Source organism: Pantherophis guttatus, chromosome 5, assembly GCF_059756535.1.
Source record: "Pantherophis guttatus breed Tessera chromosome 5, ASM5975653v1, whole genome shotgun sequence".
Lineage (NCBI taxonomy): Eukaryota > Metazoa > Chordata > Lepidosauria > Squamata > Colubridae > Pantherophis > Pantherophis guttatus.
In genome coordinates this window covers 87620241-87692329 of record NC_142067.1, presented here as the reverse complement: position 1 = coordinate 87692329, position 72089 = coordinate 87620241, and positions in this window count along the sequence as shown.

Genomic DNA, 72089 nt, shown 5'->3' with positions numbered 1-72089 from the left:
ATTGAAAGTTCTCATGCTGTAGTGCTCCTCTTCTTCCAGTAGATGGCTCTCCTGCTCCAAACTCCAACATTAAACAGTATGTCAAAACCAGCTGATTATCAGATAAATCCAGGGGGTTTAAAGATACAAATAAGAAAAACAGTTTCTCCCAAAAATCACCTTTCAATGGTTTAAGCTTTTTTCCAGGCTTTCTATATTTTAAAGCTTCCTTTGGGCATTTCTTTTCCTTCTTAATTTTCAGTCTTTAGTCTTCTCTGTGTGTCTAATTGCCACTTCCTTAATGCTTGGAGATTATTTTTTGAAATTCTTGTACATAAATTAAGTCTTTAGAGTAAGAGTTGTAACTTAACTCACCCAGCTTCAATGCTCTGTCCAAGGACCACTCCAGCACAAATCCTGGTTGTCCCAGCTTGTGACTAGCCAGAAATGGCTGTCGTCCCTGTTGCCATTCAGGAGAGCTTGCTTCGGATCTAACAAGGAAATTGCAAGTTCCTCATGGTCCATGAAGCACCTCTCCTTTCTTCGCCACCCCTACAAGGCAGCTTCGACCCCGTAGGGTCTCCCGACAGCAGTTACCAGCTGGATTTCATGGGACTCGGCAGATCCTGCTATTTTCCAAGCCATTCTCACAACGACATCAACCAGAGGTCCAGTGCTCTAGTTGTTTTGAGATTGCACCTAAGGTGCCTATTGATACTACTTTGCTTTCTTTTGCCACAAACATTCTATTTCTATTTATAGATTGTGATTTTCTACATTTTGTTCTCTTATTAAACTGTTTCCAGGTATTGCTACATCATTCACCATCCAAACTTTTTTTTTATCTTTCTTATAACCAGTGTTATGTGGCAGGTGCTGTCTGTTTGAATTCTAAAATCCCAGACAACTTTGTCTTCTTCATTAACTATTACTTTTTCTATTTTGTGGTCTCACCAACTCTTGCTTGCAAGTATATGTTATTTCTTGCAGATCTTCCAATACACTATTGTTATTATTTTATCATGCCTTTGCTTACAGTCAGTCTGGGTGATCTTCTTGTAGCAACTAACTAACTTTTTTGAGTAGTGTATGTAAGGAGACTTTTAAACTACAAAAATACTACAAGAAGGAATGAGAAAAAATTCCAAAACCAAGAAGAGAAAGATTCTTAGATATGATAAATATTTGGAAGCTATTATTTTGCCAAAGGAGGAACTTTCTCCTTTAAAAGAAAGTGTCTGAATTTTAGCGATATTCCCTGTTTTGCTTTTTTGGGAATCTGTAAAAACTACATGTAAATAATAAGTATGCACTCAAATTTGGACAAAAGGTTTAACTTTGTAAAATGTAGATGTTGTTCATTTTGGGATTCATTGAAACATACAATTGACCAGGGTTGCCTAACCTTTTGAATGCAAATGTATCTTGCCAGTGAAAATGCATATCACTAGTTAGACACAGCTTTATTTACATTGTTATGGTTTCATTGTTAAATGAACAAAATTGCCCACATCTTCTAAAATATAGAGATATGCAGTTATATATGCACAGTCTCAAAGATGATCACCAGTACTTTAAAGTGGTTAGACTTCTTAAGATCCAAAAAATATAAAAACTGGTGTAAGGGAGAAATACGTGTGAATTGAGAATGTCCCATTTTTATTAACTTTCCTTAATATGTGTATTTTTAAGTTAAGATGTCCAAGTGACAAAATTCACAATACTACAGTTTCTGATAATAACAGCAGTTGGCAATAATTGAATAGCAATATAGGAAATATGAATGAGGCTTGTTCTAATATCATCTGATAGCCATTCTATAGGGAATGAGACATGTCTAACAATGGGAAAACCAAAAAAGGGAGGGGACAGGGAAAAAAAGAAAGAAAGAAAGAAAGAAAGAAAGAAAGAAAGAAAGAAAGAAAGAAAGAAAGAAAGAAAGAAAGAAAGAAAGAAAGAAAGAAAGAAAACAAACTAAAATTTGGCTCAGGTTAGTGTAGGATCTACTAAGAATTTCCAGAGAAAGAAAACTGGGAAGTTTGTAAATCGCTAAATAGATCACGCACGGGTTCAGCAAGGTCAAGAGTCACGTTGAAAAAAGGGGGATACTTGGTGACTTCTGTCTACAGTGAATGTGAAGACATGCAGGCTACAATACACATATACACCTGTCCTCTGTGCCCCATCCAATGTATTCTTGAGGACCTTATGACCATGCAACAGAATGCAATCGCTGTTGCACACTTCTGGGGAAGCACTGCCTAAATAAGGGTTTTATATATTAAATTTCATGTTTTTATGTTTGTAACATATCCATGCATAAAAATGTAATAATGATGATTCTGGCAGAAATAAATAAATAAAACATGCTCATTTTGAAAATATTTAACTTTCCTATGCTACACATTTTAGGAAAACCTTAGAATCCCCTAGAATAAAGATCCAGAAATAGATGCCATTGTTAAATAGTTGCAGAGAAATAATGCTTTTTCATTCCTGTAATTTCCAAATTATCTCTTTGTAACTGAATCTGAAACATTGCACAGCCCTGGTTCATAAGGGCTGTGCCCTTATGTACAACAGGCCAATATTTTTTCAAAATAACAACGACACTGCAATGCAAGCTGTGTGCCTGCAGTGACATGCATTATCCTCTTCTGGTCACCAAAAACACATACACAATTAATGGTTTTATTAGTGCAAATGACTGAAAAGGAAAGATAATAGCAAGATATAAGCTTTTAACTGTATATATTGTTCTTAACTAATGATAAGAATTATTAAAAATAATTTACATTGCAAATAAAATGTTCCATTTGGTAAATCCCTCAAGGCTGAACACAGGAAACAAAGTTTTGAGCCTAATTGTAAGTTGATCCATCTGAGTCAGTCAAATTCTGATTTGAGCCTTTGGCTTCTCATTCTAAATATATATATATAATTTGCTTTTGTTGTAAAACCGAACTGGACCTATATAGATCCTTATCTTTAATACATATTTTTAACCTCCACAGCAATAACAGTGTTATTATATTTCATAGATTTTAGTCAAGAAGAATATAATTATTTGATTATTTCAATACAAGTCATTGCTTCTGGCAATTTTGTTCTATAAAAATAGTCAGATAATAGCCAATGTCCATTACACACATTATTTATCTGTTTATGTGAAGCCATATGAACCTTCATACAAATTATGGTTGATACTGTGGCCAATGGTCCATTATTTCTTCTGTGCCGCAAAACAGTGTGAAGCCTCCAGGGTTTAGCTCTTTATTCTGTGTGGATATTCAAAGCTGTCAGTTCTTTTCAAAACAAGAATAAGATTAAATGAGTAAAGCTCAAGTAGGAGGCCGTAGACTTCACAAATGGAGATTTATTGCAGGAGTACCATACTAACATTTCTCCATACTGTATGATTTCAAACATTGTTTGAAATGGCTTGCCAACAGTTACTTTAGGCATGCCATCCAGACATCTGTATTTAATAGAATTATAGTTTTCAGCACTTTTAGAGAATATAGCAGAAGAAAGACAGAAGATGTTCTGTCTCACATCTGAATATCTATGACAGAAAAGGAGGAGTCTTTATATGTTGTTCTGACAATAACAGAAGTATAGCCTTTGCTTTCTAGGGCAGGTATTTTCACTGTTGATTCCATGAAACTCTATGGAACAATTTTTATTATGTTTATTATGTTAAATTATTATTTATTTTAATTCTTATAGTCCATTGCTCTCCAGAAAGATACCCAATAGCTTTCAACATTCCATTAATAGAAACAAAAACAATATAAAATAGTAGCGGATATTCAAACCATAAAAATAGAACATTTTTAAAAATGTTCTATTTTTAAAATTTTAAAATTACAATCTTATTGAATCTTAAAAACACAGTACTTCATCAAGAAATTAAACTCTCGGCTTCCGGTAGGCACCGCAGGCTCCGTGGACGGTCTTTTAAGACTGCCAGCCCTGTGTCTTCGTAAAAGCCGCTTTGACAGCGCAAACAGGCTGTCTGGCAGCTGAAAAATCTCCCCTTCGGGAAAAGAAGGAGAGGAGAGCCAGAGGCTTGGAGGGTGAGAGCTCCCCAGCCAGCCCGCTAAGAAGCTCTGAAGCCAGGACGACTCTGCGAAAGCAGAGCGAGAAGCCGCGATCCGATCCTGCTTTTAAAAGTGAGTTTGACTGATTACAAGCACAGGCAGAGCAGAAAACAGGTGAACAAGCTTTAAAAGTACAGAGCTTAACTCCGAAATTACTTTGTTTCAATCTGAATCTCATTGAGCTGGAGGTTGAAGATGGCATCTTTGTTATGGTTTTGAAAGTGAAAGCCAGAAATGAAAGTGCTTGAGAACTTTGTGCTGGGAGAGTGGATTAGCTGCTTATTAACTGCTGGGAAGTGAGAGCTTGTGGAAAAAAAATTATCTTGCCTGATAAATTAGAGACTATAAATTACAAACATTTTAAAGTTGTTTAAAGACTTTGTGGCTTTGGGGGAAAAAAAAGAAGATCTCTTTAAAAGAGGGGAAAAAAATGGCTTCTAGACAAGTGAAACCAGGAGTTGTTAAAGGAGAGGGAGGTTCTTCAGTTGTGTCAGTGGTGACACAGAAAGCACAATTTCCGGCTGATTCACAGAGCCAGAGTCAGAGTCAAGATGCAGCACTTAATGATTTTAAAGAATTTATGAAAGAAGCCATGAATAATCAAGCAACATCAATGAGAGAAGCTATGAACAATCAAGCAACAGCAATGAAAGAAGCTATGAATAATCAAGCCACAGCAATGAATAATTTAACACTACTTGTGGAAGGGAAATTAAAGAAAGTTGAGGAGGATATAAGTTCAATTAAGGAAGTGGTTGCAGAGAAACACGATGAGATAAGAGAGGATATTGTTTATGCTGTATCAGGATTGTCAATCCTTGTTATCCAGCTTGATGGGAAAGTTGAAGAAATTAATCAAGCCAATTTAAATTTGGAAAGCAAAATGGGAGATGTTATGACCAGAACAGAAAAAGTGGATGATGAATTGGTAATGTTACAATACAGGTCCATGGAGTTTGCTCTGAGATTGAGAGGCCTGAAAGAGAATAGTAAAGAAAACCTAAAAGATATTTGTGTTGATGCTATTGCAAAGATAATTAAAGAAAGACCAGAAGATGTGGCAAGCCAAATTGATAAAATTTCCTGCCTGGCAAAATAAAGGCAGCTACCAAGAGATGTGGTGATCTATTTTACAACTAGGAGGATCAGAAACGATATTTTACAAGCTTCCTACAAGAATAAAGTTCAGGTGGCTGGGCAAGAGGTGGTGGTTTTGAAAGAGATTCCTCCAAAGATGCTGAGAAGTAGAAAAGACTTTGGCTTTTTGGTAAATGAGCTGAGAAATCAACAAGTGGCATACAGATGGGACGTTCAAATTGGTCTAATAATGACTTATAATGGAGAAAGATACCAGTTAAATACAGTCTGGAAGGCAAAAGATTTCTATGTAAATGTTTTAAAGGCTGGATACCCACCCTCATTGGGGGGGGGAGGAAGAAAATGGAGATGTTACAACAAGAAAAAGATGGAAAACAGATACAAACCTATGCTGAAGTTGCAGCTGGAGGAATTATCATGGAAGAAGATTTGGATCTTGGGGGCTTACCTCCAACTTTGGAACCACCTAAGAAGGGAGAGCCGAAAGTACAACGACTGAACCGATCAACTTATAAACTTCAAGAACAACAATAAAAAAGGCAACAATCTCAAGATTTATCTCAAGAAGTTCAAAAAACAGAAGCAGTGGGGGGGGGCTAGGCTGAAGAGTAAGGTGGAGGAGGAGCTTCAGCTGATGCTCATACGGCTTCGAAAGGCTAAAGATGGCAACTAAATTCCTATCTTGGAATGTCAATGGCCTAAATTGACACCACAAAAAAGAAAGTATTTCATTACTTGAAACAATTTAACAATAACGTTATTTGCTTGCAAGAAACACATATTAGATTACCAGATCAAAAATATTTGATAAATTCAAGATTAGGTACACATTTTGTGGCATCAGCACCAGAGAAGAAAAATGGGCTAGTCATATATGTAAGGAAAGGACTATCAGCTAATCTAATAAAGGCAGATGATCAAGGAAGATATATTGCAATTGAACTATCAACACAGACTGGAAAAATGCTTTTTATTGGAATACATGCCCCTAATCAGCAACAGGACAAGTTTTATAAATTTTTACATACTAAAATAATACAATGGGATTATAAATCTTTTATATTAATGGGTGACTGGAATGGAGTAATAGACCCACAGAAAGATAAAAAAAGTTTATCAAAGATATCAACACGTGCAAAATTACCTAAATCTTTTTTTGATATGATGGAAGATATAGAACTGAGAGATATTTGGAGAGAACGTAATGTGGAGGAAAGAGACTTTACTTTTTTTTCTGATAGACATCAATCCTTCTCCAGGATTGATTTTATACTAACCACAAATGATTTTATTTCCAGGGTGAAGAAGATGAAGATATGTCCAAGAACTTTAACTGATCACAGTCCGGTTTGGGTGGAATTTGAACAGGAGAGGGGAGAAAAGAGGTCTTGGAGGTTAAATGAAAATTTATTTAGATATGAAGAAAATGTGAAAGAGCTTAAAAAACAAATGAAAGATTTTTTTGTAATCAATATGAATAAGGGTACTTCCATGGAAATGGTCTGGGATGCTAGTAAGGCTTATATGAGAGGTATGTTAATACACATGAATAATAAACATAGACTAAAACAACAAAAGAAGCAGAAAGAGATAGAGGAAGAAATAAAAAAGAAAGAACAATCACTCATACTTAATCTAGGAGACAAGAAAGTAAAAGAAACAATAAATATACTACGAGGGCAATTTAGTATGTTAATGGTTGATCAGGTGGCAACTAGCTTACAATATGCTAAACATAATACATTTTGTAATGCCAATAAACCAGGTAGGTGGTTGGCCTACATGTTGAGGAAAAAACAGAAATCACGAGTCATTGGTAAGATAGAATTTAGAGGTAAGCAAGTTTACCAACAGAATATGATCAAAAAGGCTTTTTTAGAATTTTATACAAAGTTAAATGCTAGTGACTCAATACAAGGTATAGGTATAGATAGATACTTAAAGGAAGGGAATATTCCTGAATTAACGTTGGAACAGAGAGAAGGATTGAGTCAACCAATAACTTCTGATGAGATTACTGATGCAATTAAGCAATTAAAAGTAGGAAAAGCTCCGGGAACAGATGGATTAACAGCTGTTTATTATAAGAATTTACAGCTTGAAATGGTAGAACCGCTTAGAGTTCTATTTTGTAAAATTCAATTAGGGGGAGGAGTCTCACCCTCTTGGCGAACAGCTTTTGTTTCACTGATCCCGAAGGAAGATCAAAATTGTACTAAACCTGAAAATTTTAGGCCAATTTCACTTTTGAACACGGATTATAAAATTTTTGCTAAGATATTAGCGAATAGACTAATGCCAGTTATGCAACAAACAATTCATAATGATCAATCAGGTTTTATAAAAGGGAGGCAAATGAAATATAATGTTAGACAAATTATAAACCTATTGGAATATTTGGAAAAAAATAACCAGGTCCCTGCAGCGTTCATATTTCTGGATGCAGAGAAAGCATTTGATCAATTGAACTGGCAATTCCTGTTTAAGATAATAGAAAAAATGCATTTTGGGGAGTATTTTATACACTCAATTAGAGCAATATATCAGGAACAAACAGCACAATTAATAGTTAATGGAGGTTTAACAGATGCGTTTAAAATTGAGAAAGGTACTAGGCAGGGTTGTCCCTTGTCACCATTGTTGTTTATTTTAACTTTAGAAGTTTTGTTGAATAAGTTATGTGACTCTGATAAAATAAAAGGAATTGTAATTAGACAGCAGGATTATAGATTAAGAGCATTTGCAGATGACCTGGTTCTTACTTTATCTCAACCTATAGAAGCAGCTCCCTATATGTTGGACATAGTAGCTCAATATGGCAAAGTATCTGGATTTAAAATAAATCTTCATAAGACAAAGATGATAACTAAAAATATGTCCATAACTCAAAGAGAAGACTTAGGGAGAATAACAGGATTTGAAGTAGTTAAAAAGGTTAAGTATCTAGGCGTTTATATTGCAGCCTCAAACACGAAATTGTTTAAAAATAATTATGAAATTCTTTGGCAAAAAGTACAGAAAGAAATGGAAAATTGGAAAAAATTACAACTATCATTACTGGGAAGGATAGCAGCAATAAAAATGAATGAATGAACCTAGGCTTTTATTTTTCTTTCAAATGATACCAGTGCTTAAGAAAGATGGAAATTTGATGGAATGGCAGAAAGGGGTTAATACTTTCATCTAGGCTGGGAAGAAGCCAAGAGTGAAACTGAAAATTATACAGGATATACGTGAGAGAGGAGGTCTTAAAATGCCTAACTTAAGATTGTATTATGAAGCAGCTGCTTTATCACAAATTAGTGATTGGTTTAACTTAACTGAAGAAAGAATGTTAAACATAGAAGGTTATGATTTGTTATATGGATGGCATGCTTATTTGTTATATGAAAAAAAAGTGGATAAAGTGTTTAAGGATCATATACTCAGAAATGCGTTGTTGAGGGTTTGGAAAAAGTAGCAATATAAGCTAAACTATAACATAGTTATATAAGATAAGCTAAACTGTACTACCAAGGCTATAAGAGCCTTGGTAGTACAGTGGTCTAAGGCACCCTGTTATTAAGCTAGTTATTAAGACCAGCTGCCTGCAATTACTGCAGGTTCGAATCTTGCCAAGGCTCAAGGTTGACTCAGCCTTCCATCCTTTCTAAGGTAGGTAAATTGAGGACCCAGTTGTGGGGGCAATAAGCTGACTTTGTATAAATATACAAAAGAATGAAGGCTATTGCTTAGCACATTGTAAGCCGCCCTGAGTCTCCGGAGAAGGGCAGCATATAAATCAAATAAAAAAAAAAAGATTCCCATATGGGCAAATCCCAGACATGCAATAGAAAATATAAGTACAGAGCAAAAAACAGAGGTGATTACTTATAAAGAGCTTCTTTTTTTTGGAAAGGGGTAAATTGCAACTGAAATCTTTAGATGAATTAAAAGAAGAAGGGATAATTTATACTTGGTTTCAGTATGGTCAGCTTCAAGCTAGATGGAGGGAAGATCAAAAATTTGGTGTTATGCAAAATGAGGAAAATTTGGTGAAACAGATTAGAGATCAAAGCCAGATGCATATTAAAAGGTTGTATAATGCATTATTGGAAATAGATTCAGAAACGGAATTGGTTAAGGATTGTATGATAAAATGGGCACAAAACTTTCAGGAACCAGTGATGATGGAAACGTGGGAAAAGATTTGGGTCAGAAATGTTAAATTTACGCAAGCACAAAATTTGAGAGAGAATTTTTATAAAATGTTTTATAGATGGCACTTAGATCCTAAAAAATTATCATGTATGTACTCTAATTTGCAAGCTAAATGTTGGAGATGTGAATGTAATGATGCAACCTATTATCATATATGGTGGACCTGTAAGAAAATCAAGGCATTTTGGATAAAAATTTGGTGGGTGATGCAGAACATTCTGAAAAGAAGGTTGAAATTTACTCCTCAATTGTTCCTATTGGGTATAACTATGGACTGTACAGTATCAGAGACTAAATTGATTTTGAATCTAATATCAGCAGCTAGGCTGTTGGTAGCGCAATATTGGAAGAAGGACTCTTTGGCTACTATTGAAGAGTGGATATTGAAAGAAACGAACCTAGCAGAAATGGCGAAAATCTCAGTGTATTTGAAGGACCATACACAAGAAACATATGTATTGGAATGGAGAAGATGGATTGACTATATTCAAAATAAGTATCAGACAAGAAAATATCAAATAGCTTATGAATGAACATTAAGTATTATGTTATCTATAGTGGAGTTAAGGTTTCGGGGGGGGGAGTTAGTAGTCTAAGGATAAGTAGGTTAATCTAGTTTATGATTGTTAAATGAAACACCTTGTATTTTGCTCTGGGAAGTCTGGGGGGGAGGGGGGGATGAGGGGAGGGAAAGGGTGGGGGGAATATGGGGGGGGGAAGAAAATTTTTGCTTTTTGTAAAACTTTTCAATAAAAAAAAAAGAAATTAAACTCTCTTGTTCCCTTTGCTAAATGTCCCAATTGGATCTCTTTTATAACCATTTTTCTCATTCTTCAGTTCTATCTTTCTAACTTGCTCATTCCTATATTGCCTTAATCTTGACCTGACTGGTCAAATCTGTATCTTTTTCTGACTTTTCATTCTTCAGTCTTTCCCCAGCTGATTTATTAGTTTTTTTGCCCCATTAGTGATCTTCCCTTGATGATCAAAGGGGACATCTCCTTCCATCTCTAAGCAGAACACTTATTCTATTTCCTCCTCCCTGATAATATCTCTTTTTGCTTTACTTACTTTGTTTCTATCTAGTACTAAAGGGCAATATTCTGTCAGGTTTGCTTGTTCCAAATACCTATATTTTTGCTTCATTTTCTTTGCTCCCTACAACATTAAGTACTGTATCTTGTTTACTCTATTTGATATCATTCTAACTTCTATGAGCTTCCTTTTTTCTTTATCAATCCTTGAGACAACCAGGAAACTTCCAGTGGAGACATGATAAGCTAAATGTCCCTAAAGGAGCAGGAATGCCTGACTGAGACTGCTGACCAGAAGGATACTGGCAGGTAAAATCTATCCAGAGAGAGGTCATGGGATTTCCCAAATGTACTCTTGTCAGCTATTCTTCACAAGTAGACTGCAAGAATTAAGGCACATCTCAAATTCAACTAGGAAGATTATTGGGTAGCCCTGGGTAAATATACTAATTAAGTCAACCATTCCATTCATTTAAGAAGGGAGAAGTATATGAGAAAATCAAATAGGTTGTCCATTCATTATTTCAAAAGCTTCCTGTAGTTCCTATGGGGAAAAAGCTGAAAACTCTATCTCTTTGAAAGATTCGGAAGATTGGAAACACAGAAGTATGGTGAGACATGGTTTCCTACAAATGAGTGTTGAGGTATTCGCAGAGCAACCCTTGATTAGCAAGGGTGTGCACATAAAAAGCAATTGAGAGTAGTTAGGAAATAACACAGCCAACACAGAGATACACTGAGTTGTGTTTACAGCAATACAGCAGTCTTAAAGCTATATTCATGGTTTATATATTGCCAACCCAACAAGTTAGGTAATAATCATTTCCTAACAATGAGGAAACAGACAGAGCCAATGTTTCAAAACAAAGAAGATTAGTTTTACTGTGATTCAGATATATGGCTACTTAGCCAGAAATAAACCACCTTAATTTATAAATAAATCTGACAGCATGAAATTCAACATTGCAAGTTGATTCCAAGCTGATGCAGAACCTTCATTTGGTGGTATCCTGAATCTTAAGAGCTCATGAGTGGAAGATACAAATGATTGAGCTTTCATTTTAGTTCATGACAAAGCTTTGACCCACACTGGAAAAGTCTTTTGAAAAGATCTACCATCATGAGTATCTTTAGGAAATATATATAATTATAAGTGCTGGGACAGAATGGGATTGTGGGGGAGGAATATGAGCAAGGAGCAATGGCAACAGGCTCCACCACCCCTTCCCTGGTGTGGCAGCGAGTGGCCCCCATAGTCCCAGCAGCAACTGGGGTCCCTCCTCCTCTTCTAACGGTGACAGCAGCAGCCCTACCACCTGGGTACATCATGGTAATGTACCCCATTGGTATGATGAATGGCCACCATTTCAATGGGGATTGGACAAGCTGGCCCACTTTTTGGCCCAGACGTGGCACCACATGGAACACTATGGGGGGGGGGTGTTCCCAGACAATGCACCCTGGCTTCATGCAGTGGCATCCAACCTAGAAGGCAGTGCTGCCAGATGGCTAGAGTCCCTGCATGACAGCAAGGTGCTATAGCTGGACGATCTGGACACATTCATGCAGATGCTACATTGGCAGTTCAAGAAAAACATGGCAGCCTGATGCGGGGAATCCTGCATCCGCACCCTTTAGCAGGAAAAGTAGATGGTGATAGAATACATCTAGATTAGCTAGCCACTTGAGGGACTGACCCAAGCATATGCTGGTTTCCTATTTCCAAGAAGACTGAACTGAGAGCTATGCCAAAATTGCATATCCCGAAGAGGGCTACACAACCTACAAGTGTGGTTCTAAGTGACCAGTGAGGTAAAGATCTACAGGATGGAGTTCCAAGAGCATGCCATGCAGGAAAGTTGACTCCTGAGCTTTAAACTGCTTTCTTTCTGAGTTTTTCTCTATCATACAAAGCATTAGCACTGCTGTCTCCTTTTTGTTGATTAGGATCACATTTCACTACAAACATCTTATCTTGATAGCATAATAATTAGTGATGGGCTGCTGCTGGTTCAGACCAGTTCGGGTGAATCAGTAGTTCCGACCAGGGCTGGCTCCGCCCATTCACCCTGGTGCTATCACGTCCTATATAATTGCTGGTTTTTCAATGCCACGTGCACTCACATTTGTGAACCGGCAGCAGCTCACTCCTGATAATAATCCCTAATTACTCAAGGTGAACACTTATGCTTTTTTTAAAAAAAAGGTTTGCTCTCTCATCTTGACATCTATTTAAAAATATCTAGTTACTCATTTTACTTTTTAACAGTTCCTTTGAGATTTAAAAAGGTCTCCAAAGTGTCATGTTTTCTTGGCATAGATTTTTCCCAAACTCCCACAGCTTCAATTTTAAAATAACATTGATACTTTTCCTGCTGTTAAAAAATTCCTCTAGTATTTCTATTTTTTCACAGCCAAACAAAGCTTTTGCTCTTTTTAAAAATAGCTATAGTCTACTAATATTCTACAAGTTCAGCTGGATAATGTGAACAAAATATGTTTCAGAATTCTAAGGTATTCTCTGATATTCCTTGGTGCTAGTTTCGTGATTATTTGTTTTCCATGTTGAGGAAATATGTATTTTTCTTAAAAACTTCCATTTGTCAAATCATTTAGTATTGCCTCTCTGCTCTCTCTAAAAAGTGCAGTTACGGCTTCAGTATGTAGTATTTACTATGGCTTCAGTATGCAAATCCTTGGAATGGCATCCCACTAATCATAAATAGGTCTTTTACAATTCTCATCTTTGACCATGAATATCCATATGCACCAAGACAAATTCCTTGTGTGTCCAATCACACTTGGCCAATAAAGAATTCTATTCTATTCTATTCTATTCTATTCTATTCTATTCTATTCTATTCTATTCTATTCTATTCTATTCTATTCTATTCTATTCTATTCTATTCTATTCTGAATGAGTGAGTGACTGAATGAGTGAAAATATATGAGAATTTGAGATCAGAAACCCACTCTTCTCTTTTCTAACACTTTCCTAGTAAGGAAAGACAAATGAAATGAGGAATCAGTCAATAGGAGTGGACCAAGTACTCATTGTTTTAAAGCTCTCCTGTCATCCTAAACAGAAGTGTTTAGAGCAGAATACATCATGATGAAAATGAAGTTGCATTATCATGATTCAATCTCTATCTGTCAAGAGATAGACATACCCTAACCCCAGACCTTGGGCCAAAGATTTCAGAGACTTCTGGGACAGCTATAGGATGAGATCTTATAGATCTACTGGGGGGGATTCGATTCCAGAGGATGATCACCAAAACAGAGAAGATAGATCTCCTCTTCATTGATAAAATATTTCCAGATATCTGCTTCTTTTTCATCTTCTCTTTCTTCAGCTGAATCTCAAGAGAAGATATCACAAATAAATTTTTCCCATTAAGTTTTTTCAGCTCAGGAAATAGAATAATCAAGTAGGTTAGTGAAAGTTGGAATAATGCACAGGAAGGATGAACAATGATAGTAACCTCTGCTACCACAAAGAAGAAAATGTTCAGGAAAATAGAAAATGATTTTTGGGATAGTTGTTTGTGTATATGAGTGTGTTGCACTAAAGAGTAAAATACAATAGTATTGTTCAAAAGATTTGATTGTCCTGGGACTCCTAACTTAATCTGCAATGGCATTAACCCACAGTGAAAGCTAGATAAATATATCCAATATTAAATTTTAGCCAAAGGGTAAGGACAAAATCACATTTGGATTTATAGAAGCCATTGTCACAAAGAACAAAAAGTTGAAATAGACAAAGTGGATTTATGTTTGCAAAAATATTCTGCTGCTTCGCTGCAGCAATAGTTAAGTGCAGTCCAAACTGACCTAATGTTATAATAATCTTTATTGAAAAGGCAAAGAAAGAATTATGTCCATTAGCGGAGCGGCAATTAAAAAGAAAATTTTCAGCTATGGATCAAATCAATATATGCAATATATCCTGGTACAAAGGAAGAAAAATGAAACATTCCCTCAAGGGAACAGAGTTAACATATAATAAATTTAATGAATGCCGAACAAATAAGAATGGCTTCACAAATAAGATACTTCAAGTCTACAGTTTGTTGGCCTCAGCCCAGTGGTGAAATTCATTTTTTGTTTGTTCTGAGTGCATGGCTTGGTGGGCATGGTGTGGCTTGGTGGACATGGCTTGGTGGGCATAGCAGGGGAAGGATACTGCAAAATCCCCATTCCATGCCCACTCCTGGGGGAAGGATATTGCAAAATCTTCATTCCCACCCCATTCTGGGGCCAACCAGAGGTGATATTTGCCGGTTCTCCGAACTACTCAAAATTTCCACTACCAGTTTTCCAGAACCTGTCAGAACCAGCTGAATTTCACCCCTGTCTCAGCCTCTTAGTTGTTGCTGAAAATAAAATCTCAAGATGTGGCATGGAGTCATAGCAACAACAATGAAATAATATTGGCATCCTTCTGGGGCCCCTTCCTCTTGTGATCACAGAAAAAGATATGTGATGTCTATTTCACAAACAAAAAGGTAGAAAAGCACCAGGCATGGTAATCCCCTCTTGCTTGAAAGTCTGTGCTGATCAAATGATCCCCATCTTTAGCTGCATCTTTAATAAATCACTGGAGATTTATTATGTCGCTTCTTGCTTCAAACGCTGTACTATCATTCCGGTCCCAAGAAACCCTCCATTAAGAAGCTGAATGACTACAGACCAGTGGCTTTGACATCCATAGTTATGAAAACCTTTGAAAGGTTATTGTTGGCCCACCTGAAAGCCATCACAAATCTGCTGCTAGACCCCTTGCAATTTGCTACAGTGCACATAGATCAGCAGATGATGCTGTCAATATGGCACTGCACTACATCTTACAACATTTGAATCCTCAAAGAACTATGTAAAGGTCCTTTCTGTAGATTTAAGCTCAGCATTCAACACCATCATTCTTGAAATTCTCCTCTCTAAACTGACTCATCTAGCTGTGCCTGACCATACTTGTAGATGGATCATAAGCTTTCTAATAAATAGGAAGCAGCAGGTGAAGCTAGGGAAAATCGCATTGAACAATTATTCAGTTAGTACAGGAGCCCCCAAGGGCTGTGTGCTTTTCCCCATTACTCTTCTCTATATATACACCAATGACTGCATCTCGAAGTATCCCTCTGTTAAAGTATTGAAGTTTGCAGATGATACAACAGTCATTCGTCTCATTTGAGATGATGATGAGTCTGCATATAGACAAGAGGTGGATCAACTGGCCCTGTAGTGCAGTCAGAACAATCTGGAGCTGAACACTCTTAAAACTGTGGAGATGATAATAGATTTTAGAAGAAGCTCTCATATTCTACAATCTCTTACAATATTAGGCAACACAGTATCAACAGTAGAGACTGTTAGGAAATGATTGTTACCTAACTTGTTTATCCTTGATGTGATCATGTTTATCCTTGATGTGTACTGAATTAGTATATTATAAACAATTGTTAATTGATATAGGATTAAATGTGAATGATCCGTTCATAGTGTATGAAGACAATCAATCTGCAATTAATATGGCTACTAATTTAGCTGTAAGAACACGGTCTAAGCATACTGATTTGCGATATCTAAACATTAGACAATGTCTAAAAAGTAAATTGATTCAGTTAGAATACTGTATGACTGAACACAATGTTGCAGATCATTTCACAAAGGCTCAGGATGCAATTAAGCACAAAGAGTGTTGTGATAACTATGGTTTAAGAATGTAAGGTATTATATTTTTTTTAATTTTTATTTTTAAACACAAACAAACATACAACGTAAATACATGTAAAAACACATACATATACATTAATACAATACACACACAAAAAAAAGAAGTCTATCGACTAACTCCTAAGAAGCTATCGCATCGGTGGTTGTTTTCTAATTTACCTGTTATTTCTTTATTTAGAAGTTTGCATTTCTGCTTGTTTGTGCCTTAACGTAATTACGCATTTCTAAGCACAGCTTTTTGAAAATCGTACTAACTATTCATAAATACCATCCTACTGTTTTCCTCATGTGCCAATTTCTGTACTCTTATTTAAGTTTTCCTAACATCTTATTTTACTGGCCCTATCTTTCCCTCCAGCAATGAGTACCATCTTTGCCAAACTATATAGTAATCGGTATCTTCCTTCTCTTGGAGCTCTTTAGTGAGTCTATCCATTTCTGCACATTCGGTTATTTTTGCAATTATTTTTGCTTCTGTTGATAGTAGTTCGGATTTCCAATTTTGGGTGTACAATATGCGTGCCGCTGTCAAGATGTGAATGATAAAGTATTTTATCTCTTTAGTATATTGTGGTGTAGTCATTCCAAATAGAAAAAAATTCAGTTTCATTTCGACTTTTTGCTTAGTTATTTCTTCAATCATTCTCTTAATTTCTTGCCAGTAGTGTTGTGCCTTTCTACAAGACCACCAGAGATGGTAGTATGACCCCTTTTGCAACTTGCATTTCCAACACATTGGTGATGTATTTGGAAACATTTTAGCCAAACATGCCAGTGGGAGGTGCCATCTGTAGAATATCTTATATAGGCCACCAATCAGTAACTATACCTCTCCTTTCCAGTTCTTGTCTCGGGTATAGGTTCCCTTCACTGCTCAACAGTTCTTGATATTTCCTCATCTTTTCTATTTCTATAGTATTTGGGTAGATTAATGCTTCCATAGGGGACAGCCATCACGGGATTTTACTATAATGTTGCTTTCTGATGTCTTTCCACATTTTATATAATGAGCCTCTGATTAAGTGTCTCTGGAAGTACCCGTGTTTCTTGTCTATGCCCTCCCACAGAAAGGCGTGCCAACCTCGACTCAAATCGAATCCCTCTAAGTATAGCGTTCTCCTGTTTGTTAAGTCTATCCATTCTCTGATCCAGTTTAGCGACGCTGCCTTGTAATATAACTCCCAGTCTGGTAAACCAAGGCCTCCCTTCTCCCTGGTATCCTGTAAGCATTTTATTTTGATTCTAGCCTTCTTTGCTTGCCAGATATATTTCATTATTATCTTGTTGAGATCCTTGAAAAAATCTTTTCCTGGGCCAATTGGTATCACTTGAAAGAGATAGAGGAGTCTTGGTAGTATGTTCATTTTTACTGAGGCTATTCTATCTAGGAATGACAGTTGTACCTTGTTCCAAATTTCCAGATCTTTTTTAATTTGTTTCATCAATTTAATGTAATTGTCCTCTCTAATCGTTGTTACTGTTGTGGTGAGCCAAATTCCCAGATATTTTATTTTCTTAACAATTTGTATTCCTAATTCTTCCTCCAATTTTCCTCTCTTGTGTCTTTGTCATATTTTTGGTTAGGACTTTGGTTTTTTGCCTATTGATTTTGAGTCCCGCCACTTTGCCATACTTTTCTATCTTCTCTAATAATTTGATTCCTGCTACTTCTGGGTGCTCCATTATGAACACCACATCATCGGCAAAGGCCTGTAATTTATATTCCTCTTTCCATATCCTTAGTCCCTTTATTTCTTCTTCCTTTCTTACTTCATTTAATAGGACTTCCAATGATATTATGAACAGTAAGGGTGATAGTGGGCATCCTTGCCTTACCCCTTTTTGTATATTTATTTTTTCTGTCATGTCCCCATTAATTGTAATTCTCGCTGTCTGGGAGGAGTATACTTTCTTGACCATTTTTAGAAATTTGTTGCCGAAATCCATAAACTCTAGTTGTGCTATATGAAATTTCCAATTCAAATTGTCGAATGCCTTTTGGGCATTGAGAAAAATTAAGGCCACCTGTTTGTTAATTTTTTGCTCATAATATTCTAAGACATTTAGGATTGTCCTCATATTACTTTTTATCTGTCTCCTTGGGACAAAGCTATTCTGATCCTAATGTATATAATTATGTATAATTGTTTTCAGTCTTTGTGCTATAATTGTCATGAATAATTTATAATTGACGTTTAAAGAATATAAGATATTATATATCGTCCTACCCAAAGGGGAGAATGTTAAGAAATGATTGTTACCTAACTTGTTGGGTTGGCAATATATAAACCATCAATGTAGCTTTAAGTACTGTAATGCTGTATTGCATCATACTGTGTCCTGATTGGTTAGCTCTGTAGCCAATGTTCTTAAGAGGGAGCTAGAAACCTGGTTTGTTTCCCTTTACTGACCCTTTGCTGTTTGCAGTATGTTCTTTGCTGATCGTTACTGCTCTTTGCTGTGTTTGCTACTGTTTGCAACTGTTAATGTGTATGACTACAATGACTAGTAAGAAGACTTTGTTATTGGATTATCCCTGGACTATTGTTTTACTATCTACTGCTTTATATGTGTATGGCCTGGATTGTTTATTGGACTGTGCCTTATTACTATTTCCTGAAAGTAAACACAACTCAATTTATCCGTGTGTTGGCTGTGTTTATTCATAACTACTCTCAATCGCTTTCATGTGCACACCCTTGCTACTCAAGGGTTGCTCTGCGGATTCCTTAACAGAGACTTTCAAATTTCTAGGTTCTATTATTTCCAAGGACTTGAAATGGACACATAACATTAGAACCACCATTAAAAAGGCACAACAAAGAATGTTGTTCCTACTGGTATGTCAATTCAGAAAGCTCAGATTGCCCAAGGATCTGCTGATATAGTTCCACAGAAGAATTATTGAGTCTGACATTTGTACCTCAGTAACTATCTGATTTGGCACAGCAACCAAACAGGACAGGTACAGACTTCAATGGATAGTTAGGATTACAAAAAAAATAATAATCGTAACTAGCCTGCCTTCCATTGAGGATCTGTATATTGTACAAACCAGAAAGAGGGATGAGAAAATATCTAGAGACCCCTCATATCCTGGACATAATCTATTTCAAATTCTCCCCTCAGGACACTGCTATAGAGCATTATATGTCAAAACAGACAGACATAAATATCATTTTTTCCCTATGCCATCACTTTGTTGAACATTTAATTCCATAGTACTGTGTCATTTCTCATTTTTTTTTCATCTTCTCATCTTTCCTACGACCTTCTCCTATTGATTATTTATGATTTATAAATTATTGTTTCTAATTTATGATTAATGATTGTAACTATGATTATGATCTATGGCCTATTACTTGCTGTTTATATGTACACTGTGAGCTTGTATGTCTGATCACACTTGGCCAATAAAGAATTCTATTCTTTTCTGTGTTTAGAAGGTCTAAGTTTGGATATCTATAGATAGGTCTGAGAAAAACCTATATTGGAGATGCTAGATGATTGCTAATTGATGTATATAACAATCATATAATACAAGATGCACTTAGCCTTCTCCAATTTTGGTGGATTCTAGATGTATAGGCTTCACCTAATAGAAATATCCAGCTAGCATCGCATTGATATAATTATGGGAATTTAAATCCACACATCTGGAAGCTGCTCTGAATGGGCAAGGGGATCTGACTTATTGAAGGGAGTTTCTTAGATTTCTAAAAACAGACTCAGCTAGCTCAATGGATATGGATTTGCTTGTACAAATGGATTCCTTGTACAAATAGATGATGGTATGAAGAGATAGTAAATAAGTATTATATAAAAACTCTATCCAAGTTATGCAAGAGGACTTCTATTTATATGATGAGAAATCTTTTTTTCTCATACCCAGCACAATCAAATCAAATCAAACCCAGCATGTTTAACTTGAGTATTCTCCACAAAGATACCAAATTCACAATCAGAATTGAGGAGCATGTATAAAGTTGTACATGGAGTTTATTTCAACAATGTGATGATTCTATTTATGACCAGACCAGCTGAATACTATTTGGTGGATATTCTACCAGCAGCCACATTTAGAATCTATTCTTTTTTAATCAAGGCCAACATTTTAGCAGTAGCTTGTGTTGATTCATGTTTGATCTACGCTACTGGATAAACCTTGGCAGTTATATAATCATGGAAAGTACTGTATTTTGGCAAGGATTGGCTGAAAGTTGGCAATGCTATTTCATAAACTGTAGATTAAAAGCTCATTTATCAATATAAATAAGCAGGAAACATCTTGGCTGACTTTTGAAAATTCAAATTGAAATTTTAAATTTGATATTAAATTTCAAAAGGAAAGCCAAATAGTTAAACATCCAAATGAAAGTTGGAATCAGCATGAAAAAGAAATTAAAAAAGACATAGACATCTGGGGCAAGGTTTGAGTTCCTTAAACTATTAATATTTGGGGATGCTTGGATGTCTCATGTAGCTACAATTTGCTCTGTGAAAGTTCACTTGCAGACTCTCATTAATTATAGGCTTCCATCCATCCAAATTTAAGTAAAAATAAATAAGTTTGAATGATCAAACCTTATATTTACAAACAAATCAAAACAATGTAGAATGCTATATAATTCCAGTAATACCACCTTCTTTCCCCAGGATGCCAAGTTCTTATAAATATGACTCTTTCCCTTGGATTTCACAGTGCTTGTGAAAGTAGTTGTAATTATGTGATTTCACAATACTCTGGTGCTAGCAGAACTCTCCAGAAGAATCCGTGCAGATTGCAGTTATATATTTCATTTAGCATGCCTCTTTCATACATATCTCCAACTTAATATAAAGCAGTCTTTCTAAAGTGGTGTTTTCCAGATGTGTTGGATTTCAATACCCATAACTGACCCAGCCAGTTGGACCACTACTGGTAAATACCAAGTGATTTATGGACTGTTTCTTTTAGCACTGATACATTCCAAATAAACAAATATAGTGAGTTTTCTTATAAAGTTCAGCTCATATCTTTATCACAGTTTATCTTAGTGGTCCAAGGAAATTAACTCACCTAGGTTTATGTTACATTGTGAGGAACCTAAAACAAATGGAAAGTGACTGAACTTCTGCAGAGCTTTAAAACAATTTTCCTCCCATCTGATAAACTGGACTGAAGTGTGCTAACCTTGGTGCCATAATAAATGTATTAAGAGGAAACAAGACTTCTTGTTTAGAAAGAAAAAAAAAGCTTCATCTTTGAAGAACAGTGTAGGCTTGTACATACCGAGTTGTTTCAACTTAGTTGCTGCAGTTTGAATATAATTAATAGCTGTTATTCAGAGACATATGGATAATTAATTACTCTGTAATTAGATTTTATATTATGCAAAGAGATGATTCTTACAGGCAAAGGGAAGAGACAGATAGCACTGTCTCTTTCCAGGAAGTACAGACCTAAATAACCTCCTTATTTAAAATTAACTGGATAATATTTTCAAACCTGCAAATTCATGTACTTAAAACATCTTCATCCCTTGCCTTCAATGGACCCCTTTTAGCAGAAAAGGTTGTCTTTGCAATCCATTAATATAATTTAGATTGAAAAATGCAACTTTATTTCATAGCTTATCCTCAAAGTGAATTCTTATAATAAAAAAAGATTTATCTAAAATATGTGGCTTTTATTTATTTATTTTCAATACCTATACCATGAGAACTCAGGCTGCAACTAGCTCCTAACTATGTATGGCTCTTATCACTACATAGTACATTACGCTCATGAATTCTGTTTCAGATTTCAAAAAGTACATTAGGAATACAATGCATTATTGCTATACATTCTACTGTAAGTAAGTTCCCAAGGAGTAAATCTGATATAATTTTAAAATATTGATTGAATCAACAGAAAGAGACACTGCAGAATTATTATTATAACTTGCACAAAATATGTATTCTTATAACATCAAATTAGGGAACAAAAGTAATAATAGGTTTACACACTGCTGTCAATGACGTCATGGAGATAGTCTACTGTATTTGAACAACTAATCCAACTTCCTGACTATTCCCCAGTTGTTATGACTTACATAAATCTGTATCTTTAAAATTTTTTGCATATGCACAACCATTGTATCTCATAAAATAATTACTATCCTTTCCAAAAAGTGGTCTCATCCTCAGTTGATATGAGTTAAATAAACTTATTTTTAACAAAAAGTAGTCAAACGCTTACTCTAAAACTGATTTTTTAAAACAAAAAACAACACTCCTCCACCATGCTTAATGATTTTTCATTCTGACGGTGTGCCTCATATTAGTCTTTTTAAGATTAGACTTGAAGAATGTCCAGAAGTTGCAGCTGGAACAGAATGAGGTGCCACTGGCATTTATTTGCATTCCTAGAGTAGCACATGTTACACTTCTGCTCTGTGAGTGTACTGGTTGCTAGTTTGTTCCTGAGTACAATTCAAGATGCTGGTTTTCATCTTTAAAGAACTTGACATGGGGCTGAGTTATTTGAGAGACAACCTCTTTCTGATTCCATCTGGCTGTCCCATAAAATCTGGCAGAATTTGGGTCCCATCTATTAAGGTGTTAACTTTGACAGACCCCGGAGATGAGCATTTTCTGCCAATCTCTCCAGATCTTCAAGGGGTTCCTTAAAACCTAGTTGTGTCCCCAGGTCTGGGGATCACAAGAGAATGATATTTTGATAAGGTGGTTCCATAGTCAGATGTTCTCTCTTAGCCATTTATAATATTATTTTTTTATAGTTTTGGAAAGTTTAATAATAAAATTATTATTATTATGCATGCGTCCCAGAGTCACACTATGTGAGATGGGCAGCCACATAACTATGATCGATCAATCAGTCAATCAAATATCAATGGATAATTAAGACTGCAAAAAGAATAATTGCAATTAGCCTACCTTCCATAGAAGACCAGCACATTGTGCAGGTCAGAAGGAAGACTAAGAAGATATCTGCAGATCTCTCACATCCTGGACATAAACTGTTTCAATTCCTTCCCTCAGGGTTATACAGCACTATATGCCAAAACAACAAGACACAGGGACAGTCCACCCCCCCTCTTTCATGCCATCACTCTGCTGAACACTTAATTCTCTCAGTGCTGCCTAATGTCTATTAACCCATGTAGTGGGGCTGTAGTATTGTTAGTTATCCTTTACTCCTTTTATTGATATTATTATTATTCTGTTGCTTTGCATGTCACTGTATGCTTTTATATTGGAGACAAATTCTAATTACGCTAAGTCAAATAAAGAAATCAGTTCAATTCATCCAGTAAAAAAGTGGCCTTCCTTTAGCAGGATTTTATTTATTTATTTTTATTTATTTAAAACATTTCTATAGTCTCTCATTTTGAACCAAACTCTAGGTGGTTCAGTTTATTCATATTTGGACTCCAGGAAGCAATTTCACCAAATAATTTTAAATTGCACCTGTGCTCTTCATTCTTTTCAGCCCACTTTGACTTATTTTTATTATATTAACTTCATTTATTTATTTATTAAATTTCCATGCCTCCCATCTTTCCTACAAGGTGAATATTTTCAATTTCTATTTATCAAATTGAATAACAATGCAAATGAACGAAAGCTCCAAGATTGTTTTAGTAAGCCTCATACCCAGTGATGCTTTCCTTTGTTCACTAAATCTATAGCTGATTGAAAAAGCTACAGAACTTCTGCTTAAAATATGTTACTAAAATTTATTCAGACATATTGGCAAAGGATAGCTAACTGCCGTAACAAAGCAGTGTTATCTTATTGCCATGTAGAACAAACTCTTTATGTAGCAAGTGATTTATTCAACATCTGTTGTGAAAGCAACTTGAAAGCAGTTGCACAAAACCAGCATTAAGCAGAATAAAGACAAAAAATGATATCAGAATCACTTATACACTACAGAAAATTAAGAATGATCAACCTAATTGGTGCATTTTTATTAATGCAGTTTAATACAGAATGGATCATAAAATACATATATAGATCCAACTGAAATTTAGAATCGAAGCTTCAAAGTATTATTTCTAAGCATAATATTTAGTGATCTACTAAGTTTAATACACTAATTAATGGCCAAAATTTAAAATCAGATTGCGGGTAACAAAGAAAGTCATAGACACATGATGGATAAAGTAATGCTAAGTTATTGATAGCCTCTTAAGTATTTATTATCTTGATTAATGTAATATTCAAACAAGCAAAGTGAGCAGTGAGATACTATCACTGTACCAAGTTGAAAAATACAAATCCTAGCAACGCGAAATACAAAAATGAAAATAATCATTTCATATAAAGTTGCATTTTGTCCAGCTGAGTAAATTTCCTGATGCTTTCCATATGTTTCAGCCATAACTTCCAAAGCCACAGCCTCTATCATTAATAATTAGAGATTCTGGAAACTGTTATTTAAAATATTTAACAGGTATCCAGTTGTCTAGCCCTTCCCAAAAAAATCTTGAGCATTTATAATTTTAGACAAGGTTATAACATATAAGCGAGTGCACACACGCGGCCCCGTTGCGAACCAGTAGTAAAGGTAAGTAGAACCCACCCCTGCACCATACACATGCAATAAATTGCCTAATCTTAAAGCCAGGGTTAATTTTTACTTTGTCATACCACAGATAGACATGCCACCCAAATCTCAAATCAAAATCTCAAATCAAAAGCTTCAAAGCCTAACAGCCTTGAATTTTTTAAAGTTATCCAATCTTTTAACCATATCAGACAACAAACATCATAATCAGGGGTGGGTTCTAAATTTTTTTACTACCGGTTCTGTGGGCGTAGCTTATTTTGTGGGCGTGGCTTGATGGTCATGTGACAATTATTTAGGATTTAGCAGAGGTACTGGTCTACCAGGCTTTTAACTGCTTGCAGAGCTGTACCAATCTACCCATTTATTTTTGCAGGCACTGATCTACTCATGTATTTTTGCAGGCACTGGTCTATCCATGTATTTTTGCAGGCACTGATCTACTCATGTATTTTTGCAGGCACTGATCTACCCATTTATTTTTGCAGGCACTGATCTACTCATGTATTTTTGCAGGCACTGGTCTACCCATATATTTTTGCAGGCACTGATCTACTCATGTATTTTTGTAGGCACTGGTCTACCCATTTATTTTTGTAGGCACCGATCTACTCATTTGTTTTCTTTTAACACTGATCAGCTGTAGGGCAGCCCTTTGAAGCCCAGCGGCAAGAGTTTAAACAATTTTTTTCCCTCTAGCCATCAGCTGGGACTCAGGAGGCAGCAATAAATTGGGGGTGGGGCCAAATAAAAGGTAAGAATAATGCGGGGGTGGGGGAGCGGGGGGGCAGAACTGGTTCGGTGACATCATATTGTCACCACTACTGGCTCAGACAAAACGGGCCAAACCGGGAGGAACCCACCACTGATCATAATATCTAAGTAATATACAAACCCAGACCTGCTCTATCTTTAGAATCTTATATTTAATTCTTGGTTCTTTTATTTTGCCAAATAAATTTAAATATATCTTTCTGCCACTGTTTGAAAGTGGAATCTCTAATCAATATCGGTATAATAACATTCTAGGTAGTACATTCATTTAATTACTGAAATTCTTCCCATTAATGACAAATCTAATTTTTGCAATCTATTTAAATCCAATTTTATGTTCTTCCATATTTTACCGTAATTATATTTGTACAGCTTAGAATTTTCCTCAGTAAGTGTCACCCCCAAATATTGTCCCCTTTTCACAACTTTAAAACCAGTTTTAAAATCCAATTGACTCTGATCTTCCACCTTTATGTTCTTAGTCAAATATGTTCTCAGTCAGTATTGTTGTCTTCGATTTATTTTTAAACCTGCCATTTCTCCAAACATTTTAATCTTCTTCATAACATGTTCAATGTTCTCTAGCAGGTCGTGTACAATAAATCATAGGCAAATGTACATAATTTTAAATTATGTGCTTTAATTTGTAGTCCTTTTGCTCTGTTAACCTGTCTAATATCTCTATTTAGTAGTTCCAATACTAGAATTAACAATAAGAGTATAAAGGCCATTCCTGTCTTGTTCCCTTTTGGATTTCAACTGGTTTTGAAAAGTATCTGTTAATTATGATTTGAGCTTTCTGGAGTGTATAGATGGACTTCAGACCTGTATAAAGCCTAATCCAAAATCCATCTTTTCCACTACTTTAAACATAAAAACCCAATTCAAATTGTCAAAAGCCTTTTCTGCATCCAAAAAGATTAATGCAAACTGTTTGTCACTACATTGTTGTCAATATTCAATAATATTCAAAATCAGTCTTACATTATCTTTTAGTTGCCTTTTAGGTAAGAAGCCACACTGATCTTCATGTATATAATCTTGTAAAACTTTTTAAAGTCTTTCAGCTAAAATAGATGTAAAAAGTTTGTAGTCATTATTAAGAAGATAGATTGGCCTGTAGTTTTCACAGAAGTTAAATCCAGTCTATCTTCCGCTATTAAAGAAATGTAGGCATCCTTCCAGTCTTGTATAGGGTTCCCCTGTAAAATAGAATTTATTAAGGCCTTCATCAGAAGAAGTAGTTGACCTTCGAAAATTTTATAGAATCTGCTCAGTAGGCCATCTGGTCCCAGAGCTTTGCCTGCTTTAGATCTTTTAATTGCTTCTATTATTTCAAAAGTTGTTATGGGACTGTTCAGATTTTGCTTGTAGTTTTCTAATAGTTTAGGAAGGTTTTTAGTTGTTATATACTCCTCCATAATATCTAGAGATTTCTTGTTCTTTATATAAATTAGTATAATAATCCAAAAAAAAGTCTTTTAATGTTTTTGTTATTCATCTAAATCTTATTCCCCTCTTGAAGCTTGGTTATCATTTTCCTTTCTGTCTGTTTTCTTAGTTTGTATGCCAACCTCTCTGGATTATTTGCATGTTCAAACAAGTGTTGTTTTTTATATTTAAGTTTCTTTTCAGTATCTGAAACAGTCAACAAAGAAATTTGTTGTTGTAATAATTTTAGTTGATTAAGTATGTTAGGATCTTCTGGTGAGTTCTAGAGTTCCCTCTCCTTCAATTTAATTTCTTGTAACACATTTTGGATATTTTCATCCATCTTTTTCTTAACTGCTGTATTGTATTGTATAAAATGTCCTCATATCACAGTCCTACAAGCATCCCAAACTGTTGTCAAATTGATTCCCTTACCTAAATTAGGTAAGTCCAGTTGCCTTTTGAAAGAAATGAAAAGGTCTTCAAGAAAAAACAAAGTCCAGCTGCTTTTTGAAAAAGCACCTTTGAGACAACCATGACTTGGATTACTGAAGATTTCCATAATCATTTTTTTATTATTCATCATCTGAGCTTTTTTTTCAAACTTTCTTATCAAATTAGAATAAATATAGATGTGAAGGGAGCTGCTGTTGATAAGATGATATCAGTTTATAACCATGACTTTTTTACACAAGGAAGTCTTCTCAGGCATCACAATGAATTCAAATCTATGTATGGTTATTTCAAGTTTAACAACAATCCAATATTGATTCTGTTAAAAGCTTATATCCAGCTTCCCTCCAAGCCTATTCATTCTAACCAGTGGTAAACTCCCTGAAGAAGTCCCTAATGACTAAACATTAGAACTGTAGATCTATAAATTTAAAGTATTGTCTTGAGAAACAAAGTATTTCCATCGAAGGAGACTTATTTCACATCTTGATTTTTATGCACTGTTTCATTTTTCCAGTGAATGTGAATTTTAAGCAAACATAATCACATGTTGGTCATTCACACATAAAATGTAAGTACTATGAGAACTAATTCATGGACCATAATGTTTTATATGAAATATCAATGAAAAACAGTCAGACTTTCCAGATTCCCAAAAGTTTATAATGACTTCCACATGCACAAAAGCATCAGTGCTATTCACAGTCCTTTAAAAAGCATTATTGCCTGCATACACTCTCACATATCTATCAGTTGCATAAACTGGTCAGAAAAGGTAATGGAGAGACAGACAGACAGACAGACAGACAGACAGACAGACAGACAGACAGACAGACAGACAGATGGCATGTATATTATATGACCATTTTGATTGATTTATAACATAAATATATGTTTTTGATAGTGGTTAATATACAGTAAGTACTGATCCTAGTTTGGATATACTTACAAGACTGAATGGAAGGGGGGGGGGAATCTAAGTTTTGACCTAGATTTTAATATATTCCTGTAGGCCCCATTTAAGTCATGTTGGTGGATCACATAATGTACTTTATTAATGGCAAAGAATCTTTCTGCTGGCTTTCTTTTCCTTCTTTCCTTCCTTCCTTCCTTCCTTTAATAAATTTATATATGCTCTCATCTCACTAAAAGTGATTCTGGATGGTATAAACAAAGCTAAAAATAATGAATAATCAAATGCAATTGCTATCATTATTATTTATAATAAAAATATTTAAACTATTAAAAACAAAGGAATAAGGACAAAGGGGTGTTATTTATTTATTTATTTTATTTGTCAACAAGAACAAGGAAACAAGTAACAGTATAGACATAGACATGGACACATGAAAAAAATTGGCACAAATAAAAGGATATAAATAGGCAAAACATAGCCATAAATACATAGAATTATTACATATAAATGGGGACAGTAGGACAGGGATGGTAGGCATGCTGGTGCACTTATGCACACCCCCTTAGGGACCTCTTAAAAAACATGAAAGGTCCACGGTAGACAGTTTAAGGTAAAAGGTATGGGGATTAGCGAGACTAACAACAGGATCAGGTAGAGTGTTCCAGACATTTTCTACTCTATTGCAGAAGTCATATTTCCTACAATCAAGATTAGAGTGAATTACATTGAGTTTGAATCTATTGATAACCCTTGTGTTATTACGGTTGAAATTAAAGTACTCATTTACAGGTAGGACATTTTGGTAAATAATCTTATGAACTAAGCATAGTTCGGAATGTAGACGGTGTAGTTCTAGGCTATCCAGACCTAAAATTTCAAGCCTGGTAGTATAGGGAATTTTATTTTGAGCAGAAGTATTCTTTGAGTACTCTTCTAGTAAAATATCTCTGGACCCTCTCTAATGTATTGATGTCTGAAATACAGTGAGGGTTCCAGGCAGGTGAACAGTATTCAAGTATAGGTCTAGCAAAGATTTTATATGCCCTAGTTTGAAGTATAGCATTACCAGAGAGAAAACTTTGTAAAATAAGATTGACAATCCTTAATGCCTTTTTTGCAATGATGTTACAGTGAGCTCTGGGACTTAGATCTTTTGAAGTGAGTACTCCTGGGTCCTTGACAGAGTGTCTGTCAACTTTTAGATCATTTCCAGCCAGCAAATATTTGATGTTCTTATTTCTATTGCCAATGTGCAGGACTGAGCATTTGTTAGTAGAGATTTGGAGTTGCCAATTGTTTGACCATTCAGATACATAGTTTAGGTCATTTTGAAGGGTAGTAGAGTTGTCTGTGGTGTTGAATAGTTTAACATCATCAGCAAAGAGGACACAGCTGCTTATAATTTGATCACAAAGATCATTGATATAAAGCAGAAAGAGTGTTGGACCTAGAACACTGCCTTGGGGAACACCAGTGTTAACAGGTGCAGGATTAGATAGGGCGCTGCCTATTTTGACCACTAATAATAATGGAGCCAGTTCATAAATTCACTCATCCCAACGTTCCCAGGCTTGCTGACACAATCAGGTCTTTAAGAGACCATCAGAAGCTCGACAGTGACAAAGCCAATCTCATCGGGTGGGGGTGGTGGATTCCACAATGAAGATACCACTACAGAAAAGGCCCAACACCAAGGGCCTGGCAAAGTAGCTAGCAATGGCACCAATAATATGCCTGCTCTGTTGAATCTGGTAGACAGACAGATGAAATCCAGGAGAGGCAGTCCATGAAGTAACCAGGTCCTATGCCATGAAGGGGCAAGGATTCAAAACCCAAAGCCACTCAGTCTTGAGCCTTTTGTTCTCCAACCAGACTTTCATGACTTCCAGACACTGCAATAAAATGTACACAGCATTCTGAGCTCACCAGGACCAAAGATACTGATGGTATCCAGTGGTGGGCTTCAAATAATTTAACAACCAGTTCTCTGCCCTAATGATCAGATGGGTAGGCGTGGCTGGGTGGTCATGTGACTGAGTGGGCATGGCCAACTTGATGTCACTCACATCAAGGGACGCTTAGCCTTGCCCGGCCTCTCGTGACCATGGGGATGTGTAAGTGTGAAAAACAGTCATAAGTCACTTTTTTCAGTGCCATTGTAACTTTAAATGGTCACTAAGTGGACTGATGTAAGTCAAGGGTTACCTGTACAAAAATATAGCTTCTTTGCTTGCAAAAAGCTTGCAAAATTCCCAGGTCACTTTCACAAGTCAGGAGGAGCAAATGCAAAATATTCAGCCAGAGATACTGAACTAATAATATGCCTTTCATTTTGGCACCTTTTTTGTCCAGAACTTTATTTTACCCCAGCATTTTTCTGACCAGCACCAATCTTTAATTATTAACGTTGTTTTCCTATTTTAAATTGATTAATATTTTAATGTTTTTTTTTAACCTGAGCTCCCTTGCTAATGTCAGTGTTTCCAAGTATACCTACAGAACAGATGTGTATCTTTCAGGTTTCATTTCCATTTCCATTTCCATAGAAAAGTATATAAATGAATATAATAATATTGACTTATAGGGGAGAATAGGATAAAAATACATTTGCTGTAAACTTGATATATCTAGCAAGGAAAGAGCTATGTGAATTTTAAATGTCAATTTGTTCTAGCATTTCCCACTAACATGAACAGATAAAAATGGAAAAAATGGATAATTCCTAAACCAAGGCAGATGTAAAATATATATCACTTTATTACCTAGCAGCAATATGGATAATTTATTCTCCGTTTGATGTTAAAACTTGTCAGTATCTTAATTGTTCAGACAGCTGATGTTTAATGCTTTTGGTTCATTATCATTAATTTTCAGTAATAGTATTCTCTTGCAGCATAATGAGATTTTTTCCCTCTCATTTAAAATAACCCGAACCTCCCTTTCCTAATTTAAAACTTCAGGCAGTTTCATATTAAAGGTGGGTGAAGCAGGATATGATAGTGCCAAAAAGTACAAAGGATAGTATTTTGTGAAAACTTCCAAAGAAAAATAGGAAGCAAGCTTCTGCATTCTAATAAGAATGTTATTTGAAAAACAAATACCTTTGCACTGCATTATCATAAATGAAACATTCTTAGTGCTGTGAGACTCACAGCAACCCTAAATATTGCATTTACATTGACAGGCAATTGTAAATATTAACTGTACTTTGAACCTTTCAGACCAGACCCATGCCAAAACTTTATTCTACATTTATGCTATTTTTCATTCAATTTACTTTTTTTCCTGTCTAAAAGAAATGTTAACAGACTTACAATAATTGTGTGCTTGGCCCCCATTTTTAATTACAAAGTACCCAAGAGACATACAGTACTTCCACTTTGTAACCAGTAAGTTGAACCACCCCTTCCCCCCCAAAAAAGCACAGAGACTTCAAATCTGAAGACATGTCAAAAGTTTAGAAAATGAAATAGTAGCCTTTTTCCTGGAGAAAAAGAAAACTTTGAAGAAAAGGAATACAGATTTTGGTGCATTGCTAAAAAGGTGAACATGGAAAATGTTATGTTCTTTTGTTAACAATTAGTCCATATATCAGTTCAGAATTATTGTTCTGATATGAATGTTTCAGCTATGGAACTAAAACATATTTAAAATAAAGCATATTTAGTTTCTTGTTATGACATAACAGAATATTTTCTCAAGTAAATATAAAACATTATATCGTCACAATGTCTCATAGCATAATATTAGTGAGGGATCCTTGGTGCTTTCTGAGCTTGCTTGCTTGTTTTCATGCAGATGTTTCATTACCCAAACTAGTTAACATTAGCAGTTCTAGTCATCATCATCATTATTATTATTAGATTTATATACCGCCCTACTCCTGAAGGACTCAGGGCGGTGAACAGCCAAGAGATAAAACACACAGATTACAAAATTTAAAAACAGTATAAAAACCTAATTAAATAAATTTGGCCCGGAACAGATTAAAACACCCCTAAAGTTTTAGACAAATTTAAAATGTACAATTAAAAAGGGAGGTTAGGCCAGGCCAGCCTGTTGGAATAAAACATCATCATCATCACTGGCAGCTCAGAGATCACCAAGGACCCCTCCTTTCAACCTGAATTACAAATATTCTCCTTTATTGGTACCATAACATTATTTCTAGTGGCATCAGATGCCAATCTTTAGAGACAATATTTAACTCAAACAATTCTGATTATGATGTGCTTATATCCTTTTCTTTCAACTAGTGAAAGTGAAACCACATTATATAATAAACAAAAATAATACCAACCATAAAAAATAATCATTGCTGAAAACTAGTTCCAATTCTGCTGAGACTTTTTCAGGAGGAAATAAACTCTGCTCATGATTTCTGCATTTGTTTCAATCCTGTTTCTCCTTGCATTTTTTCACAACTCCGTATTATCCTAATCATTTCCCCTTGATTATATAATATTAAACACATCTGGTTCCCAGACCATGATGTCTTATGTCACCCTTTCCGTACTGGAATAAAAATGGTATTTCCCCCTTACTCCATCATAACTTCAAATTACGATCTGACCAAAAGTGTGTTTGAGGCATGTGGGGAGATGCAGACACACCTCTGATTACTATCCAGCTTCATCACAATCATTTCTTTCCCAGTGATTGAGGCTATCCATGATTGTCCTGAAATCAAACTTTCTCCAATCCGATTGAAAAGAGTGTGACAGAGGTCCACTATTTTATTTTGGAAAGAAAAATGGGGGTGGGGGTGATATGTTTATGCAATTTCAGCTTTATGCAGTTCTGAAATGCCATCCGCATAGATGCTGACTTTCCGATCTTCACTGCAAAACAGAAGAGATGTCACACTGGGCTTTATTTCTTTGTTTGTTTGTTTGTTTGTTTGTTTGTTTGTTTGTTTAAGCTCTTTATTCCTCAATCTGTGGAAGTATGTGGGACTTAGTAACCAGTCACTTTCAGTTATCTAGATCTACATGTCCTAGTCACAAATATGGCTTGGTCTATCTATCATCTCTTTGGAACTATTTTTGCTCTGGTGTCCCCCATGTCTATCAGTCTATGGGTGTGTAACTTTATCTTCCCAATCAGAATTTGTTGGTGCTGCACAGGGTTATGACTTTTATGTTTATTGCTTGCTTGTTTGTTTGGGTATTTGAGTTGGACTTTTTGTAGATTCATGTTAATAATAGGGTTAAAATTAGGATTAGAATTTCTTCATTTTATGACATTTTTACAATGAACTGCCCTAAAGGGACAATTTACATAGAGTATGTTTATGAAAGTTATATACAAAATGAGGTTATTAAGTTGGGAAAAAAAGAGATGGTAAGAAAGAATACATTTTTTTTTTAAAAAAAAAGGTCTACATCTAGGAAATATTCTTAAAAATAAGTAACACTTCAGACAGATCAGCGTAATTAATATATTGTCTAAAAGAGAATCCATTGTGTTCATTCATACAGCAATTAAAATTTTAGAATGTATCTGTTTTCATTCACACATAAGCACCTTTCTATCTTCAGGCAAATCCCAAAGTCCTGATAATATTTAGAAGTAGTCATCCCAGTGTTGATGGATGCAACACACCCTCTATATAGTATGACAACAGTTGGGTGAGAAGTGACCCAATTCTTTTACCACACATTGCCAGCAATAAATTTAAGTTCAAGCACATGTGGACCATAAAACAGAAGTGATACATTTACCAGATGTTGCCAGTTATATTATTGGAATAGATATTTTTTAAGATATTGAATCTAAAGCTGTAATAGTTGCCTGGTGATAAGCAAGTTATAGACTACTGAATTTACTACATCTTACATGTAGTAAATTATGCATAAAGATTGACTGATATATACAGTACTGAGTTAAGGACAAACTAGCAAGATCCTCTGGATAAGGTTTCATAAATTAAGCATGTTATACAGTTCTAATAACAGAGTCTCCAGATTCATGCACTCTGACTATGAATTACTCAGTCAGGCACAATAGTATGATTGTTATTCTTCTTGGATCTGCCAAATGAAGAATGAGAGAAAATAAATCAACTAGAGTTTTTATTTTGGCTAATTATTATATTCTGAGTAAAGGTGATATTATTTTAGAAATCCCACTTGAGATGTTTATATATCATGTGGTTATTTTCTCATGCCCCAAACATTGAAAAGCTTCCCAGCATAATTTTATTTATTTGTAGGATAAAGAGCAGAATTAAACCATTAACCTTTCTGCCAATCTGCAAAAAAATGCAATTAAATCCTTAGACTACAATTTAGAAATGGTTTTTTTTTAAAAAAAATAAATGATAGAAAGAGTCCATCATGCCTAATAAAAACAAAATGATAGCATAAATATAAAATATATTTATATATATAAAATAATGTCCTTCTCAAGAAAAGTATTTAAATATATGCTTAAATCCTAGATTTGAATTTATGTTTAAAGCTAATAATTAGTAAGGAATTCTATGGTTCACTTTCATTACCTTCGTTTTAAACATTTATTTAAAAATATGTAAAGCTTCCTCCTAAAATAGGAAATAGCAACCAAATAGGGCACTTTTCAAAACAGAAACATTTAAAAAACTTGAAAATCTGAAAAAGTGATAAATCTGAAATCCTCTGACTATATAAGCCCCTTCTCCATTTACTTCCTTTATTTCTGGTTTTTATTCTGATTCAGGTCTCCAGCTTGATAACATAATTTTCACTTCTAAATAATAAAAGCATCAACATATTCATTTTAAAAAATAAATAAGAAGGTTATTATTTTTAAAGAAGAAGGAGAACTAAACAAGATACTGTGTTAGAACATGTTTTAAAATACACTGTTTTACCTTGGGCTTCTTTGAGGAATGGGAGCATATAAGCTTAAAGCTTAGTTACATTCATTTTCAGACTACTAACTATTGATTTTCCATTATGTCTTATAAAGGAAGGGTCCCCAACCCCCAGTCAATGGACTGGCATTGGACTATGGCATGCTAGAAACAGGGCCACACAAACAAGCAAAGACCCACCTGTAGGATGCAGGCAGCATGTGAAACCACACCCACTCTGGTCTGCGGAGAAAAAAAAATCTCTCCATGGAAGTGGCCCCTGGTACCCAAAAGGTTGGGGATCACTGTTATAAAGGGTTACAAGATCATGACTGAAAAAACATAGATGGCCAGCAGATAACAGCAACAACAGATGAAACAATGTCTGCTGCCCCTCAAGTGGCTATTTGGAATTTTGCAACCTGGATTCTGGTAAATTAATATTCACCATCTCAAGAGTAGAATTTTCTTTGAGTTCCATGACAATACATGATACTTTTCATAAAGAATTTGATAGGTGTAAAGATTCTAATAAAGGTAGAAATCTCAAGTAAATATATTTATTTTAAAGCAAATAATAAATCTATTTTCCTTTGTTAAAAGTACGTATAAAATTTTAAAGAATAGTACATGTAATAAATTTCAGATACCATAGCAAAGGCTTGGACTATTTTATGACATTTTATAGACAAGGTGACACTTGCAGTGCTACAATTTACAATTACATAGTTGCTTTTATAGATCAACACATGTTCTGTATTATAAAATAAAAGTGTGCATGGGGCATCTTGACATAAGCTGTTTTCATAGCCAGAAAACTCATGCATCATTTTGTGATGGAAGAACATTAAAGTATTAGGAAATTGGAATGTGAATATAGAGCTAGAGGATCAGCCCAGTTGCATATTCTAGTTAGAATTCCTCTTTAAAAATGTCATCAGTTGCATTGGGAAGGCATGTTTGTCTAAAATAGATGTGGATATCTAACCTATTAAAGCCTTATTTTCATACCTAAGAAGCCTTTTAATGTTGCAATATTCTTCACATCCATTCTTTTCTTATGCAGAAGACAATCTTCCTAATTAGCATACATTTCCATATGGGAGAAACTTTAGGAATAAGTAGATCTGCCCACAGTGCACTTATATAATGTATTATCTACTCTCATATAAGCCTAAATTGGGTACAATGGGGCTTACCTCTAGATAAAATAAAGTTGCACATTTTAGTACAGTTACAATATTTGATATCTGATAGGGTTTAATAAGGAATCCATTCTAAGTTTCTATATAAATCTCATTAATAATTTTATTTTAATATATAAAGAACTTACATAAGTAAGAACAGTCACAGGAATTGCAGTGCAGTTCACTTAATGCTTATATTGTTACTTTCTATCAATGGTACTGGTAGTCCTCAATTTACAACCACAGTTGAGCCGAGAATTTATATTGCTAAGTGAGAAATTTGTTAAGTATGTTTTGCCCCATTTTACGACTTTTCTGACCACATTTGTTAAGTGAATCACTGCAGTTGTTAAATTAGTACCAGGGTTGTTAAATGAATCTGGCTTCCCCATTGACTTTACTTGTCAAAACATCGCAAAATATGATCACATGACCCAGGGACACTGCAATCATCATAAATATGAACCAGTTGTCAAGCATCCAAATGTAAATCACATGACCTTGGGACTGCTGCAATGGTCACTGTGAAAAATAGTCATAAGTCACTTTTTCAGTAATTGCCATAGTAATTTTGAACAGTCAGTAGATGAACTGTTGTAAATTGAGGACTACCTCATTACAATCCACCAATACGAATTTTTGAATGCCTGGTATCATACTGAAGATACCATTTGTTGGAGATGCTTTATTCATATTTCCATATTTGTGAAAGAGTATTCACTAGCTTTAGCTCAGCAGCAGCCCACTGAGTAAAAATGAACCAAATGAATTGTAATTTTGTGTTGTACCCATCAAGCTTTTTACAGACCTTCAGGAATCCTGCATATGTGTTCTAGCTTGAACTTTTGTCTTCTACAATGAAGAAGCATACATACCTGGTTGTTAAGCATATGTTTATTACAGTATCATAACCAATATTTTATATATTTTGGATTTCACTCTTTAAAGTAATGTTTTCATCTTACAAATCAAAACTATAGTTTGTATTCACTATATCAACATCTCAACAGTTATTCTCCACGTCTTCCCAACTTAATCATTAGGATTCATTTCACATAAATCCAATTCCTTCTTCTTAATGGCAGCTTTTTCACTGAAACAAAGTTCCATTGTCTTCCCTCAAGTAGAAAACAAACATTTTTTTAAAAAGCCAACCATAATCTGCTAGCACAGATAGCACAGGGAAATATAAGCTCAAGGGAAGCATAAGGTACAGAATTTGGCTCAACCTAGCAGTCAAATCAAATAGGTTTTTCATTTCCATCTCTTTTAAATTGGAGGTTTATAGTGATAGTTACATGAACTATCTCAAAAAAAAAATCTTGAGAAATCAGGGATTTGCAATCTGCTGTTTAAAAGAAGTACCAGTGACAAAACAGTAAAAGAAGTATTTGCAGTGACAAATACGTCCAGAAAACCTGAGAAATTGAAACAATTTTATATTATTTCAGCTATGCAGCATCAAAGAGAAAGAAAACCTAGCAACCATTGTTTAAGATAGTAAGCCCTATATTTAGATCTTAGATCTATTTTTTATCACTACTACTATTGTGTGAATTTCTTTTAGTTCCATGACTAAAATCAAGACACATCTCTATTTGCCAACATACTTGTCTATTTAGAATTGATGCACAGGAAAACATTCAATCAGCAAGTTGATAAATACAGACTGAAAACTATGAAAAAGAAATAAGGGTGTAATTTCTAAGTTAGCATGGATAGCCTGCTCCTAATATGATTTTAGTAACTAAGAATATTATGTGTATTTAAAATCTCAGGAACTATTTTTAGTTATCTGCAAGATCATGTTTTCTCATTGCAATCAGCCAAGCCAGTTCAATCTTCCCAGGAAGAAATATTAGCAGTCTCCACTTTAGTTGGTGGATTGGAGGAAGGAGGCTCAGCAGTGCTGCTCTTCCTTGACTGTACTAGTTCTTTAGAACAGCTTCCTAGTGGACATCTCACCTTCACTGCCTTCAGTGGCTGCTCAAAACAGAGCCTTTTGGACGGTAATTGAACCAAGGCCACTTTATCTATTAGAAATATGCACAAATTATCTATATAAAAGCACTCATAATAAACATTGTAATTTAGAAAAGAATAGCTTGTCTCATATGGAAAGTTCTTGTCCCTTTTTCTTGCTCTCAGACACAAGGGAATCAGTAGCTATATCCAGATAAATTAATAACAGATGAGTCATACATTCAGCTAGCACTCCAGTTTCAGCATGACCAATTGGTAAGGAGTTTTCCCTACATTCAGTCCTGAAGCATTAATTTCTACAAATATTCAAGGTTACAGTTTAGTTTAAAATTGGCTGACCATATAAAATTCTGCAGGTTGAATTTTATTCATTTCATTTTGAACATTCATAAATCCAACTGAGAAAATCAAGTAAATGATCCAACAAAATTAAATACTTTTGATGTTCAATTGTGAAAGACATTCAAATATTGCTTGGAATTTTCTCATTGAAAAAAAATTCTCAGTGGAAATTAAAGCCCAACTCGTATGTTATGTTATGAGAACATGGGTAGCCTGGCCTAGCTGTTTCTATTTCCATTGAACCATCACATTTCAATATCATTTGTAAATGATATTTTAAAAAAAACACTAATTTTTATTCTTCTAATAAAGCCTCAAAGCACATTGTTTGACTTTAGTTTCAATTACTGGCAAATATTTAGTAAGAAATTGAATGCAGGATTATCAGATTACTGGTATTCAGCATGTGTATGAACATTTCCAAAATTACAGATGGAATTATTGGCACTGATTGCCATTGTGAAAACACAGGAGTAGTTGACTATTAGCAAATCACAGCACATACTTTTCTGCCATGGGGAACTATAATGTTAAAAGAAAGATATAAATATTATTAGAGTTTGGCAAAAATAATAGTTTTTAAGTTTTAAAAAGTTTGCATCCCATTTCAGGTAAAAGAGCAACATGCTCTTTACTTATTATTTGATACATAATATATTTATATATAAAATAACTATTTTTAAATAATAATAGAAGGATTTCTTTATCAGAAGTATCATTCCATTAGTTTTTAAGGTGTAAAGTAAAAGACAAAGGTGTCCCTGTGGATTTACTCCACTAGCTGTTGCCGACTATAAGGGGTGGTGCTCATTTCTGTTTCAAGCCTTTGAGACAGCACTGTCCAAAGACATTTCTGTGGTCATGTGGCCAGCATGTCAGGAGTGCTGTTAACTTCCCACCAAAATGATATGTATTTATCTACTCACATTTGAATGCTTTCAAACTGCTAAGTTGGCAGGAGCTGGGGCAAGGATGGGAGCTCACCCTGTTGCATGATACTTGGGTCTCAAATCTAGGCTGCCAGTTTTCCAGTTGATAAGCCCAGTGTCTTAACTGTTGAGCTACTGCACCACCCATAGTTTTTAAAGTGCGCATATATCAAATATAATTGATTTATTGATATTCATATATATTAAATGAAAATGTTATGAAATATAATTTAGGTAGGAAATAGATGAAGGTATCTAACACATTTGAAACCATATATTTAAAATATATCTCAAAATATAAATATATTTATTTACCAATCCAATTGGGCTTTGAATATACATATGTAGGATTGAAAATGCTTAGAACATTGGAAAACACAGCTCTATCAAGGCTACAGTCATATTCAAACTTCTGCTAAGATTAGATCCCAGTGAACTCAATAGAGATGATATGAGAAGGCATGCAAGGCTCTATAGGAATTGCAACTAAACAAAATTTCAAAAACTACTTTTCTCCATTGAAGGTGGAGACAGCAGCCAGACGTAGGTTGTGCTCATTGTCAGAATGATGGACTGAACCTGTCAAAATCAGTTAATTCCAACTCTGTTGCTAGGGGATCCCAGCTTTTTGCTCAGTCCGTCAGACTGGACAGTTGTGTGGATTGTGTGCTCTATCTGCCTTTACCATTAGAGTGCTTCCTTTCTACTTACTTTTCTTCAGTTTTTTGGATTTTGGACTCCATTTCGACTATTCTTCTGTTTGCTGGACTTGGTTTTTGAATTTCGTGCCTCAGAAATCCCCTGGGGGTTTCTGAGGTCTGATTCGGCTCTCAGCCCCTCAATGGAATATCATCGCTGGACTGGTCAGTCAGTAAGGTTGTGGTGGAGCTTTTCGCTCCCGGGGGGGGCACGTGAGTTGCCTTTTTGGCCCTTAGAAACTGATCACCTTGGTATAGGGCCATTTGTGGAGCTTTGCACTCCCCACCACTACTGTGAAGCGGACATTTTGTGTATTCAGACGCCTGACATAAAGTGGAGCTTCATGTTCCCTGGCGATAGCCGCTTGTCAGCTGTTTGAGGAAAGCTGCAAAGTGCCTATTCTCTAAGCACAGCTTCTTTCGCAGGAGCTTCTCAGCGCTTCAGTCCTTCAATTCTATCAGCTGTTTGGCGCTAGTCGCCTGGATTGAAGTGGAGCTTCGTGCTCCCTGACGCTAGCCGCTAGCCGGCTGTTTTCTTACAGATCGGTACTTTACAATTAGCCCAGCAGCGAAAGCCTCAGAAAAGGCTTTGACAGCCCTTTCTTGGCCATTTTGAGCCGCCCCGGCATTACATGACTTATCAGCTGTTTGGCGCTGATTGTTCCACTTGGAGAGGAGTCTCGTGCACTCCCCGTTAGTTTGTCTTGCCGCCATTTTGAGTACCGCCACCATTTTGAGTACGGGCGCAGCGGCTCACAAGGATTACACCAGGCCTCCAGTCTCTTAGACTGTGCCTGCATATTCCTACCTCCATCTTGAGGTGCCTTTAAACGTTTACGACAACTTCCTTGGCCTCTGACTTCTAATTAGCCAAATTACCTTTACAGGAATTTGAATTACATTCTTGACTTACCTGGCTTAAGCGTGGTTAACCATATCATGCCCAAGGCGCAATCCAAATCTAAACATGGCCGAAAGGCCACTGTCCGGCAGCAATCAGAGGCTTCCATACAAGAGGACCAGACTCATGCGTATGGTGAAGGGGTTCTACTTAAGTCTATGTCCGCAGATTCTAAATGCCCCTTGTTGACCTCCAAGGCTGCTAAAAGCCAGGAAAAACCTTCAAAGGGCTCACATAAAAAGCATAGTGACGATGGTCCTGCGCAACCCAAAGTCCTCAGGATGTCTTCTATTGTACCCGTACATGGGCTTTCTCTGACCCCAGATCAAATGTCCTTTCAGGATTACCAAATGTCGGTGGAATCATCCAATATATGGGGTTCTGCCCCCTCTGCGGGGATGCGTACTACTGTGGAGTCTAGCACTCCCGTACTCTCGGTGGTTCATCCACCGCCTTCTTCTGTTCCGGTCCGCCCGGCCCGAGGTCAACCTCCTGTCAATTGGCAGCCAGAGGACATTCAACGCATGATTGCGGAGGTGGTGCAACAATCGCTGTCTACTCATTTCCTTTTGGTGGACAGACCAACTTCCACTCATTTGGTTCCTTCTGAACCTCCTGGTTCGCCAGGCAGATTTGACATGGAAGATGCCATCTCTCTGGCCGGATCGGACTCCCCGGCCGTGTCCGGGGTCAGTGAACCCCCTATTGCGGCGGACATGGAGCCCCTGGAACTGCAGTTATCAGAGGATGAAGGCTTACCTCCTGATCAACCCGCCTTCACGGGCCTGTTTCCCCAAACTCTATTTAAATCACTTCTGTTCAAGGTGGTGAATACAGCTCAACTTGGGGCTGCTCCTCCACCAGAGTCTCCACCAGTTACAGGCTCTTTGAATCCATTGTTTGCCAAACCACCTAAACCGGTGACCGCCATTCCTACTCCTCCTCTCTTCTTGGATGTCATCCAGAAGCAGTGGGCTACTCCCACATTGGCTCCTGTCCCATCCTCCATGGACAGAAAGAATTTCACTGTGTCTTCTGATCTGACTTCCTTGTTGCAGGTACCCTCTGTTGACGCTCCTGTGGCGGCTTTACTTTCCTCAACATCCATTCCGGGTGATCCAGAAGAGGGCCTTAGGCCTGATGAGCACAGATCAGAGCAGGTCCTTCAGAGGGCCCATCTTGGGGCAGCCTGGGCCATCAAATCTGCTACCACTGCTTCTTTCTTTAATCGTGCTACACTCCTGTGGCTTCGCCAACTCCAGGAGAAACTTTCCCTGGAGGGCTCGAGATTAAAGCAGGACCTGAATAAGATTGTGACTGCCATATAGTTCTCTGCGGATGCTACCTTGAATGCGGCACGCTTTGCAGCTAAATCCCTGGCTTCATCCATCACGGCCTGCCGCTTAGTGTGGCTTCATCACTGGCAGGCCAACACCAGTCATAAATGGCGTCTGGCATCAGTCCCCTTTTCAGGCTTCAAGCTGTTTGGGGAGCATTTAGACAATTTCCTCGTGGAAACCAAAGATAAGCGAAAGATCCTTCCTGCAGTTTTCCATAGAGGAGAACCCCGTTTCTCTCCTTATGTTCCTCGCCCTCAGTTTCGGTCATCGGATGGGGGCTTGGGGTCCGCTCGCAACACAGGTAATTTTACCCCTAGGCAGTGAGGCTTTCAGGAAAGACCACCTAGGGGGAAGATTTTGGTTCCCGGTGGCCCTTTCAAGGGGGAGGGGGTCGTTCCATCCATTGCCATCGTTAGTGGTATCGGGGAGCCTCCCATTGGCAGAAGATTGGGCCTCTTCGCCAGAGTTTGGGAAAGTACCACTTCGGATCCGGGCCTCCATTCTATCGGGGCTAGCCATTGAGTTCGTCTCCACCCCCCTCTTTGTATTTTATTCATTGTCCGCTGTCTCAGGTTGCCGAACATTGAGCCCCTCATGGAGTTGGCTATTAGTCATCTTCTCGCCATTAAGGCTATTCAATGAGTGCCTAGAGATCAAGCTGGGCAGGGGTTTTATTCTTGGGTCTTCCTAGTCCCGAAGTCATCGGGTGGGTGGAGACCTATTCTGGACCTTAAACGTTTGAACCGATTTGTTATCTATCGAAGGTTCAAAATGCAATCCTTGCGATCAATTGGACGGTGTACGGAGGGGTGATCTCCTCTGCTCAATAGATCTTATAGAGGCATATCTCCATATCTCCATTGGAACTTCTCATAGGAAGCTCCTTTGTTTTTATTATGCTGGGGTTCACTACCAGTACAGGCTTTACCATTTGGCCTTTCCTCGGCTCCCCATAGCTTCACCAAAATTTTGTCAGCTTTAGCCGCTTCCCTCAGGCTTCGGGCCGTTCATCTCCAGTGTTACCTGGATGACATCCTCATTATGTCTAGGTCTCCTCAGCAGGTCATTTCAGATCTGCAACTTACCATTCAGACACTAGCCTTGCACGGCTTCTCTGTTAATATAGAGAAAAGCCATCTGGAACCCTCGACTAGGATTCTCCATTTAGGAGCTATAATTGATTCACTGGAAGGTAGAGTTTTCTTCTCCCCAGATTGACAAATCGGGTTGAGATCTCTGATGGCCAAGGTAATAAAAGATAGAAGGGCTTCTCCCTTACTACTCTCTAAACTGTTGGGCAAGATGGTCTCAGCAATCTCTATTGTTCCCTGGGCCAGGTTACACCTTAGAGACCTTCAATGGTTTCTCTTGTCTTTACAGAAGGCGGGCAGGGGTCTTCTTCGGCCAGAATCGCAGTTCCTGGGGAAGTGCTCGTGTCTCTTCGCTGGTGGCGATCCCCTGCGATTTCCAAAGGTTGCCTGTTCCTGGAGCCTCAATGGGTGATAGTGACCACCGATACCAGCAAGTACGGTTGGGGAGTTCATTGTGGGGCACAAGTTGCTCAGGGCACATGGTGCGCCACGAAAGCTGCTCACAGTATCAATTGGCTGGAGTTTCGGGCGATTTCCCTTGCACTTCAGGCCTTTCGTCACCTGGTGGCAGGCACCCATGTGATGGTGCTCCCCGACAACACCTCAGCCAAGGCTCACGTGAATCAACAGGGCGGCACCAGGTCCAGATCTCTGATGCAGGAAGCCAAAAGACTGGGCTTTGGGCAGAGCTCCATCTGGCTTCTTTGAAGGCGGACCATATATCGGGAGATGCGAACGTGACAGCAGACTGGTTGAGCGCCAGAGGATAGATCATTCGGAGTGGAGCCTACATCCTCTCCTCTTCAAGAGGATGGTGGATCGCTTCGGCATGCCACAAGTAGACCTGTTCGCTTCCCACCAGAATACCAAGCTTCCCCGTTTTTTCTCCCGTTTCCATTCTCAACAGGCAGAAGCTGTGGACGCCCTGCCCTCCCCTTGGCCTCAGGGCCTGCTATACGCCTTCCCGCCCATTCCCCTCATTCCGAGGGTACTTCAAAAACTTTTGATAGAACAGGCAGAGATCATTCTTGTAGTTCCGCATTGGCCGAGAAGGTCATGGTTTGCAGACCTCATGACTTTATCAATGTCTCCACCTTGGAGGATTCCGTGTACCCCCGAATGACTCAGCCAGGGGGCAATTGTACATCCAGAGCCTCAGTGGCTACAGATGACCGCTTGGCGGTTGAGCGGGAGGCTCTGCAGCGGGACCACATCCCAGCCTCAGTGATTCGTACTATCCAGGCATCCCGGCGGTCATCGATGGACCGAATTTATTCAGCCACTTAGCAGACCTTTTCTTCTTGGTGTGAGCTACACGGATTCTCCGCTCTTCGAGCTTCTGTGGTGCAGGTCCTGATGTTTCTCCAGGATGGGTTGGACAAAGGTCTTTCTCCCAACACGCTACGGAGGAAGGTGGCTGCTATTTCGTCGATCCTAATGTACAACTCCACTCATTCTTTGTCGCACCATCCGCTGATTCGTAGATTTCTTCGAGGAGCAACAAATCTCTGTCCTCCAGTGCTGCATCGATACCCAACTTGTGACCTTTCACGGGTGTTGGACTCTCTTACGGAGTCCCCATATGAACCGCTGGTTTTGGCAAGTCTACGACTTTTATCTGGAAAAGTGGCTTTCCTGGTTGCTATAATTTCTGCGCGGCGGATTTCTGAAATCGCTGCATTGTCTATCAGGGATAATTTGTGTGTGTTCCACGTGGACCGTGTAGTCATCAGGTTGGATCCTACGTTTGTGCCTAGGATTAACTCTCCCTTTCATCGTTTGCAGGAGCTGGTTCTTCCAGATTTCTACCTGTGTCCTTCCAATCCATTGGAGAGCCAATTACACACATTGGATTTCCGGTGGGCTCTTCAAATCTACCTCCGGAGGACTGCTGATATTCGTCGGACAGAATCATTGTTCATTTCTTTTCTCCCTGCTTCTTTAGGGCACAAAGTGACTTCTTCAACAATTGGTCGTTGGATCCGAGCTACGATCAATATGGCTTACGAACTCCAGTCTTTGCCACCTCCTGCTAATGTGACAGCTCATTCTACTAGAAGTGCTGTGACTACAGCTGCCTGGGCCCCTAGGGCTTCGTTGCTTGAGATCTGCAGGGCAGCTACTTGGACTTCTCCTTCCCCCTTTGTTGGGCACTATAAGTTAGATAAATTTGCCTCTGAGGAGGCTGACTTTGGGAGGAGAGTGTTACAGGGTGTTGATATGCGGGAGGAGTCTTCTGCCAGACTGTTCCCTCCCGTGAGCTGGAACAATGAACTTTGGTATGTCCCACGTCTGGCTGCTGTCTCCACTTTCAATGGAGAAGGGGCATTGGTCCTACCTGATACCATTGGCCCCTTCTCATTAGGTGGAGACAGCAGCCAGCCCCACCCTTTCATCAGTCTGGTCACTAATGTTGTTTTCTGTTTTCTTCCACACTCCGAGTCTGTCTTCTTCCTTTGACAAAAGCTGGGATCCCCTAGCAACAGAGACAGAATTAACTCATTTTGACAGGCTCAGTCCATCATTCTGACCAATGAGCACAACCCACGTCTGGCTGCTGTCTCCACCCAACGAGAAGGGGCGTATCAGGTAGGACCAACGCCTCATTCATCTATTTTTATTGGAATGCATGGGCCTATTCTAGATGTCATGCTTAAGTATATATATTTTACTAGACTACTAAATAGTCAATTATGCAATTAATATATTTTAATGCAGGTTACTTTCTTTGAATTCAAAATGAAATTGTATTTGCTTGTAAGTGATTGCCGTTAATAGCAGAGTATTTGTCAATAGTTCCACAAAATTGTATTTATTATTTAATACATGTCTCCTAACAGTATACAATTGTAGTTTCCATCTTGGAAAGACAATTCAATTCAAATCTTTATTGTCAGTGCACAACATATGTACAATGAGATTGGTTGAGCTCCCTCAGTGCGCACACACCCCGCCCCAACACAGTACAACTCACAGTGAAGACAGAAAATCCATAACCCAATAAATCCTGTTCACAACCACCCAGTCCTATTGCACCAGTGTGAACATGTTACATGTTGCGCCAGCCCTGCAAGTCCATTGTACTACGTAGTTATGATGTTATTTTGCATTCAGGAGTCTGACAGCCCACGGATAAAAACTGTTCTTCAGCCTGTTATGCTGCTGCTATGCTTCTATATCTCCTTCCTGATGGTAGGAGGATAAAGAAGTGGTGACCAGGGTGAAATTCATCTCCCATTTTTTATAATGTGGTGAGAACAGAAAATATGTAAAGAACATTGTCATAGAAGACTATCAATCTGCTAATCAAAGGAGAACCAAAATAACTAATTTAATGAGATCATTTAGTACAGAATACCATATCTTGACAATCTTGATCTCTGATTAGAACTTGGATGAGAGGACATTAGGGAATTTCGGACATGAAGTTTAAAAAACTAACCTGGAAGATGATATTGATGAACCATTTCTATATTGTTGCCTGGAAAACATGGATCTGTTAAATGACCCAGAACTAAGTTTGACTTCCATACACAGCTGGAAGTTTGGGTTATGTCATTCAACATCAGTTGATTCCACATCAATGTGATTCTACATGCTATTCTGAAATTAGAATAATCTGGTATCTTCTCTTCATCTTGTGCTTCAGTTTCTGAAACACTCTGCAAGATTGCAAGGGCATGTCAATATCAGTGATGCAGATAGTGTCAAAACTGGGAAAGGATTAAAAAATAACACTCCAATGAGCATGGGCTATTTATACAGTGTTCAATCTTCTTGAAAATTCTCCAAAAATATTTTCCTGCCTGAAATGAATCATTGTATTAAAAACACATTAAATAGAAAAGCCCATAAATATTTCTCATCATCTCTGCTACTAATACTACACAGTTAACACATTTTATATCAATATGCTGGCCTTTCATGGCACTCCAGTTCTGCTCTCTTAAACAACATTTTAATTCTATTTAATAATATTACTTTTTTTTTAACTTTTCCTAGGACATATCTCCTATTACTTATAAGATCAGGTAACAGAATGGGATCAGCACCAAAACGCTGCTGAAAAAACTTCACTTCTACTTAAATTTCCTTTATAAGGCATAAAGTATTTCATTAAATTAGTGTTCATTTGTGTATATCTGTATGTGAGTGAGAGAGAGAGAGAGAAAGAATGAGAGAGAGAAAAAGAGAGAGAGAGATGTGGGTGGAGTATTGGCAGATCAGGGCTGCCAATAGACCAAAGCAAAATCAGAAAATCTTAATTGGCCAGGTCTTTTAAAGATTTGAAAGAACACTTGGAAAGCTAATACTTCTCTTTTAAGAACAAAAAAAAAAGGTAAGTAATTACCTATTCCCAGTGGAAATTGGTGGACTAACCTCACCATTATATAACTGTATGATGGCCAAACTTCATGTTTTTCTTGTGCTCAGCCAGCCATTTTAGAGCACCACCTATGATTATTTTCAACTTCCAGAAAATACTGCTATAATAAAGGAAATGGCTTATTATGTTCACAACATAGTCCCAGGATTATGAGTTTGACAAGATGCACACGGTTGTTTTAAAATGTTTTGTGCCACCTGTGGAAAAAAAACTAAATCTATTATTATAGCTATATGTAGCAATTACCGAATTTTCAGATAGTAGTCAACCATTTTCAGCATACCTATCCAGAGAAATAACAGCTAGGTCTATATTTTGACAGCATGTACTTCTAAGATGAGAAGAAAAAAACAAACAAACTTGGATTTGTTTCTGAATATAATTGAGAAGCAGATGAACTAGCAGGCAAGTAACGTGCTAAAAAGAACAATAAAATTCTTAGCTTTCAATTGTTTCTCTACAATTCAATTCCAACAGGTCAGCAGACTCATAAGGATTCAATCTAGTTCTGAGCACAATAGGGAGCTTACTTGACGGTTCTTTGAACTGAGATTAATAGCTTAACTAACCCTTTTTGATCCTGCCATTTTGAAATGCTTTAGGAGTAGCTGATGGAACAATTTTCCTTATGTAGGCCTCCCTCACCCACTTTACTTCATCACAGCTTTCCCTTGTTTCAATTTTATGATTAAAAAGGCATGGAACTTGCAAGGTTTGAAATACCACCATGCTAATGACAGCATATAATTTCTGTCTTCTGTTTATACTCAAGTGTTACCTTTAATGTTTTAGTATCAAAAGATAAGGATATTCCAATAGGTAAAAACAGATTGTCTTATAAAAGGAAATATGCTAATGAATACCTGTGCCTGTTAAGAAATGGTCAAATCGGGAATATGCATTAGCTTCATTTTTTAAAAACAATTAAATAAAGTCTAACAAATAATTACCTCTGGATAACGTGGATGAGTTCTTCAGTCCTTTTTCAAGAGTATGGTTGCTACTGTATATTCTATCCTTTAGATGTTAAAAAGATAGCACCAAAGATGCACCTTGTTAATCAGGCCAAAGCAATTTATTATGATAAATTTTTGGCATTCCTGTTTAACATTCTGAAATGATAAAAAAACAGGTTTGTTTGTTTGTTTGTTTGTTTGTTTGTTTATTTATTTATTTATTTATTTATTCAATTTCTATACCACCCTTCTCCTGAAGGACTCAGGGTGGTGAACAGTTAAAATTACATACATATAAAATGTGAATATAAGATGATTAAGCCAATTTGGTTCATCGGTTAAGAATTTACAGCATAAAGATTTAAAACAATTAGAAGAGATTTGTGCCAGCCCGGCTTGGTGAAATAGAAAGGTCTTAAGTGCACGATGGAAAGTACAAAGATTTGGGATCATTCATATCACTGGGGGTAACCTGTTCCAAAGGGTAGGTGCCCCCACAGAAAAGGCTCTTTCTCTGGGAACCACCAGTCGACATTGCTTTAGTGATGGCACCCTGAGGAGGCCCACCCTGTGGGAGCGTGCTGGTTGGTGGGAGGTAATTGGTTGCAGAAGGTAGTCTCGTAAATACCCAGGTCCTAAGCCATGGAGCACTTTAAAGGTAAGAACCAACACCTTGAAGTGCACTTGGAAGACCACCGGGAGCCAGTGCAGTTCGCATAGGAGAGGTGTTACATGTGAGCGCCATGTCGCTCCAATATCACCCACGCAGCTACATTCTGGACCAGTTGGAGCCTCCGCGTGCACCTCAAGGGGAGCCCCATGTAGAGAGCATTACAGTAGTCCAGATGGGAAGTGAGGAGGGCATGAGTGACTGTGCGTAAGGAATCCCAATCTAGAAAGGGTCGCAACTGATGAATCAGGCGAACCTGATAGAAAGCTCCCCTGGCCACGGCTGTCATATGCTCTTCTAAAGAGGGCCATGTGTCCAGGAGGACACCCAAGTTGCGAGCCCTCTCCGTGGGGGCCAATGACTCGCTCCCAATAGTAAGCGATGGTATCAGCTGGCTATATCGGAACGCCGGCAGCCACAGCCACTCAGTCTTGGAAGGGTTGAGTCAGAGCCTGTTTCTCCCCATCCAGATCCGCATGGCTTCGAGGCACCGGGACATCACTGCAAGGGCATCATTGGGGTGGTCTGGAGTGGAGATGTACAGCTGAGTATCATCAGCATAAAGATGGCACTGCACCCCAAAACCACAGATGAGCTCACCCAGCAGCTTCACATAAATGTTGAACAGAAGAGGTGAGAGGACCGACCCCTGCGGCACCCCATAAATAAGGTGTCTTGAAGTCGACTTCTGCCCTCCTGCCAACACAGACTGCGACCAGTCAGAGAGATAGGAAAAGAATCACCGTAGAACAGTGCCTCCCACTCCCAGCCCCTCTAGCCGGCGCAGCAAGATACCATGGTCAATGGTGTCAAAAGCCGCTGAGAGATCTAATAGAACCAGGATAGAGGAGCAACCCCTATCTCGAGCTCTCCAGAGATCATCAACCAATGCGACCAATGCCGTTTCAGTGCTGTAACCAGGCCTGAAGCCGGACTGGAATGGATCTAAGTAGTCAGTTTCATCCAGGTACTGCGGGAGTTGCTGTGCCACCACACTCTCAACAACCTTTGCCACAAAGCAAAGGTTGGAGACAGGACTGTAGTTTGCAAGAATAGTCAGGTCCAGAGAGGGCTTCTTGAGGAGGGGCCTCACCACCGCCTCTTTCAAGGTGGGAGGCAAGAAACCCTCACACAGAGAAGCATTTATAATCCTCTGGAGCCAGCCTCATGTAACCTCTCGGGAAGCCAGTACCAACCAGGAGGGACACGGGTCCAATAAACATGTGGTTGCGTTCAACTTCCCCAGTAACCTGTCCACGTCTTCAGGGGTCACAGGGTCAAACTCATCCCAAATAACATCCTCAAGACTCACCTCCATCACTTCGTCTGAACTTACCCAGTCAGAGTCCAAGTCTTCCCGAATTTTTTTTTTTTTTAATTTGATTTATATGCCGCCCTTCTCCGGAGACTCAGGGCGGCTTACAATGCGTTAAGCAATAGCCTTCATACTTTTGTATATTTATACAAAGTCAGCTTATTGCCCCCACAAACTGGGTCCTCATTTAACCTACCTTAGAAAGGATGGAAGGCTGAGTCAACCTTGAGCCTGGTGAGATTTGAACCTGCAGAAATTGCAGGCAGCTGTGTTTGAATTTGAGTGATTTTATCGTGTAGATATTGTGCAAAATCCTCAGCTCGACCTTGCAAGGGGTCTTCCTGTGCTCCCAGATGGAGGAGGGAGTGGGTCACCCTAAACAAGGCGGCTGGACGATTATCTGCCGATGCAATAATAGTGGAAAAATAGTTATATTTTGCCGCTGCTATTGCCACTAAGTAGGTCTTAATATATGACCTCACTAGTGTTCGGTCAGATTCGGAGCGACTGGCTCTCCAACTACTCTCTAAGTGTCTTTTCTGGTGTTTCATTTCCCTCAACTCCTTGGAAAACCATGGAGCCGGGCAACTTTGACGCCGGGTCAGAGGCCGCAAAGGCACAACTCGATCCAAGGAACCAAGGTTGAAGGATGAAGAGAAATTAGTCTACATCAACAGTATTAATTCCCATCCAATTCAATGAAACTGAATTCCTTGTTTTTCCCTTTTATTTTCCATAGGAACCAAACTTAACAAATCTAGACTCTATCCTGTCCAAGGGCATCTGAAAAGTTAGAAGAACAATATGTAATCAAAGTTAACTAACAGCACAACAAAGGTAATGAAAGAAGTAGGTGGAAAAAAGAAGGTAGCAAAGATAATTGGTGCAGATGGCATTATTGTCCTCAACAAAAAAATATGGGACCTTTAGATAGAGAAATATTTGGGAAAGTCTCTCTTCAGTTATTCCAGTGTTTCTCAGTTAGCCATATTTTAAGATGTGTGGGCTTCACCTCCTAGAATTCTCTAGCCAGCATACTAGATTTTTAACAGCATTTTAATTTTCCATGCCAAATACATTATGTGAAATTCTAGCTGATTGTAGTCTATTGCTAAGGTTAGGTGTGAGTTTTATTCCTTAGAAGATTACTAGATCACATAGAATTCCAGAAACAGCATTTGAAAAAATGATTAATTAGTCTCGATATAAATGGGGAGAAGTGGAATTATTAAATATCCCAATCTCTTTCCTTACTCATGTTAGTTATCCATTTTCTGTACTTCTTTCCAGCCTTATTTAATTGCTTAAATACTTTTTTTTTACAGTGCTCCATTATTAGAAAGTAAGATAGTTGCTGATGTTGCTGGTAAAATAAAAAGATGCATGTTGTGGAGGATTGGGGATTGGTCTCTATGATTGCTAAAAATATTTCTTGTATAATTTAAACATACTTTTATATGCATCATGTTTTACGTCTAGCATAAGGAAATCACACTTGGATGTGACTTGAATGGTTTAGGATTCCTCAATAAGTTATTTTTCATGCAGAATAATTGAAAGCTTGCAACTGACTTCAGTAAGAATAAGATATCTCAACACAGTTACCAAATATTTGACTCTGAGCATTCATACATACTTGGATATGTACTCGGATATATAGATAAATGTATAAAGACATCATTTCTCCTAAAGTATAGAGGAAAATATAAAAATACTATATTGGCTTGGTTTCTCTTTGTAGGCATACAATGACCAAAAAATTGTAAAAGACTCTAAAATAAAAAATCTTACAGATATCTGGTTCTTTGATACTTTGTCCACCAACTTGGACAGTTAACCATTAGTGTTTCTGAAAACACTAATTAAGATCAGATAATAAGCACTATCTTTTTAAAATGTTTATAATGGCATCAAAGAGGGAAGGAAAATATTACCAGAGCCAAAAACTCATGCACACACTAGAAAAATTGGCAGCTTTATTAAAAAGTCTGTTTATACACATTGTTCAGAATTCCTTTTTCATTAAGAATAACAGCAGATATATAATAGAAGTGCAGTAGAACCTCTGGTCACGAATGCTTCTGACCACAACCAAATGTGAGAAAAAATTCACAAAATTTTGGAATCTGGTCACAAATACATACTCAGGTGGCAATCAAACACAGCCGCGGGTGATTTCCCCTTCCGCACCATTTTTTTTGTAAGTGCCAAACATCAGCAACCTTGTATGGCCGCTGCATTAATTTTGGTTAGGTTCGGATCATGACCAAATCAGGTTGCGACCAAAGTTATGGAATGAATTATGGTCATGACCAGAGTTTCTACTGTATGGCACAATGACAAAAGACATTTATAGACATGTATATAAAAAAGTCTACATTCAAATATATTGATGGCATGTAAGAAAAAAAAGAAACTGGACTCAAAAAAAAAATATGCAATGAATTCATAATACACCAATGGATAAATTTTCCATTTTAGGGAGAATTACTACTAGCCAGTCACCAACTCATTAAACTGGAGTAGCTGTTTGACAGACAGGAGCTTATGAGCCAATAACTAATGAAGAGCCAGGAAGTGATCAAAGAACTTATAGCCTGATATTTAATTTTCAAAGAAATAAACTATCAAATGGGACTCTGGCAGCATCTGGAGAGGTACAACTGATTGCAGGGTAACCTTGCAATCTTGTACCTCTCCAGTTGCTGCCAGTTGCTGCCTCTCATCTTGTTTTTCTTTCTTCTAAGAATATGGTAGTTGCAAATTTTGGGTATTATAGGGGTGTCGACTTTGAGAAAGCTGAACAAAACTAGAAGGAAATCAACTTGTTAGACTAGAGGATTTTCTGGCAAGTGGTTGTGGGGATGAGTATGACAGCTAGTTACATACAAGCCGGCTGTCTGGTATAGATATGCAATAGGGCTTAGTATTGGGTGTATACCATTGTAGGATTATGTCAACACTGATGCTACGAACATCCAGAATAGCTTTAAGTTGATATTACTAGGTCTAAGAGATCTGGGACCACAAAAACTTGAGACTACTATATGGTAACAAATATACAGAAAGTTTTAATTCCATGCTGCTTTTAACAATAGTCTTCCAATTTTTCCAATCCATACCTGGTAATCCTTATGTTGCTCATCATTAAAAAATGCAGCCAAGATACTTGATAGCAGATTAAAGGCAAATAAAGTTAAACTATAAAAAAGGCCCATCTCTGATATCTTTCAATCTTCCCATAGACTCTGCTTTACATTCCCTCTGAAAGTATTTCTAGATGAGACACATTTTTCATTTTGACTAAGTACTTTCAGGTTTCTTACTAATTTTTATATTTTTTCTATTTCTCCCAGGTACAAAATGAGCCCTATTGCATAGCACCAAAGTTCCTGATGCAAAGACAGTTTTGGCAGAGATAAGAAAAAAAAGCAATATTTAATGAGACATTTAGAAACACGTGGGTGAGCAATGCAATTAAAGTTAGGAAAAAACCTTGCACCATCACAGGATAATTACTCAAATTGTTTAAATTTGCCTCACCCTGTCCCAAAAGGGTACTTCTTATCATAATATACTTTTTTCCAAAATAGAAATTTTAGAATATACTTTTTTCCAAAACTTCCAAAATGATGGAAGTAATAATATGAAGAACACATTCTAAGAAAAAGAGGAGAAAATGGCTACTAATATATAGCACAAAGTATCAAAGACAATAAGGACATCAATGCATTTGACTGACCATTATAGGCCATCCTCAGAGAAATTTGCTCTACTTCACTTTTCAATAATTTATCATTGCTGCAAAGCCGAAGTCACAATATTCATAAAATATGGAAGTGGCCAAAGTCAAAATTACAAAAGCTTACAGTATGGAGAAATGTTGGCACTTTTGCCTAATATAGTATTCCAGAATTTACTAACTCTCTACCATTATTAACTTTGCCCCATAAACCAGGTTTGTTGATAGAAGAGAGAGGAGGGAGGAAGGGGGGGAGGGAGGTAGAGAGAGAGAGGGAGGGAGGGAGGGAGGGAGGGAGGGAGAGGGGGAGAGAGAGAGAAGTTTTATGACAATATTACAACACAAATATAGTTACATGAGCCACAGTAGCACAGTGGTTAGAATGCAGTACTGCAGGCTACTTCTGCTGACTGCCAGCTGACTGCAATTTGGCAGTTCAAATCTCACCAGGCTCAAGATTGATTCAGCCTTCCATCCTTCCAAGGTGGGTAAAATGAGGACCCAGATTGTTGAGGGCAATATGCTGACTCTGTAAATGGCTTAGTGAGGGCTGTAAATCACTGTAAAGCAGTACATAAATGCTATTGCTATTGTTACACAGAGCAACAGCATATGTTCCAGTAAAAGAAAAAATAGTGTTAACTCCAACCCAAAATATATTTTAATATCTAAATAGAAGAACAAAAAAAAAAAGAATTAAGCAGAGGTGAAGATAAAAAAGAATGAGAAAATGAGATAATAACACTTTTCAGTGTGCCTTATGGTAGATGAAGAGAAAGAGATTACTAAGTAATTGTTCATGAAAACTGTGGATGATGGGCATTAGAGAATAAATCATAGTGCCATATAACTTTTCTTATACATAAGAAAAAATTGAAACTACCAAATCCTTATCATACAAAATAACAACATGAATTTATTTATATGAAACTATATATTTTTGAGATAATTGATAAAATTTGCCAAAAGAATTTTGAAAACATGGATATGCAAATATTGATAAACACATGTGGATTCAGTTTATCTCTCTAGAATGGTCTGAGAGAAATTCCAGCTCACATAATTGGTCTTTTTTCCCTTTCCATCTGCATAAACCAGAGCTCCCATATCTATGGAATGTGTATATAATAACATGTTCCACAACTGCAGTAAAAGCTCTTTATGTATTTACACTGCTAGGTTCTGTAGCATGTGGGAAGAATTAGTTGAATATAGATTTCTATGTTCCAGGAGATTTTATTTTGGACTGACTATCCTTAGAAATATTTTTTTTCAAAAGAATTATAGAGCCTTTGTGCTCTTTGAGCTTGGTTGTTTGCTTGCAGATATTTCATTAGGCAACTAGGCAACATCATCAGTGCAAGTAATTCAATAGAATTATGCCTGAGTAAATATATCTTTTATAAGTAAGAATATATTCCTGCTGTCTGGATTTCTCCATTCTAAATTAGTATGGCTGTTTTCTTGTTTTCCTGGGAGGAAAAATAGTCCTGAAACAGTTTGGGAGTGGGGGGGGGTTCAAATTCCAGGATTGAGGAAGGTGATCCATATGTTAAAGAAGGAAGAAGTCTTTCCCAAAAGAGAGAAACCCTACATAGCATCCTTTAAATAGGTTTAGACTAGAACTCCCAAAATGCGTAGTTAAAATTAGAAAGACTGCAGTAAAAGTTACAAAACTGTCCATGGAAAAAGGGGATAAAAGTGAATAGGGCCTAGTTACCTTCGAGACCGCCTGCTGCCACCGACGACCTCCCAACGATCCGTACGCTCCCACAGAGAGAGCCTCCTCGGGGTGCCATCAGCCAAACAATGTAGGCTGGTGACCCCCAGGGGGAGGGCCTTCCTCTGTGGGGGCACCTACCCTCTGGAATCAGCTGCCCCCAGAGATAAGGAGAATCCAAAACCTCGGTGCCTTCCGCCACGCCCTTAAAACTTTCTTATTTCAGCAAGCCGGGCTGGCTTAACAAATTCTTTTAATAATTATAATTGGTTTTGTCTTTTTAAATTTGGGGCCAAACAGAGATATTTCTTTTAATTGTTTTTAATGTTTGTATTATATGTTTTTATCTGGCTGTACACCGCCCTGAGTCCTCAGGGAGAAGGGCGGTATATAAATTTGAAATAAAATAAAAAAAATAAAAATAAATAAAAATAAAATAAATAAATGTCCTTGAAAAATGTTAGAATATCTCATGGATATTTTTTTAACAGTTTATTTATACATTTCCATTTAACATACAGAAGTGCTTTGTGAACAGTGTATTGTCTTGGTCATTTGCTTATATAATAATATTTTTCCAGCTCCTAATTTCTACCTCTATTACCCAACCATTTATAAAACAAGTCCCATGTTAAAAAATACTCTGTATCTTCTTTTTCTTTTATCTTTAATGTTAGTCTGTCCATTTCTGCACAATCTGAAATATTTTTAATTACAACTTCTTTTCTTGGTGTTTCTTCATTTTTCCAATACTGTGCAAATACAATTCTTGCTGTTGTCAAAACATGTATTAAATTCCCCTTATCATACTTTTCTGATACTATATCTAACAAAAATATTTCTGGTTTATAATCTATATGCAGATTTTTTTCCCCAGATTTACTACTTTTGGATGTGTAAATGCTTCCATTGCTGAGAGCGAAACTGGTATTTTCATATACATTTTTGCTTTCACCTTTTCCCATACTAAGAGTAGAGCATTTCTTATATAATGCCTTTGAAAAATCTATGAGTCTTATTTTTATCATACCATAAAAAAGCATGCCATCCTAATTGGAGGTCATGACCTTCCAGCAACAATAATCTTCTGTGTCTAAGAGTTATCCATTCTCTCACCCATATTAATACGGAAACTTGATAATAAAGCTCCCAATCTGGTAGTCCAAAGCCACCATTGTTTTAGCAACATTTTCAGTCTTATTCTTGCTTTTTTCCCTTGCCAAACAAATTTCAGAATTGTTGTGTTTAGTTCATCAAAGAGGTTTTTTTTTCTATTTTTATGGGGATCATTTAGAATAAAAAAATTCATTTTTATAGTTGCAATTCTTCCTACCATTGATAAATGCACATTATTCCATTTTTCCAAATCTCCTTTAATTTGTTGTAGTAGTCCTATACAGTTATCTTCTTTAATTGTTATATATCTTGCTGTTAAATAAATTCCTAAGTATTTAACTTTCTAAGTCTAATAAATCCCTAGAGATGTGCTATGTTCCTTCTTGCTTCAAATACTCTGCTATCATGCCAGTGCCGAAGAAGCCCACCATCAAGGAACTGAATGACTACAGACCAGTTGCTCTAACATCTGTAGTCATGAAAACCTTTGAAAAGCTAGTGCTGTCCCACCTGAAAACCATCATGGATCCGCTGTTAGAACCCTTGCAATTTGCATACCGAGCAAATAGATCAACAGATGATGCTGTTAATATGGCTCTGCACTACATCCTACAACATCTTGAATCTCCAAAGACCTTTGCAAGGGTCCTCTTTGTAGACTTTAGTTCAGCATTCAATACCATCATTCCAAACACACTTCTAACTAAGCTAAACCAGCTACAGGTACCTGAACACACTTGTAAGTGGATCATAAGCTTCCTAACAAACAGGAAGCAGCAAGTGAAGCTAAGTAGAAGCACATCAGATACCTGTACAATTAGTACAGTTCCCCCCCCTCAAGGCTGTGTGCTTTCCCCACTTCTCTTCCCTCTGTATACCAATGACTGCAACTTAAAAGATCCATCTGTTAAACTACTGAAGTTTGCAGATGACACAACAGTGATTGGTCTCATTCGAGACAATGATGAATCTGCATACAGATGGGAGGTTGAACAATTAGCCTCGTGGTGTGACCGGAACAATCTGGAACAGGTTTTTAAGAGGTTTTTAAGCCGTCTGACAGCTGATTAGCGCTGTCAGAACAGCTCCAACGGAATCGCGGGGCTGGCGGTCCAAGAAGACCGTCCGCGACGCCGGCGGTGCCAACCGGAAGTCATCACCAGGAGACTCTTGAGTTTCAGTCCTGCCTTAGTACTTATTGATTGGGAGTGTGAAACTTGGAAATGTTTTATCAGATTAATGTGGGATACCAGAATTAGGGATTCTTACAGTGTGACATGGCTGTATACCAATGACTGCATCTCTAACGATCCATCTGTTAAACTACTGAAGTTCGCAGATGACACAACAGTGATCGGTCTCATTCGAGACAATAATGAATCCGCATACAGACAGGAGGTTGAACAACTAGCCTCGTGGTGCGACCGGAACAATCTGGAACTGAACACACTCAAAAGCATAGAAATGGTGGTAGACTTTAGGAGAAACCCTTCCATATTTCCACCTCTCACAATACTAGACAACACAGTATCAACAGTAGAGACCTTCAAATTTCTAGGTTTTACCATATCGCAAGATCTAAAATGGACAGCTAACATCAAAAATGTCATCAAAAAAAGCACAACAAAGAATGTTCTTTCTGTGCCAACTCAGAAAGCTCAAACTGGCCAAGGAGCTGCTGATACAGTTCTACAGAGGAATTATTGAGTCTGTCATCTGCACTTCTATAATTGTCTGGTTTGGCTCTGCAACCCAATAAGACAGACACAGACTTCAGAGGATAATTAAAACTGCAAAAAAAAAAAAAATTGCTACCAACCTGCCTTCCATTGAGGAACTGTATACTGCACGAGTCAAAAAGAGGGCTGTGAAAATATTTACAGACCCCTCACATCCTGGACATAACTGCTTCAACTCCTACCCTCAAAACGATGCTATAGAGCACTGCACATCAGAACAACTAGACACATGAAGAGTTTTTTCCCAAATGCCATCACTCTGCTAAACAAATAATTCCCTCAACACTGTCAAACTATTTACTAAGTCTGCACTACTATTAATCTTTTCATCATTCCCACCCCATCTCCTTCCACTTATGACTGTACGACTGTAATTTTGTTGCTTGTATCCTTCCGATTTATATTGATATTGTTTCCTGATTGCTTATTTGTACCCGATAACTATCATTAAGTGTTGTACCTTATGATTCTTGATGAACGTATCTTTTCTTTTATGTACACTGAGAGCATATGCACCAGGACAAATTCCTTGTGTATCCAATCACACTTGGCCAATAAAAAATTCTATTCTATTCTATTCTATTCTATTCTATTCTATTCTATTCTATTCTATTCTATTCTATTCTATTCTATTCTATTCTATTCTATTCTATTCTACTCTGTGAATTCACCTTTCTGTTTTTCGGTAAGATTTTTGACTAATATTTGAGTTTTATTTTTATTTATTTTTAGTCCGGCAACTTCTCCATATTCTCTATTTTTCCCATTAACTTAGGGCCAGTTTCCAGTGATTCTTCTAAAATAAATACTATATCATCTACAAATGCTTGCAATTTATATTTTTACTTTTTTATTTCTAAATTTTGTTTAATATTTCTGTTTAGCACTGGGTATTATTTATTATCCTTATTCTTAATGGCATTATGAATAAGGAAATGTCTTAAGAAATACAAGAAACTTTGCAGGTTTGGAGTGGTTAACCGAGAATTGATTGTTGGACAGAATTAGAGTATCTGGAATTATCTGCAAGTGATAGATCTGGCAGATCTGATACATCCTCACTAACTTTGAATGAGACTGTAACTGAGCTGTTTTAAAAAATAAATGCTTACTATACTTAGAAGTCAGAATGACTTCAAATTAGTGTATAAAACCTGGTTTAAAACATAGTATTCTATTAAGAAACCCTCAACCATTTAAAATAAAGAATTAAAATTACTATGTTTAAGATCAAACTGTAACTTGTTGCTATCAGTGTAAATAAAACTGGAAACTCCTTAAAGAATTGTTTTCCACTGTTCTAAGACACATTTTTATTCCAATTTACTTGTGTTATTTCAAAGCATAGCTACTAGTCATTTATAGAATCAGGGTTGGTTTGTTTTTTAAGAAAACAAACCTAATTATTTTAAGTAGTGCTTTATCAGATCTCAGAGAATATACTTTGGGGTGGTGCCTGGAGATGGTCTGCAAAAATTCAGACAATTACTACATGATCACAAGGAGAAACAGAAACTTTATTTCTGCCAACTGGTTATCTGCATTGTACTATCCAGATCTCATGGTCTTAGACGTAGAAAAAGTATCTGTCACAAGTAAATGCCTTATTCTTCATTATGTAAATAGTACATGAACAGGGTATCAGGGGTTAACTTATTCTTCACCTCTTAATGTATTCATATTTCACCACTCCCATATCTAGCTCCACCCATTGTATATATAAGGAGCCGCATACGTCCATTTTGTGCTTCTATCTGTGAATATTCAGTGAATATAGAATGCCTTATGTAAATAAATAGTGATTTATTTGAATTTATAACTCTCAACTTATTTATTGAGTCTGATCCTGAAAATATCGTAACAATCTGGTAGCAGAGGATGGTTGAATTGACTCAATAAAAACTTAAACATGTCTAAAAGAGATAGGCCCAACACCAGGGCATACAGCAAAGAAATGGAAGCGGATCAAGAAATAATCGATGAGTCCACAAATGCAATTTTGAGAGAATCCGAAGAATACACCACAGACGACGAAGAAATAATAAATGAAAATGATGACCGAGAAGAGAACGAAATAGAAAACAACGAACTCAGGTCAGAGATACTGAAACTTTTAAAAAGCCAAAAGAGCGATGAAAGTCTCGTCGCGAATCTCCAAGATATACTAAAAAACAATGGAGCAGCGAAAGAGAAGCACATCGCTACTGAAAAATCAAAAGACTCAAAAATAGTGAGTAATATGATTGCAGATGAAAACACAACGAAGAAGAAAACCAACAATCCCGCGCAAATTTTCGAATGGCAGCCATCTTGGTTTCAACAAACCCCTAAGATGAGCGAAGCAGAGCCAATCGGAAAGCAGGATTCAAAATATCTGGCGCGAAAAGCCTTACCCGATGCAAAAATGAAAGAGAAAAAAATATATACCTCAGAAGAATCAGACACAGAGAACGAAGAAGATTCAATAGACATGCAAGTAAAATCAGCAATGAAAACGCTTTTTGCAGCATTTGGACCGAAACTGAAGATCACTAAAAGATCAACAAAAAAACAAGCGAGCGAGCCAACGCCTCAAAATCTACCCGCTCCTATCGAGACGGCGAGAGCACCGACGCCTGAGCCCAGAGAGCCCTGTAGATACCGCCCCACGCCGCAGACTAATCCAAGGACCAGCACCTTCAGCGAAAGAAAACGAGCGCCCGCTATCACCAGGACTCCAAAGATCGAGCTGGAGACTGATTCATCGGGAGAAGAACAGAGCGAGAGAGCTGCAGCAGCGAGAACCTCTCACGATGACTCCAGAAACGAAATGAGCAACGCGCATGCGCAAGACTACGCAGACAACTTCGGGAGACATGAGATGCGGAGAGAATCATGCAAACTCATCGCAAGCATCCCCACGCCGTTTTGCAACTTTCGTCATTTGCAAGACCACGGACTACCTCCGGTTGTAAGTAATGGACCCAACAATGTTGGGAATTTACCCAATGACTTTCCAAAGCTGAGAATAGATGGCATTAATTTGCAAGAATGGTATCAGCAGCTCCAGGTTGTCTTTATGAAAGAAAATTTACTCTTCTTTATTACTAACCCCCCAAAAAGACCTTGGATTCTAAAGTTAGATTGCCTACACCATAGAGCATTCTTCTTATTGATTTCCAGTGTATCCCCAGCCATGTATCACAGTATTAAGCAAAATCTGACTGTCTCAGAAATTATTCAATGCATGTTTAATTTATATCACAGTGAAAGTGTAGCCACTACCACAAGAATGTCTAAAGAATTCTTCTCTTCTAGGATAAAGCCAGGGGTTTCCATAAGTGAACATTTAGTATCTTTAAACAAAATTAGAGCAGAACTGCACTTAAGGGGGGAGGTAATTTCAGATCAAACGATGAAAAGTGTTATCATCAACTTACTTGACCCATCATGGGATAATTATATGTCACATTTAGACACAATCAATCTAGGATACTTATCCATAGAAAATCTATCTAACAAGTTAATAGCTGAAGACAATTCAAGGAGGAGTCGTTATAACAACCACATAGAACACAAACAATATAAAAAGGTAGCATCTCAAGAAAGATATTATGAACCATTTAGATGCCACGATTGTGGGTCCAGAGAACATAATAGGAGGGATTGTCCTAGAATTCTAAGAGAAAGACACAGGTCAGAATATAGAAACAAGTACAACAACAGACAATCTTCCATTGATAGACATAGGTATAGAAGTCCACCCAACTATAGAGAACGTAGAGGGGGCAGAGACAATTCAAAGGATAGAAAGTCTGGTTCACTGAATGGGCTAGACAAACATGACAACATTAACATACAACAACCAGAGAACAACAATTGGCTTATTGATTCTGGAGCAACCAATCACACTACAAATAATAAAAATATATTATCTTCTTTTGTAGAAGATAAATTTGTAATCAAAGTAGCTAATCAAGAAAAGGTTCAAGTAATAGGTAGAGGGAATGTAATCTTACCAGGTCTAGGAAAAGTAGAGGGGGTATTATTAATACCTGAGATACCTCATAACATACTTAGTGCGATAAAACTAAGCAGAGATTCTGATATTAACATTGTGTTCTCAAAAGGAAAGGCAACATTAGAAAAAAACAGAACAAACATAGGCACATAGGTCTACCTTATTTAATGACAAAGGAGAAATGGTTAAACAACATTGATTCAAATATGGAAGATGACAATGAAATAGATAATGAAGACAATAGTAACAGTGACAATGAGGAACATGAAGTAACTCATAACCACAAAGATACACACAATAAAAAAAAACCTAAAATAGGTAAACCAATTCACGATGAGTGTGCTCATGTTTTACATAGGAAACTAGGACATGCCAGTTTTCCTGTGGTGCAAAAGATGACTGAACATGCAGAAGGTGTTAAAATAAAAAATTGTGAAAACTATTTGGAATGCTCAGTATGTAAATCTACAAAACTCAAAACTAGTCCCAGACCTAGGAAGTCAACGAGATCAGCTAACAAAATTTTTGATTTGGTACACATGGATCTAGTTGGTCCATTAACACCATCAATTACTTATAAAAAACGTTACTTTCTAACCATTGTGGATGATTATAGTCGTTATGGATTTGTTTACACATTAAAACATAAAGATGAAACCTTTCAGAAATTTAAGGAGTTTTACAAACGTATAGAAACACAACACAATATTAAAATAAAACAAATCATGACAGATAGGGGATGTGAATTCATGTCTAAGGAATTCTCCCAATGGCTAAAAGACAAAGGAATGTTACATTACACATCTAGCCCATTTTCTGCATTCCAGAACGGAGTGGTAGAGAGAAAGAACTCAACATTACAAACCATGATTAGATGCACATTAGAGGATGCTGGCTTAGGTAAACAATTCTGGTCAGAAGCCCTACAATACTCTAATTACACACAAAACAGAACCTGGTCCAGTATTGTAAATAAGACACCGTATGAAGCAATGTATAACAGAAAACCAAAACTAGCACACATGCACATATTTGGAGTCACTGCAGACGTACACATACCTAAACAATTGAGGCGCAAAGGTGAAAACGTATCCAGAAGACTTAGATTTATGGGATACGAGACAGGTACAAAAGGATACAGATTTATCGATAGTAATAACAAATTTATAGTTTCCAGAACAGCTGTGTTCCATGAACAGGCCAACTGGTCTAGAATACATCTTAACGAAATATTCCCAAACACCAACTCAGGCACTAAACTCCAAGAAAAAGAGAATAGAGAAGAACATAATAACGACACGCATAAAAATAAAGTCAAAACATGGACAAATAGTCAATATAAAATAAGAACAGATTCATTAACAAAAAAGGAAGCAAGGTATATGCATGACAATGATACTAAACCAGAAAGAGCAATCAGAAGTAGCAGAAACCAAGCGCCAAACAAATACAAAGATTATGTAATGCATATGGATAGAGAATCACCAACACCTAACACATATGAAGAAGTGTTAAAACTTCCCCCTGAAGAAAAGAAAAGGTGGATATATAAAATTAAAAATTTAGAGGGAGGCAATACTCTATACAAAGCTAGATTAGTTGCACAAGGTTATGCACAGAAATATCCCGAGGATTATACAGATACATACTCCCCCACAGTAAGAACAGAGAGTGTCAAAACAGCTCTGGTTATAGCATCAGCACTCAACCTCGATGTATTCCAATACGACATACAGACTGCATATTTACATGCAAAATTAGATAAAGAAATATATGTGAGGGCACCCCACAGTCAATACACAAACAAAAATGAAACTTGGTTACTAAATAAAAGTTTATACGGGTTGAAACAATCTGGTAAACAATGGTATGATTGTTTAGTAAAAGTACTCAAAACTATGAATTTCAATGCCACTACTGCTGATAATTGTTTCTTTGTCAAAAAAGAGGATGATTCACTAGAATTTGTATTGATCTATGTGGATGATATTTTGTACATAGGTAAACATAATGAAAGGAGAGAAGCATTTGTAACAAAACTGAATGAACATTTTTCATTGAAATCTTTGGTAAAGTAAATAAGTATCTTAATGTTCAAATCAGTAAAACCAGAAGAGGATTTAAGCTTTGTCAAAAGGACAAAATCATAGAGCTCTTGAATAAATGTAATTTAAGTAATGCTAAGCCTTGCGATACTCCAATGCAAATTGATTTTTTGAAAAATACAGATGAATCATCCCCTGAATTCAAAGACAATACATTTTACAGGTCAGTCATAGGTTCACTTCTTTATATCTCCAATTGGACTAGACCTGATATTGCCTTGCCTCTCAACTTATTGTCCAGACATGTTAGCAAACCATCACTATACCATTGGGAAGCTGTCAAAAGGATATTAAGATACTTGAAGAATAGTTTAGACTTCTGTTTGTTATTGGAACCTAATACTGTCAAAGAGCCCATCCTCACATGTTATGCCGATGCGGATTGGGCTGGCGATACCTCATGTAGAAAAAGCACATCTGGTTATTTATTTTTCCTTAACGGTTGTCCAGTTTACTGGTATACTGGCAAACAAGATCTAGTAGCCACTTCAACAACAGAGGCAGAATATGTTTGTCTATCTAAGGCAGCAAATAACCTTGTATGGTTTAATGATTTACTTTCTGATATTTGGAAGAAACCCACTTTGCCTTTTATTATGCATGAAGACAATAAAGCTGCTATCGAAATATCTAGGTCTGATGCTATTGGACAAAGGTCCAGACATATAGATATAAAGTTTAAACATGTGAGACAATTATCTCAAGATGGATTTATCAAAGCAGTTCATTGTGAAACATCAGAGCAAATAGCTGACATATTAACAAAGCCTTTGCCGTCTAAGCAACATAAATACTTGACCTCTAAATTACATGTCTTATATTGTTCTGAATCTGATTGTAATTGTTGTATTATGTCGAATCGGCATTTAGAGGGGGATTTGTCACAAGTAAATGCCTTATTCTTCATTATGTAAATAGTACATGAACAGGGTATCAGGGGTTAACTTATTCTTCACCTCTTAATGTATTCATATTTCACCACTCCCATATCTAGCTCCACCCATTGTATATATAAGGAGCCGCATACGTCCATTTTGTGCTTCTATCTGTGAATATTCAGTGAATATAGAATGCCTTATGTAAATAAATAGTGATTTATTTGAATTTATAACTCTCAACTTATTTATTGAGTCTGATCCTGAAAATATCGTAACGGTATCATTTTAAATGCAGAGACCATTCAGAAAACAGAAGGATAAGGGAATATTGAGAACAAATTGTGGTCCATATAGGAACATGTGGAGGCTGTGACATGAAGAACTGTTGTTTTCAATTTCTAAATACAATTGGGATCTATGTAGGACCAACGCCTTCCTGCGAATAAAAATAACATTGGAGATTTGCAAATAATCTTTTTTTAAATATGTGCCAGGGACCACAATAGGCATCAAGGGAATTGCCCATAGGTAGAGTGATGACTACAGAACTACATTGCCTGTCCTGATCCACTCCAAAGAAGAGCAGATCACTTAGAACTTCAGAAATCCCAGTAACTGACACTCACACACTGAGTGCTTCCACAAATCCACACTCCATGCAGTTGTGAATCTCCTAAAGAGGCAGTATAATCCTTTCCTTGCTATGATATGGCCACTCTCTAAATAACAAACCCAAAAACTTTGTGTATGGCATCAAATCCATAAGGTTTATTTACATTATCTAATTATTTCCTATATGTTTTTTACACTCTAGAAGTTTATTTCACCCTTTATTGATTTATTTTCATTAAAGACTGGTGTTGAATCAATATTTTTTTAAAAAAATCAGTCACTAACTTTTTGTTTTAAATCATCAATGTCAGTGGGGAACATCATGCATCAATAAAATTGGGAACTAAGTAGCCTAAATAGATTCAATTTCCTTGACTGAGTATGAATTAAGGAACCCATTCAATTTGAAACTCTTGGTTCTTACTTTTTAATCCATATTCATCCTCACCAAGTTGTAAACACTGGAGTCAAAAGAAATAGAAAAAATGTCTCTAGACTTGGTAGAGCCACTAAATAATCTACTGCTGTCATTCTTTAATATAGCTTTAATTCATCTGAGCTGATGAAAACCTAAGAAGCTAGAAAATCATAAAGCTTTTTCTCTTAACCAAGTGGTTTTGATAGCTAGTGATGGCATTTTTCTCAAAGGTACATAGGTTACACTAAAACCAATATACATTGAGTGAAGTCTTGAAACTGCAATAATATATTTCACAGGTAATCTTGAGAAGCTGCTGACATGGTTCGGGGGTATTTGATTTCACAGCAGCACACTAAATTCCTTTGTTTCTTAAGATGAATTTCCAAAGGCTGAATGGAATTGGTTTCTGATTATAGCAGTGTCCAATTGTTATGAGTAAGTAAATAATCCCAAGGATCAGTTTTAATTATAATTATAAGCAAGTGATCTCTAAATATATGCACATTATTATTAATTGTGTTGTTACTGATGCTGTGATCCTAATCAAAATCTTTATGTATATGGCTTCTTCAGCAACTTACTTTGTAAAAATGTACTTGCTAATAGTCCTTTAGAACACAGGTGTCAAACTCGCTGTGTCACATTGCCATCACGTGACGTTTCATGCTTTTCCCATTCATGGAGCTGGGGTGGGCTTGGCCTGTGCGTGATACATCAGGCCCACAGGCCGCCAGTTTGACACCCCTGCTTTAGAAGATACATGCAGGAATAGTAAAAAAAAAAAAAAAAGATGGCAAGTAAGAAAAAGCTGAGATAATGCAAAACTGGTGTGGGAGGATCAGTTCTTACCTATTTCTCAATCGGATGACTTTTTACAGTTTAGATTATCTACTCATGACATTGACTTCCAGAGATTCTTCAGAATCACAGGAAAAAAAATTTTCATGTTACCAACTAAAATTTTAAATTATTTATTTATAAAATTTATCAGCTGCACATCTTACCACACCGTAAATTAAAATGCCAGACATATTCTCTGGACCCTCCAAATATAAAATAGAGATGATCATAACTGAATGTAGCCCCTGCATATATTATTTTTGGAGCCCAAGATGCTTCATTAATTATAACTGATGAATTTTGGCATGTCCAACTTAGAGGTAACCATGGGAAAAAGCAACTATCCCACAATCCTTGAGGAACTCCATTGTTTATGTTTGTGATAGTACAAAAAGAGTCCTATAACCTGACTATTTTTTTTCATCAGTTATTTAACTATAAGACAGCCTCGGCACATAACTGTTTAGTTTTCTCAGGAATCTTGAATGAGTTTCTTTGTTGAAATAGTTTTAAACATTAAATAAAGTGTGTATGTTGGATCATTCCTACCCAAAACCATGTGGCCATTCTCAAATAACGTATATTACTGGGATTTAGCACACCTTTCTACTGTTCTATTCAGTTATTTCTTTCTTGATCACACCCAAAAGAATGTTGTGCATCTGGTCAAATGCATTTATATATATATATTTTCTGTAACCAATGCTATGTTTTCCATAACTGTAATAAATAATCTAGAATGCTAATCAGATTGTCCAATTGGGTACCAGTCTGCCATCTTAAGACTCCACGTTAGAGAAAGAATAAATCTATATAGATATTTTATGTGCAGCTTGTGCACATAATGTATCTCCACTTTTTTCTGAGTATCTCTACAAAAGCATTATCAAAAACATTTTGTTATATTATAAAAAATAACAAATCTTCCAGAAACAAATTCCCTGAGTGTATGGCAATATGCTATAAGGGTAAAACAGAAGAATCAATAGTCACAAGGTGAGAAAGTTTCCTCAAGTATAAATATGGAGAAATAATGGTAAAAATGTTAAATTGAAACCACCTAACAAAAGTTGTATATAAGCACCAAATACTGAAGACAACTGAATGAACAAGGGATAGCATGTCAAATTGGTGAACTCTGTTCTTATGGAAATATCATATGTAAAATTTTGAAAGCAGTTTTTTTCTAATTAATCTTGACTTTTTGAAAAGAGGAAAAAGTTCACTGAACTTTTCTTAATGTTCCCCATCAGTCTCAGAATTTTCTTTCTCTTTTTTCAAAATAGATTGACATTTCTGCATAAGCTGAGTGCCTGTCTATTATTACTTTTGCAATATCTGGGAACCATCTACCTAGGATACTGGCGAAGTCAAAGAAAAGGAAGTTTTGGAAAGATTCATAACAAAATTCAACAGCATAGAATACAATTGGCCTGATGTCAGCTGGACACAGTTTGAAGATAACTTTGGAATGTTTCAGCACATTACTGAACCACAGTCTTGCTTGACAGTCTTGTCTGTCTACAACAGATTGTTTATTCTACCAGCTACGTTAATTATTTGTACTGGTGTCTTTTTCCTACAGCCTCTTCCTTTACAGTGGCATACCCTCAGTAGGCTTCTCATCATTACATCCAAATATATATGCTATAGGGTAATACAAAATATGTTACTTGCAAACAAATACAATAGTTTACAATCATCTATGTTTACAACATAGACTCTAGTTTAAATTAGGAAAGGGGATTTATTTTGTGTTTAAAATGAACTACCTTCCCATTTATCCAATGTGCAGCATTTTATCAAAGCAGAATCATGAATCTAAAAGATGGTTTATTATAATCCAAGGATTAAATGTGCAGTCCAAGGCTACTCTCATCTGCAGCCTTGATGCCATCAGGCCCATAAAAGGAGACTGTTGTATGTGGCCTTTCAACAGTGTTCCATATCTTCCAGCAAATACCCCTTTGAATGATGTGTATGCATGAATGCACATATACATGCAGAGAGAGACAAAAAAGAGAGAGAGAAATGGCTAAAGACGAGATCTACTTTGAATCCAAAGGTTATCACTGATTCAAATATCCTGTTGCAACAGGATGTACTTTTCACATAGGATAATTTCAAATGCAGGTAAAGAATTTACTTCATTAGCAGCAACAACAGTACATGATACATGTAAGGAAATAATAGAATGAGAGACATTGAAAGGCCTATAAAGATCATTTGCTTGACATAAAATGATTTGAAACAGTAGTAAATTTTACAAATTACAAATTTGTAAAAACATTTTAAAAAACCTCAATAGATCAGGTCATAGATTGTAGTTGAACATCACCAGTGGCAACTGTAAGCATTTGGAAAGTTCAGAAGAATTTTAAAATTGAGAACTCTTTCCCCTATTAGTCTCACTAACCAATATTTAAAGCAATATCTAACCTTATGATTGAAAAGAATGTAAATAAATGTTAGTAACCACAAATAGTCTGGCCTCAATGAATCTGCATAATATCTTTTAAAATTGTTATTTTTAATAATGTGCCTTCAAATTGTTATCATCTCTTAACATTAGGTTTTCTCTTAGATCTTCTCCATGACAATCTATCCCATTCAAATTGACTATTATCTCTCCAGGGGTTTTTTGAAATTCTGTAGTTTAATTATGCACTCGGGAATTTTTTTCTATTTCTTCTGATCCTGAATCCTCCTGCATTTATTTTTATACTATATAATGTGAATTCTGTCTTAGAAGTTAGAAGTTTATATATATATTTTAGCTGTATAAACTTTTTACATATAGTATAGAGAACTTTTCTCATTCAGACAAATAAATTCTATTGGGTTATTGTTTGTTTGTTTGTTTGTTTGTTTGTTTGTTTGTTTGTTTGTTTGTTTGTTTGACCTATGCCAGCAGTCCCCAACCTTTACAGCTTGGCGGCCTGGTGGGGGCCAGCCCACCACTCGTATAAGTCAAACTGTGTGCACGCATATTTGCACACCAGCCTGCCACTCATGCAAATTGTTAGTTTTGTCAAATCCATAGCATAAATATAATATATTTGCAGAGTAATTGCACTTCGTAAGCCAAAAGTTCATTATATTTCTGTAATGTTTTAATCACATTTACTACCAAAATCTAGTCAACAATTTAAAACCAACAGGGTGAAGGGAACCAGACATGTTAACATTATTTCTAAACAGACTGTGGTCAAGTGTAGGGAAGAAATAAAAACTGGGAGACCAATGGATAAGGTAAGTAAAGGGAACATTTATTTATTTTTTGGCCTAGGATGTTTCTTTCCATTGCCACTGCATCAAGGAAGAAATGATTCAATCCTCTGTGTGAGGGCTCACAGGAAAACGTATTGGAATTTGGCACAAGATTTGACTCTCAAACTGACACGCAGTTTTCCACTTCAGACATAGTTCCCATTGTGAGCCTTTTGCTTCGTAGAATTTTCTTTGCCTTCTCACTCTCCCCAGCTTCTCAGTTTAAGTAATAGATGGTTTCTGAAGACCTTAAATTCCCAGCTACCTTTGATTAGTCATGCCTACCAAGCTTCAGAAGTTGTTCTTCAATTACACCATTGGCTGATGTATTCAAAGTATAATTACACAAAACAGTTTTACTGAATTAAAGCAAATTTTCAGAACTTGTTTATTTTGGACATGAGAAACTAAACAAATAAGGAAGGAAGAGCTTTACATAACAATTCAACAAAGTTTAAACTTGGACTTTGTTGAAAGCAACAGATTACAAGCTTCAATAACAAGGAAGATTAAGACCACTTGACCTAAGCAAAGATCAGACTAAAACTGTGGATCTTTTTAAATCTCAGTCTTCTTTTATTTTTAACAGAGGCAAGTATGAATAAAATGTGCTATACAAAGTTTTACAATTATTGATTTTTAACACATATTGAAATATTGATTTATTTAGAATTAAAGTTGCCTCCATTTTATAGAGTACTTCTCTAAATTATTAGCTTTGACCTTCAGTT